Here is a 60948-nt window from a genome sequence, read left to right as displayed (position 1 = left end):
GGGACGAAAGAAATATTGGTTCTTCTCATGCAGGGAAACAGACATTATTGCTTTGCACTTAAATTCCTGTGAAGTTGTATTTCGTTTTCACAGATCGGACAAAGTCAGCTGTACGTTGAAATGCTTGACATGCTAGCTTGAAAACAATAGTGATGCAAAGTGTTTGCAAGCAACTATGTGTCAGTGTGTGTGAGCATGAATGTGTGATTGTGTGTGCAACTGTGCGTGTCTGCGTGTGTGTGTGTGTGTGTGTGTGTGTGTGTGTGTGTGTGTGTGTGTGTGTGTGTGTGTGTGTGTGTGTGTGTGTGTGTGTGCGTGCGTGCATGTGAGCGTGTACATGTTATCTCAAATGACTGATATAGGCCTACAATTAAAAAGTGAGTGTACAAACCTGTTTTAAGGGGACATGAAGGACTTCGGTCCTCCTGTTTGTCTTTTCACAATAGGTCAGTGACATACGTATGTACACCGTCAGAGTTATGGGGTCCTTGAAAATAAAAAAAAGTTTGAGAACCACTGTCCTATAGTGGATTCCTGAAGTGCCATATAGGGTCATACTGTAGCAAATCAGTGTAATAAATATTCTGAAGAAAACCTGGAGACTGGCATCCAGTTGGGTCTTTGGGTCTTATGATCAAAAGACAAAATAAGAACATTTTATTAATGTTATGTAAAAACATCATCTAATCTTTTCCACTGACAAATAGTCTGTGTATGGACAGTACAGAGTGGGCTTACAGTATTTGGTCTGCATACAAGTGTGTGTGTGTGTGTGTGTGTGTGTGTGTGTGTGTGTGTGTGCGCGCGCGCGCGTGCTTGCGTGAGTGCGTGCGTGCGTGCGTGTGTGTGTGTGTGTGTGAGTGAGCGCGTGCATGTGGTGGACAGACCGAGAGGGAATGACAAAGCAAGATAGACAGAAAGTGGTGACGAGTCGAACGTGTGTGCAAATGGAGTAGTGGGGGGTGAAGAGCCAATGGTGCATAGAAGGGGCTTTTACAAAAGAGGGGGTGGGTGTTGGGCGGAGTTGCAGAGAGTTGCCTACGCCCTCCGCTCGCTGCTGGTGCCCCTCGCATCTACATCTACCTGTTCACTGCCACAGACTAGAGTGACTACAAGACATTGTGAGCACAGCACACGTTGTGTCGGGAGAAGCAAAACTACGAATTTGTTCCACGAAGATCTTGAAGTTGGAAGGAAAAGTAAAATATAGGCTATCAACAACTGAAGGATCGCGGCTCCTTAACGTCTTCTGAGAGAAAAAAAGAACATTTGAACTGAGCGAAGCATCTGAGACACTTGCGAGGATGATGCACTTGTTGTCTGCCAGCTGCGTGCAGGGTGCCCTCATCATCGCTGTTATCTGCCAAGGTAGGCTATTGTCTTCAATACCATCTCTGAGTCACATTGGTTTAGTTTTTTTGTTTTAATTGTGTATACTTTCGTGCTTTTAAAAACATAATTATTCTGCCTCAAAGTAATACATTTTTTTAAAACTTGCGTGGCATTTCTTTCTGATACCTTCTTTTTCTTTTTTTTTCTTTTTTCTTCTTTTAAAGAAAAATAACCAATATGCTATCTGGTTTCATAGATATTGGTTTTTTTCTTTAAAAGAAGAAGATAAACAAATACACAAATAATTAGCTTGCGTGCTCATGTTCAGTGATAAAATTTCCAACTCTTAAAAGGCCAGTGGATTTTTAAAATTCACAACAAGTGTTTATAATTGAATACTGAGCACGAGATATAAAGTATGCTACTCGCCATGCCACCTGTCTGGCCCCAGAGAGAAGACAGCATAGGTTTCCATAGTCATCGCACGTGCTATGCTGTGAGCCTGTGATTCCCTCCCTGGTGCTTCTTTTCTGACTTTAATGGAGCACAGATTGAGAGGGAACTGCAAGGGGAGAGATTCATTCAGTTGTGGTTTTCTGTTTCCATTTGGAACATAAGACCCTATAGCCCGAGGTATTAGGCTTACTTCGTATAGTTATTACTGTTTTTCCATGTGTGGAAAAACATGGAAAAACAGTAATAGGCATACGTACAGGGCTTTTTTGAAGTATCGGTGATGGGGGGGGGGGGGGGGGTGTACAACAGGGCTGGAAGCAGGTGGGGGCGTCTCATCAGACCTCTAGGGCTCTCTACACTTTGACTGATTTGTATCTTGAAAATAGGTCTGTGATGATTTCTAATCATTGATGATATTTAAATAACATATTTTGCTTGGACTGTGCATGACATGCTGTTCCACTCATGAAAACAGGATTTTCAGGCCAATGTGGAAAGAGTCTACCATGTGTTATGCTACTTAGCTGGACCATTGAGCTGCTCTGGAGTTCACCACTCCCATTAGAACGGCCTTATTTATTTTAGAGCATCACTTACCCCCTGACTGACACCTCATTATACGACAGTGGTGCCTGTCATTGTAAATGAACACAGTGCCTGCCACACCTGTCACTCAAGCTCAGACATTGTTTGTAATAGGAAACAAGAATGTGAAGTTTATGAGTTTTAAAGTGCTATTTTGCTGCACTGTTGTCCTGTGAGATGGTAGAAATTGAGTTGGTTATTGAGGACAGATTTTATGGCTCAACACCCGCACACGAGTAGGCTATTCAGGGCTATACCATGGGGTGTGCTTGCTTACAAAAGAGATGGCCAGTGAGGCAGTGACGTCCTCTCTATATCACATGTTACAGTCACCAGCTCTGCTCATATTTGAGTCACCATTGGTTATCTAATTAAGTTGCTGAAAACAACCAAACCCATAAAAGTATTTGTTTTTGCTTAATTCAATTGAACAGCGCTGTCTTGTGTGCTTTATTGGTGGAGATTCACAATCTAAGCTGTGTCACACATGGTAAGAAAAGAAGAAGATGCCTTTTATCTCATTCCCTAAAAAACAACAGCTCGTCAGGCTTTAAACACTGAAGACTGGCCCTTGGGCAAGCCTGATAGTATTGAAAAACCAGGCCTCGGCTGAAAGGCTTTGAGAACAAATAGTCTGGAATAGATGCATCTGGTTTTTGTTCCCTCCTCACTCCCCTCCCCCACCTTCACCCCTCCTGAATAGACAGCACTCAGTGTCACAGCTGGTATTTCCCGTCAAGTGAGCGGGGCTCTTCTTTTGCTAATGGATTAAACTGGCCTCGTCTTCTGCTGAAGGCAGGGTCACCCAGTTTCACCTGAGATAGATTCAGCATCCCTACACTTTCATCTGTAACAAGCTCCTGTCCAGGCTTGACACGTGGTTGTTGTAATAATAATGCGCAGGATGGAAGGGCTTATTTGTATGCTTGGTTTGCATGTGGGTTTTGTACGACGTGCATGTGTGCCTGTGCATGTCTTATCTTGTTTATAGGCATGCTGCTCTTGATGTTTGAAGGATTGTTTGTGGTTGTGACACTAACTAAAAAGTGATTTCTTTTGACTTTGAAAGTAGTGTCTCTCCTCATGCAATATTCAGTCGCATCCCAATGCAAAGCACGAATGGAAATGCTGAATCCGTGTTTGGTGCTGTCAAGTAAATTCTACATCATGAAAACAGAACAAAATATCTGTGTGTTTCAGTTGGTAGCAGACAATTCATTATACATTGTGGTATCATACACCCAAGTCTATGTGCTTGTGTACTGTGTTTGTGTTTCCCTTCTTATTATCAACAAGGATTAGGATATGCCTTCAGCCAAACATTCAGTCCTCCCTGTTGACATCCCTATCCTTATCATCTGACTTTTTAAGCAAGCCTACTGTATATACACAGTTGAGGCAATGGAGCAAGAATGTGTAAATAAAGGTGTTTGCCCCTGAAAACTGAAATACCAGCCAACAATGGTGTCAGTGACCGATTATATTATTGAATGTTCTCAGCTGATTAGGACAGAGAGTGGGCTTCAGGAGAATGAGTTGTGTGCTGCTCAAGGCTTAATCAGACTCTAGATACTTATTTCTCTATGGAAATGACAGGGATATATGAGCAACAGCACATGTACGTTCATTATAAAAGCCTTACTAATGTCAGTTAAGCTACATCTTTAACTTTATCTAGAGTTTATATAAAATATTAAACAATAAACTTAAAAGTGTGTGTCATGTCTGGTAGAAAACATGAGCTTGATTATCTGCCCCCAAAATGGCAAAAATAAATAAAACAAACTAATCTGCTATGCTGATATAAATTATTGGCTTTATCTATTGTAACATTTAAAAACAACTTAAGTTCTTATCTTGAGTATTTTACACTGCTGCCATGTATTTACATAGTAATATCTCCCTGAAAGAAAAAAAAACATTAGATTTTCTTCCTCTCTCTTTTTTAAGCCATTAGTGTCTAACAAAATGTATGAAGTGAGTCAATACAACTGGCCAAACCGCCAAGAAACAAATGGTACAGATCAACCTAGGGCTGAGTGAGCAATATAACAGTCTAGATTTAGAAAGAGCCTCATCTAGACGGTCATATACTGCTTTATATTAGGTATTCCATGCCTTTGCCCCTGGGGTTAAGATTTAGGGTGTGTCACATGGGGTAATGGTCCCAGCATGAGACAGGAACAGGTGGATATAGTGGTGCCTTTCTCAAGCCTTGTGATGAGGAACAGTGTTAATGATTATTCCTGTCTGATTTCAGTTCAGCAGACAAGCAGTCTATTCTTGTTCTATGTAATTAAGATAAGTGCTGCTAGAAGGGACATGATATATTAAACCATTTTATAGTGCATTTTATACATTATTGCTATTATACCACAACTCACGTGTTAGCGCGACAAAGCCTGCCTCCTTAAATGATAACACGATAAATCATCCAAGATACCGTAGGATGTTCACGTGGGAGAATATAATTGATTAAAACTTTATACTTTGTTTTTTCGGCTAATTGAAACTTGCGTCTTTGCTAAGATCAGTGAAACAGCAGTAAGGAAATTAAATCCCATGATATTTGAACACACAAGTGTGCAAGGATTTGATTTGCTTTTCCAGGGGAAAATACCATTTCTCTTTCTCAGTATAATTGCAGCAAACACCCTAAATTTGAATTGCATTTTGGTGACCGCCTTGTCCTGCTATCCAGGAAGACTGGCAGATGGCTATTTATAATAACAGCTAGAATTGCCTGTTCATCATTAGAAATTTCTTTCAGGTTAAGATATGCATGCTGGTAGGCTATGTCTTTCTGCTCATTTGAAATGCTTTTTTTGACTAAAGATGTTAGCTTCTTGACATTCTCTTCCCCATTGTTTGTTCCTTTACAATTCTCTCTTATTCAAATACAGTATCTTTGCAATGGAATGCAAAATAAGGCTTTGTCATCCAGAGGGTGGACCCCCAAAAAGTTGCATTGTATCCGTGAAGTGAAAGGCACGACAACAGGGAAGAGTTGGCCATGCCCTATGCAGTAGCAATCCCTTTTTTATGCAGAAATTCCCTCCATTGAAATTCATGAACATATCCTTAGTTTTGGTGAAAGACTAACAGCACTCTGAAATCGGTCAACCCTTGTATTTGGGATAACAGTGAGGTTGTTTCTCTCTTTTGTCATTAATGCAACCCCTGGCTTTCACTGGGATCCTGGGGACTCCCGTTGACTGTATTGTGAAGCAAGTTCTTTTTAAACAAATGTCTTTAGATAGCGAATTCTTCTTTCCGCTCTTCTCTTTGTCATGAATATGGAGGAGCATGCACCCCTTGGAGAGGGCATAATATATCCACTGCTTGTGCTCACACTTAACATGCGCACCCTACAGTAGCAGAAGTGTCTCTCTCCCATATGAAAAACTAACAAGTCACACCTATCTTCCTCGATCTTTGTTAGGAATTTTTCAATTGCATTCACCGTTACTCTGCTTTAATTAATAGTGTGACAGCAAGCCATTAATTTGGCTGGCAATATGACCTCCGGGACTTCCAGTGGAAAAATGCTTTGTGGCACATGCGCATGAAAATAAAAAGAGAAGGGGCGGATGCTTAAGCTGGTCTTTGTTCTTATGAGTCATAGTAATGAATTTCTTTTTTCATTACAATGAGCCATCTATTTGAACAGAGACAATACAGTAATGGGGTCCCATCACTGGGAGCCCATACCACCCCATGGGAGCCTCAGTGGCAAGGTCTCTTGCTGACCCATAAAAAGGTCAATTGTCACACCCATAAAATGTAAGCCTACACTCCCCATAAATCCATTATTTCTACCTATTTACAAGAGCCAATAGGCAGAATGGGTTTAGCTTGCTATTGTGTCGCCCCCCCCCCCCCCCTTTTCTTTACTTGGCTTTACGTTTTACGTTAGTCTGTTGAATTGACATGGCTTTTGTTCAAAAGGTGAGAAATTCAAACCTTATGAAACGATATGCGATTTCTTCATTCCATTGATTCCTGAATGGACCTCTGTTAGGCCATAGGGTGTTTGACTGGAATCTCTATTCACTGAAACTCTGTTTTGCAATGCTTCCGTCATCAGTCTTCTTTCTGTAGCCGTTTGCCTTCAGGGCTCAACAGAACAGTTTTGTGTCTGCATTTGACCTCAGTATCCTCTGGTCATTTAAAAAGCTGCTTCTTTGTGTTCTATACTGATGCCCCTCATCCATCCTTTGGACAATGCAGGCAGCGCTCAGTGTTGCCTGAAGCCATCTATGATTTCTTGCTTAGACTGTTGAACTTGTTGGAGGAGACACAAGTTTTCATTCAGAAAGTGCTTGACTAACTTTCATAAGGGGACAGGGAGTGTCGTCGACTGTTGGTTTGTCATCGACCACGCTCAATGTTATACATTTTGTCAGGTCTATTTACTCTTATGTCGTCATATGTATACTGTAAGAGAAAAATGCCTGCCATCGTACCATGTAAATAAGTATGGTTATATTTCTTGAAGTTAAGTTACATAGAATATCTGGCCCATTTGGTTTGGGAGTTGATGGTTTGGAATCTAACCTTGAAACATTATGAGAGGTTCAAAAGTTACTTCTGAGGAAACAGGTGCCTTGTCTCATACCTCAGGCTCAGAGACCTTCTGATGTTTTCTGAAGAGGTAGATTTACTACCTTGATTTAAAGGTGTCCCTGACTGGAGTTTAAAAATCTGCACAATGTTTAGATTGTGTCCGTTCCATATTCACGGAGACCATGAACACCCAGAGACTGGAACGTACAGTATGATAATAACACGTTAAAGAAGGACTTTTGTCATTCTTTGAAGCTGTTCTGAATTTTTTTTAACTCTATACTTATGACAAACCCCATGTCCTTTTGAACTCAAAGTCAAAGCATTGTCACGTTACATCTTAGAGGAGCAAAGTCAGAATAATTCATCCTGGTATGAAGGACGTACCGGGATGTATACTAATGGGATGAATACATTGTAATGTAGTGCTCTAAAACATGTAGGAAGAAATGTAATTATCATAACTGAATTATGGTTTTAAATGTAAGGTTAAAACAATATTATTATTGAGCACTATAAAGGCACCTTCACTGTTATCTATGTGGAATCTATTAATATTCAAAGACGGCTCTTTGCGCAGCAATTATGCGGCTGGCAACGTCTCCAGGCATAGCCAAAGCTGAGCAGATGATCAAAGACACACACTACCCAAGCCACAACCTGATCATGCTGATGCCGTCAGGCTGGCAATACCGCTTTATCAAAATCTGTAATCAGGAAACGCTTCCATGACCAGGCCATTAAGCGGCTCAACTGGTTCTGAAAGGGCGCTGAGCCCTGTCGCCATGCCAGTCTTGGCGACAGGCCCATGTATGCTTGTAAATATATGTGTGAATATACATTATGTGATATCTCTTACTTTCCTCAGAGACTGTCGTATTGCAGTATATCTATTTGATTTTATTAAACACAATAATGTGTATTAAATATACTATATTTCATAACTGCAAATTGTGGAGGCTTGAACGGAAAATACATTTACACATTATTTTACACCTGTAAACTTGACGTGACAATACATTTGAAGTTAAAGTTGATATTAGCTTGTGGATGTGTGAGGTATTTTATCACCAGCTGGTGATCTGGTAACTATTCTACTGTTCCTCTGTCACTGCCACATGTGGGACTCTCAAGTAGCCCTGAGAAGTTTCCCCAATTGTCTGTTTAAACAATGACATTTGCCCTCCAGTTTTAAGCAGAATCTCTAGGCATCATGTAAAGATGTTGGAGCAGTAACAAAACAGAGTTTTATGGTGGACTCATAAACACACTCTGCTAACCGGGCTTGCATTAAAAAGATAATAGCAACATTTATTTTACAAGTATACTTGCACTATAAATGTTGGTATTATCTTTTTAATGCAAGCCTATAGTGTATAGATGGAGGACGTGTGTTATAAATGCGTCAAGCGTTTTTATTTGGAGTGATTGCCATAATCCATTATCAGATTGTTCCGTCATTTTCATCACACAACATGGCCTATTTATAGGAGGAGAGGCTGTGTGGGGGGCACTAAATGATGTTAATGTTATGGCATTTCCAGGCATTATCTTAGGACATCTTAAGATGACTTATCTCATGCTTGAGGGCAGGCTGCAGCATGCTCACCTATAAACCGACCTGGAACCACGCAAATGCTAATGGGTTCTCCAGTAATGTTATATCTGGTTCAGCTATCACACACACACACACACACACACACACACACACACACACACACACACACACACACACAATTATATGTAATGCATTTATTGCGTCAGCAGTTATGAAACAGATAGAACATATCCTTCATTGAAAGAAGTGTCAAGTGATGACAACAGTGTCAGCACATTTCTTTAGAGGTTATTCTGAGAAGAAGTTCGCTGTCTGTGTCTGGTAATGATGAAGGCGGTGAAATGTTCCTGTGAAACAGTTTGGTCCCAAGATCACTAGCCCACGTCCAATTTGGCAGTACAGGAAAGCTTTTTTCTGAGTTATATTCTTTTTACTTAGAATAGAGCAGAGCTCTTGCTGTTTCTGTGAAGATGTTTGCATAATCTGCTGTCAGGGGTGAGGTCAAATTAGTTTAAAACTATGACGTTGTCCTGGGCTGGCCTCCTGTTTAGATGGCCATTGGATTTACCTCCCTATGGCTAGAAGGTTCATTACACTCAACGTAATAAATGGCTGTGTCTGATGCCTACGTTTTAATAGACATTTAATTATCTGTAGTAACTCATGGAAATGTTGACGTTATGTATACTTTTAAGTTATAGAGCCTAACACAGGTCAAATTAATAAAATAGTTGTCAGATTTTGTCTATAGCTGATCTTTATACCGTACACTTACTTCACCTATACATTGTCATGTGGAGGAGGGGGGAAAAATTATTCTTTGTACAAATTCATCTTACAAAAATGTAAACTCTGCCCCTGGTGAGTTCAGGATATTATATCAAATTAAATTAAAACTTTATCACCAAAAAAAGGGGGGGAAGGCACAGATGGTATTCAATAATATGAAGGTATGCTAAACATGTTGTTTGTACAGGTACATCATTTTTTGTGTGTATTGCCTGGATTCCAGTCTGTTCTTCCTTGATTTATTACCACGGTTTCAAAACCAGAAGCAAGACGCAATTTGAAACAAGCATACCCTGTTGATAATACAAACCATGGTGTTAGCCTTATTGGAATGGGAGAAGCAAGGGCTATCGTGTCTCACAGTGAAGGGGTTAAAAGGTCAGCCTTGTTGTTATGACTGCACAACAACAAACTGCTCTCTTTGCACAACTAATGTGAAAACATCAGTGCAAGACTATATAATTAATGGAGATGAAAGCAAAGCAAGCCATCTGTTGGGCGAATGAGGATTCATCCCTATTTGTCTGCTGTTTACAGGATGATAAGCCATACATTATTTAGACAGTAAAGTAGCCTGTGCATAAAATCTGACAATAATAAAGTTGTCCTCCCATTATCCCTTCATCTTGGATTGGGGAAATGTTAGTCAGCTTCAGTTCATACACCATTTAATGAAGCACTTTCAGATCAATAACAGGATGCTGTTTTGTTTACCCACAGAGAAAACTGAAGAGACTCTGACCACTTCATAATTTCTCTCCACATTGTTGGTCAGGATTGCGGGCTGCTTGCCCATTATGTACAAAAGGCTCCATTTACCCTAAACAGAGCTGTATGTTATGGCACGTTTGATTGGTATCTGTCTGCAACCACAATATAACTATACAGATAGGATCATGGTAAATACAAGTGTCCCCCGGCCCTCTGGGACCTACGGAATGCAATGTTCAAAGCTTTTCTTTTGTGGGAGTTTAAAGTGGGGGTAGGGATAACAATGCAGGGCCGCCCGCATCTACAGGGAGGGCTTGCCTCAAGTTTGACCCAGAGGCAGAGGCAGGTACTTTAAACAAAGGGCTGAAGTTGTTAAAAAGACAAATCAAATCATTAGTCATCAGCTCAGCTGTTTGTGTGTGTGTGTGTGTGTGTGTGTGTGTGTGTGTGTGTGTGTGTGTGTGTGTGTGTGTGTGTGTGTGTGTGTGTGTGTGTGTGTGTGTGTGTGTGTGTGTGTGTCTGTCTGTGTGTGTGTGTGTGTGTGTTGTGTGTGTGGTACATGTCTCTCTTGTTAATATTCATGCTTTGAAGATCCCTCGTGATTACGGTTCTTTTAGGGGAGCCCCGTGGACAAATAACAAACCTGAACTGAATGGAAAACGATTGCCTCTCTACCTTCAGTGGGAGGACGCTGGCCTCAGAAGTTGTCCCGATTCAGCTTTGCTTGCATGTTTTGCAGCTCCTTAGGCAAGGGAGGACAGGTAGTTTTATGGGTAAAGACAAACGGACACCTCCTGTCTGATGCAATTGCTTTTGGAGAGACATGTCGAAAAGAGGAATGCTTTGATGTCAAGAATGTTGTTTTGTATAGTCAGGGACATTCTGAAGCTGCTTAACAATTCTGACTGAACAGGCACAAATGCATTGGTGGCATATATACAGTATAGAGACTTTAAATTGGCATATAGGGCAGGGCCTCATTTCTTATCCCTAGGCCTGTGAACAGCAGTTGTAACAATTTGAACATTATATTCATCGCGTAGAGGAGCAATATTGACCAATATGGCTGATGAGAACATATACCGTACATTTTGGCATCTTGACCCACTCCTAGCTTCATATGTTCTGTTAGGAGGATATCTTGAGCAGTTATGAACAGATTTGCACCAAACCTGTTGGTGATTTTGGCCCTGAGCGAAGGAAGAGATTATTAACTTTTCATGCAATAGGCCAAAAAGGGGGCGTGGCAGTGGGCAATAGACAAACCTTGAGAGCACAGTTTGTAAATATTATGTTAAAACTGGAATATTTTCACCAGCAAGCTCTACCCCTCATGTTTATTAGCAAAGCAATCATTCAGGAAAAATGAAATCCCAGGTGTAAATGGAAGTGTATGAAACCAAAATATAACCTACTGTTGAACTTGTCATCCTTTCATATCCTGAATATTGGAAACTGGAACAGAGTCTGCAGTATGGTATTTATAGAATACCAGCTGTCATTTATAGGAACCCTCTCCCGCCTGCATTTTGTCCTCAAAGATTTTCTAGAGTAGTCCCCATCCCCAACAGAGTTGTTGTATAAAGTATAAACACACTCAAGGCACTTTTCTTGGTATAAAAGAAGAAAAGATTTTTCCTTTATTTTTGTCCTCAAAGGCATAATTCCACCATGTAAAGACTTGCTGCAGAAAATCATTTAAGTTTTTGGTTCAGTGCAAAGCTATACCACTTTCAATAGGCAGGAATTATTCATCCATTACTTGTTTTAAAATAATTATTAATAATAATAATTATAATTGTGTGTCTATTAAATTTAGGCTAAGTATGTGATACTGAAAAGTTGCGCCCATATAATCTGAATTACATGGTCAAGACAATGTAGCTCCATAATGCTTGTATAGGCTATCTGGTGAGCTTTACGAAAGGACAGTTAATTGCTTCCTGTACAATACTGTGCACAACCCATGCATAGACCACTGTGTGAGGTAATCCAGGCTCTTACGGAGGCAGCACTGGGGTGCAGTCACTGCCAAAGCCAGGATCTTTGAATTTGATTAGGAGTTAATGGACCAATAGGGAGCAGTATGGCCGTGCTTTGTTAATGGCCTAATGTTAGGCTTAATGGCAGGCCGTTAATGGGAGATGCTGGTGGATATCATTCCTGTTGGGAAGAAAACCTGTATCTCCATAATTCATATTTTTACGTTGTTTTTTATGTTAATGTTTTCTCCATAACGGAACGCCCCGTTTTATACTTCGACTTATCACGTGACAGTGTCGTGCAAAAAAAGGGTAATCTACAATCCAAGTGTCGCAATGTTATGCCTTATGAGCTGCTTTTCACTATTTTTGAAACATCTGAATATTTTTTTAACAAATTTGTTTATAATTACATGCTTTGTAGATATTTAACGATTACGAATAATAACAACATTGTAACTGTAACTGTAGTAACTGTTTTGGACATACAAGGTTTCTGCTGGACAGCGACGATATATAGGGTCAGGCCTGTATGTTCTCTCCCAAACTTGCTTACAGGCATTTCTTAACCACTCCTCCCCTAGGGTCGCCTGGCCTACGCCCCTCAAATACATAATTCACAACTTAATGGATGTGATTTCTGAGTGCACTTAAGCCACTATCCCTCCAGAAGGCTGCTGTCTGTAAAAGCAGTACACTTGCTGTACCCTTACATCAGCTGAAGCAATTTATGACATTTTAAGAGGTTTTCAGGGAAGTAATTTGTTCGAATGTACAGAAGAGCAGATTTGAAAGACTAATGATCATGCCACAAGATCAATTTCAGGCTAACCTTATGGCCTGTCAATTTAGAGTTACCATTACTGTCCTAGAATATGCATCATCCCTTCCTGACTGCTACTGCATTTGCATAAGAAACTCACCTTCTAATATTTTCCACATTAAGACAAAACCTTTAAAAGGACAGTGTATACACAAGGCGTACATGATCCAATTCATTTAACAGACACTTAATGTTTAATTAGTCTCTGTAACATTAGAAAGGTACAGAATATTTCTTTACATATTTGTATCGAACATTTATAAGCTACGTCTCATTTTCTCTTTGATTGTGGTGTCAGCAGCTTTAAAGTAAACCCCTTATTTGTGTGATGAAGTGCAGAATGCAAAGAAAGAAAGTAGAATATCATTCATTAAAGTAAACTGCTTGGCCATTAAAATCTTAATGAGATATTAAATCTATTGGATCTTTGTATTGCTTTGTGTTAGTTTAGAGCTTCAGTAAGTGTTTTAGGGAGAAGTACTAATAACACCAGATTTTGTTTCATAGATTTGTTCATATCTTGTTCTATCATTGAATGTGATTGTGTGCATGGCTTTCTTGGCAGAAAGAGTTAGAATTAATTACAAACAATCTGCACAGACTGCTAGTTTGTTTTCTTCACCAAGAAATGTCCTTTATTGGACCCTGCGGAAAGTGAATGTGTATGTACTTTTCTGCAGTCAGGCAACGGTGAAGTTTTCTTTTTTCCTTCTTGCTTTTTGGTTTTTTAATGTTTTCTTTCAGGAGGTTTGTTGTTAATCAGAATCTAAATCAACTTTATTGTCACATTACAGGTTAAGCAGTGGGTGAAATTTGTTTTTGAATTGAGTGAAACAAGACAATTGAAGATGTAGCCGACTAGCTGTACAATCATAACTTTGATGTGTTGACACCAATGTTTAATAGTATACCAAATTTGCAAATTGGCGTCACTGTTCATTTTCGGTTGCAGACACCTCATTCGTTCAGGTGTGCCGTTCGTCTCAGTTTGAATCCTCTTGAGACAAAACAATTTAACACAGAAACCTGTCTCGTCGTTCTGTCCTTGTTGAGCCCGGCTCCCCTTTGTTTCCTGGAGTCTCTGCACATCCCCTAAAAGAGCGGTAGAAACAGAAACCTAATCCTAAGTATACAAGCCTGAACAGGTATAGAAGCCTCTTCAGGACATGTCTTACATCAAGGAACACTGAGCCACTATTTCCGCCATGAGGCCACAATGGAAGTCTGACACGTGGGACTGCAGGCTATCTTTTAACTACATTCCCGCTTGCTGTTGTCTGGAGGACGAGCCGTTGACCAGTGTAATGGACAAAGACAGACATTTTACCACTTTAAAAATATAAGAAAAAGAGAGAAAAGGGGAATTTATATTGTTCTTGATATGAATTCAGATTCACATTTTCAGTGATGGAAAAGTATGTGAATATACTACGACTACGTGAATAATCTATTTTTTATTTTGTCATACTGGTAAAGTAGAAGAGCCATTGTGCATAATATATTCACTTAGAAATATGGTTTCCACACTCTTGTTAGCTTTCACTTTTTTCGATTTCATCCTCCACAGACCAATTAACCAAACCCTTGGCTCAGAGTAGTTTTTGAAAAAGTTAGTTTAAGCCTATGTTTTCCTGCCCATTTGGGTTGTCTTTGCTCTGGAGTGTTTAATTATTGACTTAGCTGCACTGACAAAGTCCACACAGCTGGGGCACAATTCCAACCGCAGAGAGAGACTAGGGCCCAAGAAATTTGCCTACATCTCCTAATTTCAGATGTGATTTTTGTGCACACAAACAAGTTCAATCCAAGGTTTTTAATTGAGAATTTTCACCATTATCATTGGCATTATGGGGTGTGGTCATATTACTGTATGTTCCCATTGTTATTATTATTTTATGTCCCAAAATCTTTCCTTAATAATTTACTTTATATTTTCATAGCAGTTTTATTTTGTAGTTATATCAAAATCTATTGCCCAGTCTAGCATCAAAACACATTACCTGCCCTCTCTGCCCTGTGTTTCTTATTATGCTACTATCCTATTTAAAGTGAAAACTGACCAAAATATATTAAATAAGTGCTAATAATAATAAACTATAGTGTTAATAAATGTGCGGGACGTAATACTTTAGTTAGCCATATACAGGTAGATATAATATAGAATTATAGAATATTAAGGAATGGGGAGTGAAATAAATTATATTCAGATCAGTCTGAGTATAATTCAAGCTCCACATGCATATTGGCAGGTGGGGATTGCATTCAGCGAGAAATGAAGAGCATAGATCAGCTCGGAACATGGCATAGCCATCGTGGATTGCAGAACAGAAAGTCTCCTGTCTGAAAAGGATGTTGTGCAATTAGGCCCTCGGTTATCCATCAGTGAGATGATTATAGCCCTTCCCAAGAGAGAAAGACAGAGAGAGACATTTAGGCAAGCAGCCAGAGAGACATAGACAGGCAATCTGCCCAAGAGACAGAGAGACAGACAGACAGGCAATCAGCCCAAGAGACAGAGAGATAGACAGGCAATCAGAACGAGAGACATATAAGACAGACACACAGACAGAGAGACGGAGAGACATAGAAAGGCACACACATATATACTGTAGAGAGATAGACAGGCACACAGAGGTGGAGACATAGACACAGGAACACAGAGAGAGGGAGATAGACAGACAGACAGATAGACAGACAGACAGACAGACAGACAGACAGACAGACAGACAGACAGACAGACAGACAGACAGACAGACAGACAGACAGACAGACAGACAGAGACAGGCACACAGAGACATGGAGTGTCTGTCTAAGCCTTACCCTTGATTGTGACCTTAACCTTCTACCTTTTCAACCCATAAGTGAATAATGTCTGTGTGGCAGCATACTCATCATTTCCACCAATTTTCATGAAAAGCCCTTCCATTCCAACCAAGCCTAATGAAATTCTAACAGAGTAGACACATATTTTGTGATTCTAACAGACAAGCGGAATGGGGGTGAAATAAATTCCATCCAACTCCGCTGGTGGAGGTAACTACTAACCAGCAGTTCCAAACATGTGGACAAAACACTTCCAGTTCTCAACAACAACTTGTATTGAAAGATGTAAATTATGGTCTCAAATGTCAAGCAGTGTGAGTTATAGGCCTATGCACATTGCCAAGGCAATAGCTTAACACCCTACAGGCATCATTTGTGTCTCTTTTGCGAGGACCTTGGAACATTCCTTGTTAGGTAGCTGTTTTTCCCAAATTGTTACATGAACTGAGGCAACCTAGAAGGGTAGCAGTGACTAACTCAAAAAGTATATTAGCTTGGGTCTCCAGTTTCTATGCTAATCAAACCTCTCGCACACCTGCGACCCAATCACAGCTTTTCTGACCAAAAATATAAAATGTATTTTTCTATTTTTAATTGTATTTTATTTGGCAGAAGCCGACGTTCAAATTAAATAAACCATTAAAATTAGTTGATGTAATTCATTGGCCTCACCACACATGGGATATCCTAGGAACCACAAATTCTGCCAAACCAAATATTTACCTAACTACGATGTAGCCTATGCAGATGTATTTCCTCAAACTCAACATACTGTAGGAGGAAGTAAGCTTGAAACAGAGCCATAGCTACATTGTCAAATACCGGTAGCTATAATTATTAAAAACTGGTTGTAGACACAAGTAAATATCCATTAATCAGTACATAAAAAATTGTAAATGTCTTTATTTTCCTTACCTGAGAATAGTGAGAGGATTTTCTTTTCTCTGCTCATTCACGTGAGATGTCAGTTTTCAGATCTTGTTTATCAATCCACAAATAGAATAGGGAGGTCAAGCAAAATGTCATATAGGGTTAAGTTTCATTTGATCCCTTGCTGACTGGACAAAACAGAATTCACTGTAGACATCTGGTCTCTACCTGAATATTGATCTGGTTATGTTTGCCTCACACCTCTGCCTTCTGAACCGAGGGCATTTGCAATAGATTCTTTGTACGTCTTCTTTATTGCATCATGGGATCACCATTTACTGCATGGCCTTTACTTTCAACACTAAATGTATATTTTTTAATCATCGAAATCGGTGTGTTGCTCAGAGACAGGAGAGAGAAAGAGAACGCACATGATTTCCCTTGTGGGCTTTTGAGCTGTTTTCTCCCGTCCCTCCTTGGGGATACAAGGTACCTTAATCAGGAACATGAAGTGATCTTCTTTTGTGCTTTAGCCTTTCTCACTCTCCTATTATTTAATGCCATAGAAAGCTGGAAGCAGTAAAAGCTAATTTTGTATGCATTTCGAGGATTTGGCTTTGACTATAGTTGATGACATCACACCATACATTCATCACCTGAGCCTAGGCCCTAGACTAGAGAGAGGGTCTATTTGTAAAGCTGTGGATGTAACAGAAAGTGTGTGTGTACTACTAACTATTTAGCTATGTGCCTACGAGTTGTGAGCTTATAGATCTGCTATATTTCTTGTGTTGAAATAGATTGTGGAATCATTGGTTCTAAGCAACAACAACAAAGATCTTGCCCATTATAACAGGTCTGGGCAACTGACAAACCCAACCACATCACATCGGACCATGACCCAGAAATCATTTCTGGAATAGAAATGTATTTTCTTGACCAGCATCAGTATGTTGTCGTATCATGAGACAGATAAGGGGTGGTACATATTGCTAGGCTTTTAAATGTGGGTCTCCCTAAAATGATTCCAAAACCCATTACAGTTGTCAAACATTATATAATGACAATAGTTTATGCATCAAATCAAAAGTAGTTTGCACAGGGAATGACTTCCCTTTCTCTGATACATTTACATAGTCTCTTGTGTCTTATCCCTTCGGCTTGTGTGGATCTGTTCTGAATGGAAACAAATCTAGCTGTAGCTCATTCAAGTGCAGGAGACACTTTCATAAGTATCACTTTAGGGCAGCAGTGACAGTAGAGGTAGAGTGGCCGCTTGGGAATTGGAAAGCTCCCGGTTCGAGCCTTGGCTCCTCCTGGGTTAGTTTCGAAGTAGTCTCTCAAGAACAGACTAACTGAGCTCAAGTGAAAAGGACCTTCTTTGACGATGGCTAGCCAGATTGGTGTCGAAGTAGCAAGCTCTTAACTGCTCCTAAAGGAGAGTGCCTTGCATGGTTTCCTCTGCTGTCTGTGTGTGAATGTAATGCACCTTGTAAAGCGCTTTGGATAAAGGCGCTGTATGAATGCATATCATTTTGTAAATCAGTTCTTTAGAAATCTGCATGAACTGAACTCATGGTTGGTCAATTTGATATAGCCTACAATAGATTGCCAGAGAAAAGATTACCGAAGAGCACTGTAAAATACAGCCACAAATTGACAAAGGTGGTGAATGAAACAGCCCTGCCTAGGACACTGTGCTCTCCTTCAAATGTCACCCAAGGGGTACAAAATACAAATCAAATCTGAAGTATTCTCATTTTGTCTGTTAGAGGACATTTGAAAGTAAAGTTACTCAGAAGTTGCTAAAAGTTTGGTTAGGTGATATCAAGCAATCTCTGTACTGACAAAACAATGGTTGTTAAAGAATGTGCACTTTACCCTTAAACCAGATTTAAATTTATGGCACAGGCACACACGGAGCAGATAAATGAACCGCTCATCTATTTCTCACTCTAATAACCTCATCACTGACATTTTAATACTGATGAACTATCATGAAGAGAGAGTATAATTGTTGTCACAATAGCAGCAGTATACAGTTGATCTCTTGCTTGCTGCTGTTGGCTTGTGTGTGGATTTTGTATTAATTACACGACTTCAGGTTTGAATACAAAGAGACCAATTAAGGTATCCTCCTCGCTTCTCTGCAAGCCTTTATTTTCTGTTTATTCAATACATTATAACCATAATTAGGGAATAATTTGTTCTTCTCATACATACACTCTATGACTGCTGATGAGCTTTGCTTGGATGGCACCATAGCTATGTTACTTTGGTGTAGATTAATTTGCCTTAAGCTAGCCTTCATGTGAGCTCTGGTGGGACTAACCTGTGAGCACATTTTCATGGTACACTGAACACTATTTCTCCCCCTCACACCTTGACTCCATAACAATATTTACAGGTTAGAGAACCTGTTGTGACATTTGGTAATATATATATTTTTTTAGTCAGAAGGTTTTCATGGCTGTGGTTAATAGTCTGAGCCCCATGCAGTGAGAAAGTAGATGAAAATGTATCTAAAACTTTTTTTCCTCTTTTCTTTCAGTGAACAGCTTGGAAACTATCATCGGCCAATACGGGGAAACACTTGAGGTGCCATGCAACAATGGAGCTGCAAATCCAACAGGCCTTTTGATCACTAAATGGAAATACGTAAGTTATCAATTTCCTCATTCATTTATTTGGGGCGAGACAAGTGTCGAGACTTGTGTCTGAAACATGCTACTGTACATCTACAATAGAAAATGCAACTGTTATTAACCTAATAGCTCAGAGCAGTGATATTCAACTGGCGGCCCGGGGGCCAAATTCAGTGCCAGTGGAGCTTTCTTGTGGCCCCTGGAGAACATTCCATATTCCAATGTAAAAATGTATTTAAGGAATTATTATTGGATGGTTGGTTGTAGAGGATGACCATTTTGAATGTTTTTCATAGCCGTTAACTGAAGCTCATTAATAGTTAACGAACCATTAACCGAAAGAATAGAATGTATGCTGTTATTTAGAATAGAGGATGTCAGGATGACCATTTTGAATGTTTTTCATAGCCGTTAACTGAAGCTCATTAATAGTTAACAAACCATTAACCGAAAGAATAGAATGTATGCTGTTATTTAGAATAGAGGATGTCAACTCACGGTCCCAAATGAAAGACCCAAATGCGGGTAAATGTGACATAGCACACAACAAACGGTTAACCATGAATATTTTGTTCATTTCTGTTGTCACATTCTTGTGGCCCCCAACTTCAAGTCGTTTTACAATTGTGGCCCCCTGCCTAATCTAGTTCACCATTGGCTTAGAGTTTGCCACTATACCTTTACAGTTTTTAGAACTTAGCTGGCAGAAGGGTAACAAAACATACAAACTTTACTCCCCAGGACAAAGGAGAGGGTGTTTCAGGTGATCTAATTGTCAAGCCGAAAGACCAGAATGCCTCAGTCAGTGCCACTGACAACTACAAAAGCCGCGTGAGCTTGGCCGAAAACTCCAGTCTCCTCATCTCCGAAGTCACCCTCAGTGACCAGAAAACTTTCACCTGCATGCTGGTTTCCGGAGTCATGTTAGACATCAAAGAATATCCTGTTTCTGTGCAGATCCACAGTGAGTACACAGAACATTAACCCAGTCTATACTCTTAATGTTATTGTTATTTTTTTTTATTTGTCATAAATGTAACTGCACGATTGGTGGTGATATGCATGAATCGCTATAAATAATGAACAATTCATTGACACTATTTCCAATTTGTATTGCAGAGGCTCCATCCAGGCTGGAGATTGCTGACAAAGCTGAAGAACTAGAGATTGGCAAACTAGTTAAGGTAGGTTTCTTTTTATGATATAATTGCTTATACCTACATTATTATAAGCAGGAAACCATCATGGGAAAAGCACAATCATTGGAGTTAAGGCTTCTCAAGGCGTATCAAACGCCACGTTGCTGGAATGATGACTTCTTTGATGTGATTCTCATGAATTAGTTAACAGCATCACCCCCCCCCCCAACACACACACACACACACACACACACACACACACACACACACACACACACACACACACACACACACACACACACACACACACACACACACACTCTCTCTCTCTCTCTCTCTCTCTCTCTCTCTCTCTCTCTCTCTCTCTCTCTCTCTCTCTCTCTCTCTCTCTCTCTCTCTCTAATTAACAGTCCCAAAGGAGAGATGCTTTAGTAATGCTTTAGGCATTTCATGGTCTATTGCTTAGGAAAGGAGAGCCCTCAAATTCTATTAATGAACTGAAAACCTCATTTGGGCAGCCATTTGATTGATTAAAAGGGGCTTAGATTTATGTTAAAGTTATTCTTTTACATATAAAATGCTGGTCTCTGGGTAGCTTAGTCGGTAGAGCACTTGCATGCCTTTGGGCCGCAAGGTCCTGGGTTAGATCCTGGTCAGTATGAGTAGCACAGCTTGGTTAAGTCCTCAGCAGTCCTCCCAGTGGTCTAGCGCATTGAAAAAGAGATCCTCATTCTTGGCCGATACCAACATTAATTAGCCACTTCGACCTTTCTTACTTGTTTCAAATGTAGCTCTTTTCCATTTTTTCACTATTGTTTCTCCTCTTATTACCCGTTCTACAGTTGGGGCAGTGCCGTGCAGAAGATACCTATCCAGCTGTAAATATTACATGGTTTAAAAACAAGCGACCTCTGGAGGCCGATGGCAAAGGTGTGTATTTCAACCTGATTTATTATTGTAATGAACTGAACATCTGAGCAAGGTATGACAAATTGGCATTTGACAAGTTTTTGCAGAAATAATCTTGTGTTGTTCCTGTCAGACTGTGCTAGGCGTCAGCTATAGATTGCAGTTCCCTTGCAGCCTTTTAGACAGTCTGCAGTCAATATGTTGTTCTCATTGTACCATTTTGCTCAATAGAATTTGTATTTTTTACACCTACGGTATGTATGTCAAAAGTAGACCAATCACAGCTCATGTGGCAACGTGCACTCCGGCCACAAAAGCTTGAACAGTCTTGGAAATATCTGCCAAAGTGAAACTCACAATGAGCATAAAAGTTGGATCATAGTTGAAAATGTATGCATTCCTTAATTTTTAGACTGGACCGTCGTTATTAGACTCTACATTGTAGAGTCTACAATGCCATATGTATTACTATTAACGAGTGCTGTTTGCTTTCGCCTTAGGAATCCTAATCACTGCTTCAGTGCACTTGGACCCTGATACTGGCCTGTCGACAACATCCTCCACACTACAGTACACTGCGGAGAAGGCAGACACAGACGCCCAGTTCACCTGTGTTACTCAGCTTTCTGTGGGAACAGAGAAAGTCTCTGCTCCGGTGACCTTTACCATCACCTGTGAGTACACCAGTTCTATCCCAATGTCTAAATCCAGGTGTTACTTTTACTCAGAAGAGTGTACAAAAAGTTCAGTTAACACTATGGATTTTACTGTATACAACTGCTCCCAGCATACGGGTTCGCTGTCGCTGGCTCACTGACTGCCTTTTAAAGTTTCCGCTGTCTTTCCGCTGGCACCCCTACTGGCACTCCCCTCCTATAGTCATTCAATCACAACACGACACACTCCCATATGCACACACACACACACACACACACACGCACGCACACACACACACACACACACACACACACACACACACACACACACACACACACACACACACACACACACACACACACACACACACACAGAGGAGCGAAACCTATCCCAAGCATAATTCATAATTCATATTTCATAACCTTCATAATCACCCCGACTATCAAAATGCTCAGCAGCCAGTGTTCACCCCACGCTTACTTTTTTTTTTGCCTTGAGGCAAGATGGCTCACCTGCTCTGCTGTCCCTCCACAGATCCCACCGAACACATCAGTCTCCAGGTGTCTGAAGGGGCCGTTACAGAGGGAGACAATGTGACCCTGAAGTGCATGGCAGATGGAAACCCGGCTCCTACCAGCTTTAACTTTCACATTAAGGTGAGAGATCGACTATATTCTTCATCAAGAGCTCAAACATGTTATAACAACAATACATCTCTAAAACTGTAACAATATTGATTCTCCGTCAATGAAACCTAATACTGTATGTCTATGTGTGATGGCTGACATATTACCACTATGACATTCAAAGGGAGAGGTGGTGAAAGTGGAGGATTCAAACACCTACACCTTGACTGGAGTCACTCGTGATGCCACCGGTGAATACAAGTGCTCTCTTACTGACGATGATAAGATTGAAGCCTCAGAGAACATCACGGTCAACTGTAAGTAGTACTGTGTGTTGTTTATTACGTGTGTATCAAAGATTGGCACACACTTGCGTTGCCACAGAATGGCAAACAATGAATGTAAACATTCATTGTACTACTGCATTCATTGGCGGTACTATACGTTTATTCTTTACTATAGCGTTACCCCTTGTCATACATCACATTGTTTTTGTTTTTTCTATAGAGGATAGTTAATTGTATTTTGGTAAAGCAGTGTTAACAGTGACAACTTTGTTTCAGTTGTGGTTGGGTGATGATGTATCGGACTGGGAGGTTGTAATTTCTACTGCAGGAGTGCTGTAATTGTTTTCCGCAAGGTTCCTAAACAGTCTTTTAATGATGCTGTACTCTCTTTTAGACCTAGACATGAATTTAAGCCCCTCTGGGATGATCTTGAAGAAAGCTGGCGAGGCTTTGGCTGTGAGCCTGCATATTGATGCATCTGAAGTAGCAACGGTGTCCTGGACAAAGGTAGGACGCTGTGTAAATCAAAGCATAGACAATATGCAAGTGATAAAGTGCGACAAAGTAACCTGATATTGGAAAAATAATGCTAGTGTTGCCTATATCTGTACTTATACCATGGCCATTTACCACTGAAAAGAAAGAGAGCCTTATTTTCTATACTTTCATAATTGAGAAAAGCAGTAAACAAAAGCTGTGTTGTTTAGTAACCACTTTCTAGTCCAACAAATGGTTGCTATATATATAGTTCTAATTTTCTTTGTATTTATTTCATCAGGATAACATTAAGCTTGATGGGGAACCCAATTTTGAAGAAGTGACCTATTCTGACTCTGGCCGCTATGAGTGTGAAGTGACCATCGGCGCTATCAGCCAAAAAGGCTCTTTTGAGCTTATTGTCGAAGGTAAGGAATGAGAAGCTTTTCATACTTAAATTAATAACCTAGCCTAGTCCATCCACAAGGATGTGTGCGCCCCAACTAACTGCAAACATTGGACCGCAACTACAGATCCCATGACCTGTGGGGAAAAATGTCAGTCCCTGCTTATACCATTGTTAAATGTTCACTTGATGTGCAATTTCAGATCAATTTGTCAACCCACTAAGGAGAAAAATATATGCAGAAATATTAACTGAGTTTGCAGATGTTGGAAAATCATCTTTGTCAGTCCCTGTGTGTAAAAATCAGCTTCCTAAGTCCCTGCATATAGAGTAATCATAGTAATAATTGTGTCCCCTTTAGTTGTTGTTTATTCAAGTACATTTGCACATAGCTGGAATTAATCCTCTGCATTTAGCCATCTTAACTATTAGAAGTAGTGGATGCTATTAATACAGCCCAGAGGCAGCAGTTAAGAGTTACTGTAAGTGTCTTGCTCAGGGACACTGACACATAGACTGGGCGAGCCAAGGATGGAACTGGTGACCTTCTCATGGCCTTTATACCCACTCAGTTATGGCCGCAGAATGGTCAATGCCTACAGTATGTGCAATTTCAGATCGATTGCTGAGGAGAAAAATGGATGAGGATCGACCAAGTTTTCTCCATTTAATTAAGACAGTAAAGACGTGAGCACAGGCTTTTGTTTGGAGACCTTTGATCAGCATTAATGCAGCCCCATCTTTTAATAGAAAGGTTGCTCTGTGGAGCTTGGACTTCTCACCTCTCTGTAGCTACTACTGTAGCTATGGCTACTGCATGGCTCGCCACAAGGGCGCATCCTTTCATCCACTCTTTATTCTGCGCAATGATGGATGCAGGAGCTATCAGGAGGCCAACTTTATGATCAAATTATTTTATGACTGCATTGTCCCTGTCCTTTCTCAGAGAATTAGAATCAGACAATGGGAATGCTCTCACTGATTTTATTTCCTGGGGGGATAATAACTTGTCTCTATTCTATTATGATTGATGAACAGAGATGCGGCCAAAGAATACGTCATACACAATTATTTTTTGGAAATGGTCTCATCCAAAAATAACCATCTCAAATGTTATGTTAACATTGACACTATTGTGAAGAGTGGACAACAGATAATTCACATTCTCCACAAACTAAATTACTTTGCTGTCAAGCCATTATTTCCTTTCTATCTTTTATTGAGTCTTCTGAGCTTTTCTTTTATCCACTGGTTTCACAGCCTTGAACAGCATTGTTAAAATCCCTTCTAAGATCATCGTAGTGAAACAAAAAGACATGAATTCTTTCTGTATCCAATAAATCATCCGGAAGCACCAAGCATTTTAGCTTCTTCTGGACATGTTTCAAGTGAAATGTCCCTGTTTTATATATATATAGTTTTTGTTACTGTTGCAACTGCTCATTTGAAGTTGAATTTAGTCTGATACTGTATTGTAGCTCAAGTGGCATGTCTGTCTTCTTGCAGGTGGTGCAGTTATCAGACAGCTGTACAAGCGCCGTGGGGAAGATGGCCAGCATAAGGTCCTTTACTGTGAAGCTGAGGGCTCCCCAAAGCCTGTTGTTACCTGGAGCATCAATGGAACATCGGTAAGCAAACAGTGACACTATATAATGAGTATTTTAACTTCCTTTAATGAAGAATAGCTTATTGATTAATATTTGCACTGCAATTCTTAGCATTTTCTAAAAGAATATCTCTCTATGTTCTCTGATGCACATCCAGTTTATTATGCATTAGTCCACAAAGACAAAGGCTCTTTGTGTTTGGGTACTACCTGTGTGTGCTGATTGTAGAGCTACACAATGTGACACTGTCAAATAATTTGCAGCCTTTACTGCATTATGTACAGATGATGATTTATGTGTATGAATGTTGACTGTGTATACTTGTAATAGTTATTATCTGTATTTTACTGTTTTATTTTACTAACTTCTTACACATGATTAATACACCCTGAATTAGCAATTAAGTTGTTTACCTTTTATCTATTTAAAAACAAATGAAACAAAAAGAAAACATGCATCTTTCTGTGTGATGTAGTATTCTTTAATGATTATTCAAAGACAATAATATTTTCCTTTGTCTGCAGTTTTCCCCAAGGGCCTTTATCACAAAGGGATACACTCCCTTTTTCAGCTGAGCCAATGTAAATCCACACTATCCCCTAGTGGGGTGTGGTGGAATAACATGTTATACTAACCTGCTGTTAAAGGACAACTTCTGATATTTAAATTCTAGTCCACGTGTAAACAACATCATCATTTTCTTTTTTCATATCATTTTATAGAAACATACTTATAATTAGATATTTTGAAAAGGTTACGTGGACGAAGATGCTAGACGTACATTGTATTGCCCTTCAAGTCTGATATTGGCCTATAAATTAACATTGTGAATGTCATTGTATAAACTTGGTTGTGGGAGATATGATTATTTCAAGAACCTGCCAGTCAAGCTCAACTGAACAAATCAAATATTCAAACCTGTGCTTTTCTTTCGCCATTTAGGCTGAGACCCCTTTCATCAATGGGAAGATAACACATACACTCAGTGTGGTGCCTACTGCCAACCTCACCGTCTATTGTTCTGTGTACAATGAGCATGGACAAGACTCTAAGGACATAAAGGTCTCTTCCTGTAAGTAAAGTGTGGCAGTATTGACAGAAGATCGCTGCATCCGTATGCATGATGTCTTGACAAAACAGTGACATTTATACATTTTAAAATTGAATCATTGAATTATCCTCAATGTTTCCTGCATGCAATCATTTTGGGTACAGTCCGTTGTTCAATACAGTATCGATCTCAGTCTCTGCTGTCTTTCATGCCTGTGTGTAAGACAGCATTTCACTATTCTTCTACCTTCACAAATGGTCTTTATATCGGGATGCTGGGCTCTATCCTTTCTCTCTTTGAATCACATTGGTTATGTGCATGCAGACATAGTCTGTAATGTAGTGTAGATATTCTCATATAGCTTGCAAACCAGTTGTCTGACCAACAACGTTGTCTCTTTGGTTGGACGTTAATGTTATTTCATATCTGATTTCAGTATTTGTTGAGGAGGTGAAATTGGATAAACAAGGTAAGTTGTAGTGGTCTTCTTACTTGTGTGAAAAGGGGAGTTAAAGGAGTAGATGCTAAAATTCAGTATAGACAAGTCTCATTATTTATGTTGTTTGGATTATTGAGTGGGGTTCTCAGTTTAACCCCACCTAGGATATCACCACTGTGGAATTGGTATTTGAACAGTTTGGTGTAGGTACAGAGGTTGTTTATACACAACTGCTTTGAAGTATGGAATTACTATACAGCACAGTAGAGTATAAGGGGAGTTGAGCTACCAGCATCCTGACATAACCTCTATATATTGTTCATATTCCCACTTTTAAATCTAGGGAAATAATATATCTTGAGAGATTTTTGTTATGTACAGTGTATTACTTAAAGGCCCGCTGACACGCTCCAAAATTATAATAGTATGATACAGTAGCAGTAGGTCACGTGGTCTCTCTGAAAACGGTCTGAAATAGTCTGAAACTCATGTCACAGTGTAATCTGCCCCTCGCCCCCCAAAAACAGCTGACCAGTACAGTAAGTAGTCTAAGTACAGTCAATTATAATTATAATTGCCCATTCCCACATTGACATCATAAAAATATTAACTCATATTTTAAGATTACTTTTTAAAGTGACAGTACCCCTTTAGGTGACAGTACCCCTTTAACCACTTAAACCCTTTATATTTCGTTGTAAGTCAAATAGTGATCTAAAACCTCACAACGTGACATGTCCAGAATAGGGACACTACGGTTCATGTGGTTAAAAATATAATGGACATTTACAGCACTAGTCTGCCCATTCATTAATTCATGCATATTATTGTTTCCATTCATTTCCCATGATGAATCTCCATTAAATGGGTTGGGGTATGATGCTGAAAGCTCCACTGCATCTTTCTGATGTTTCTATCATATTGTGTTACAGACCAGCCAGATGACAGTGACCAAACCAAGTTGGTGGTTGGTGTCATTGTCGGCCTTCTCGTTGCCACTGGGATTGTGGGCCTGGCATACTGGGTCTACATGAAGAGATCCAAGTAAGAAGTCCAAATTATTCCATTCACGAACGCATGTGTTGTTTACATCTGTGTAAACATAAAGTAATGGATTTCCATCAAGAGAGCTTAAACATTTCACATCCAGAAATCTAACAGTGATTTATTCTGAAAAAGGCAAGGAACCTGGAAGACTAACGAGAAGGAAGATGGCTCATCTGAGGAGGAGAAGAAGCTGGAGGAGAAAGTAGAAGAGAACAGCCAAAAAGCAGAGGAGGTGTAAAGTACCAGGAGTCAGCCAATGGGAATGTGAAAGGTACTGTAGAACAGTAGTTCTCAAACCTTTTCTTGTCAAAGAAAAAGAAAGATTCACGTTTAACATATCATCTACAGTAAATCTACTAGTAATGAAGAAACCTGATGTGTGTTATTGCCTTAGCTGTTCTTTATTTTCAAAACAATATTCCTAAACATGTTTTTCTTTTTTTCCATTTCCTCTACAGTGAAAATGCGGAAACAAGAAGCTTTTGCACACTACTGTGGAGCTCTGTTGAAAATGGCTGGGCATACGTTATGAATGGAGATGATTTAGATTTGGATTCAGGGACAATTTTCGCACCCAACAGCACACCCAAAAGGTCCCCCTTTCTGAAATATGAAGGGATATGTCATATGTGATATACATAACTTGTCTGCACTACTGATACATGCATACATGCCAACATGCTTGTTATTAAATACTGTTTCACATTTGCTTGAAGGAATGTGGGAAAATGAAAAAGAAATGCAAGGCTTTCTTTTTCCTTTTTTTCCTCTTTTTTTCTTTTTCCAGTTGCTGCTAGTAGAATTGCTACTGGACCAGTTGCCTTTGCTGTAAGGATGTATGGCTGTCCATTGGCCTATATCTGTCTGTAACCCATAGTGCAGTAGGGGGGTGTTACCCCCCTCACAATCGTTACATCTTAGTAACGCGTTACTTCATGTTGGTTATTCATATCTCACATTACCACCTATACCTTAAAAGTCATCACTGTAATTCTGTTTTCGGCTGTGTTTTGCCTATCCATGAAATGTTTAAATTGAGATGGAATTTGTGAAGAGGCTAAGGGTATGCAGCTATACTCTTATAAGCTTTAGATGTAGAGGGTCATATGATTTACGGGTTTTCAGGCATGCGTCCCCTGGCCTTATAGGAAGCAGGAGATGTGCCACAGAAATTCTTTGGAAGTTACATGATTTTATGTTTGTACATCATCGTATAAGGATTGATTTTACAGGTACTGAACTCACTGTGTGTCACATTTAGCTTTGATATAGCCATTACTGTCTATGACAGGTAGATTTTCTTTTTTTAAAGCATAGCAAACCATTTTACTAGCATTAAGAAACGTTTATTGTGTTCAGTCTTTTTAGATTGAAAACGTAACACTGTTGAATATGTGTTTAATTAATTGATATGCCAACAGAGTCCAGTGATCTAAGAATTAACTAGATTTGCAAAATAGACAGATTTGTGTATTATTTTGAAAATCTACCTGTTAACTAGCAGTAACTGTTTCAGTGTGCAATGTGAACTACGTATATGGGTTATGTTTTCATGTCAGATTTGTGTACAATCAGATGTTAAATACTCAGCTGGACACTTCACAATTTTGGTCAGGGTTATCCGTGAGCATTTATGAAACCTCAAAAGCCTATATCACACCTGGATGTAATTGTAAACAACGTGACTTTATTTTTGTCTTTGCTATTTATACTGTTCAATATTATAAATAAACTGTCAAACAATTAATGTCTTAGGTTAAACAATTGGTAACAATTACGGACTTTATAGAAACAAGTGTATTTCTGGGTCATTTGTAGGGCATTTGTAGGACATTCTGGTTTGAATGTTCAAATCAATGTGTGATATCTTTAGATTGAAAAGCTGCCGTTTATTCCCTACATTGTATAAACTAATTAAATTGGAAGTATGACCAAAGAGTGAATATTACCATGCAAGTATTGTAAATATCTGGCATTTGTTTTTGTACTTTTGTTTAAAATAAAGTGTACATTTCAGAACATTATGTCAACAGAATGTTTTTCAGTCGTGAAACTGATATTTCCTTTTTTTATTTTATTTTTTGATTCACTTAAGTCAGGGGTCTTCAACAGGGGGTCCGGGACCCCTAGGGGGTCCTCAGAGTTACTATAGGGGGTCCTCCAAATCATAGAAACTTGTTGAATCCTAGTGTCCTTATTCTGAGACCTTTTGCCAAAAATAGCAGACTGCAAGGCGTTGTGAGCTTGTAGATCGGCTATTTTTGGCAAAGATGTTTGGCGTAGAGTAAGACCAAGTACAAAGTGAAATGTCAAGTTAAGTATTGACGATTCAAGTGGTTAAATGAGTATCTGATAACTCAAATTGGCATGAATCCAAAATGCAATGATGATTGTGCTGTCAAACAATGAAACAATATGGAATCTCTGAAAAGGGTCCCTTGGCCTGAAAATGTTGAAGACCCCTGACTTAAGGTCATGAACGGGATATGCATGGGAGGAATATAGATACAAATGTCATGCTCTTAGAGGCCATGAAGGGTTTGTTTACATCCTTTTGTTTATTCCAAGAATGAAACCAAGACAAACTAGAATGTGTGCATTTATTTCAACAATAAATGAGTGTTGTATCTGATGGATTTGCACAAATGTATGAGTAATTTATTTGTGTAATATATGTGTTTTGTGCATTTCACAAAATATCGATCTATCTAGATGCAAATACATGGCTATATACATGACATTTTTAATCTTTCATAACCATGGAAATTACACTACACACTGGGGGCAGCACTGGCCTCAAGGTTATAGAGCAGTGGTTTTCAACCCTTTTCATATCAAGGTCCATTATTTATTCTGCATTTGAGCTACGGACCTTGATGAGATTTAGCCTATCTTTTTGGGATATTTTTTTGTCGTTGGATACGATTTCATGCTGTACTGATGTAGTACTATATAGGCAAACATTAATACAAATAATAATATTAATAATTAGCTAATGCAGATGCTTAAATGAAACCAAATGGCATTTGGTTAAATTTTTAGGTTACCAACTCTGTTTTCGGCTGTGTTTTGCCTATCCATAAAATGTTCATATGATAAGAGTTGGTTTAATTTTATGCTCTCAAGAGTTAAAGTTCTATAAGGGTCCATTTGGTTACCAACTCTCTATCATTTAGCTGGGGACCACCTGGAACCCCCTCAAGGACCACTGGTGGTCCCCGGATCACTGGTTGAGAACCACTGGGTTTAGAGGAACGAACAGGCATGTGGCCGAACGGTTGGTGGGGAAGTGACTGACCAACACTCACTCCTCCCCAAACACTGGTGAAGTGCCCTTGAGCAGGGCATGGAACCTCCAGCCACTCCAGTGGAGCTGCTCAGTGGCTAACAGACTTGTATCGGGAAGTTCCAAAGTTTTAATGTGTGTGGGTGAACAACAGCATTCATGCTCTGCAAAACGACCCTGTGTAAAACAAACAAAAAAATAGAAAGATGCAATTCTGTGAAATTGCAAGTGTGGTTGCCGTGACTCGAATTCCGTCTTACCATTTGAATTTTCCCCATTCAAGTCAATGGGGAAAATGAATTCACTAATAAACTAGAAGCAGTACTCTTCCAAGCACAGGTCTCCACCAGGTCAGGTTAAATGTGAAAAGGGTGCCATGTCTTCTTTGGTCTTTAACGGAAATGTGACACTGCGTGCATGATTTGAGGCATTTTGTTCAAAAAATTTGTTTGGCAAAAGTCGTCCTGCTGGTGGCGCTATAACAGGCCATTGTGAAAAGGGTGGCATTTTTTCCTTGACCCAGTGGGAATGTGCATGGAGAATTTCTCTGTAATGACATGATTCAAGTCATTTTGTTCAAAATGGACCAATCCTGAAAACTTTGGAAGCCAATGTTAGCCAATTAAGATGGAATATGAAATATCAGACAGATCCGTCTTGATCACATGACTATAGAGATACTGTGTACTGATTTGCACGATTTTTGGATATGAATAATAGGAAAAAATGTGTTTTACATAAGTCGGACTCCGACTATAAAAGGCAGATATGAAAAATTGGGTTTTCCTTGGCCTCTAGGGAGTGCGCACATACAAAGTTGTACGCTGATCAGTGGAGTTAAAGGTAAAAACAAGAATTGGGTTAGCGCCACCATGAGGCTGATTTTAAATCTTTTAAGTGGCATTTTTTCCTCTGCCTATTGGGAATGTGCATGCACAATTTCACCAAAATCGCACACTGCATTCATGATTTCGGGCATTTTTTCAAAACAGACCAATCCTGCAAACTTTGGAAGACAGTTTTAGCCAATCATCAGGATGGAATATGGAAAATCGGACAGATCCATGTCGATCACATGACTGTAGAGATACTGTCTAGTGTCTACCGATTAGCAGATTTTTGGACAAAATCTGTAAGAGCACTGGCAAAAGTTAGTGTTTGCAAAAATCGGCCTCCTGATGGCACTAGAACAGGCCCATGTGAGACATTTGGGGCAGAGGTTCTGAATTGGTATCCAGGGAGTGTGTTGCACAGTTGGTAGCGACCGGGCCAACGTTGCGGACGGACACACGGACGGACAGGGGGAAAATATAATCTCTCCCATGCCTTTTGGCTGGTGGAGACAATTAATGGCCATATATGGAGATCCCTGATGTTATCATATCTTGGAATGCCCATATACAGTATATGGACATACTGTGTCAGTCTCATGTGGTCTATGAGATCATATCTATGATGTCAGTCATCTCCATATTTGGGGAAAGTTTAATTTTAGCATTTTCCCATTCAAGTCAATGGAGAAAAGTATTCAGGAATACATTTATTTATATAAATTAAACTATAGGCATCGCAAAATGCAAGCAGACGAGTCCCGATGAAGCTGGTTGATTTGACATATGGCCCAGGTGTGTAAACTTTAGCGCGGCAACATGAAGTTTATCCGGAAAGATGGAAAGAAAGAAAGAAAGTCGGACAAGTACTATATAGTGTGGTTGCCCTATTAGGGCAACCACACTAGGCTGCATTTAGACTGCAGTCAAATCCAGCCTCAATCCTCCTGAAGCAATTGACCATATTCACCTGGCGGCCATGTTTGAAATGTGCATTGAAAACTGTACCTACATAGGGTGGCAACTATAGTGGCATTTCATTAGCCTTATTCACCTGGCGGCCATGTTTGAAATTTGCATTGAAACCGGGTGGCAACTGGGGTCGCACTGCATTAACGTTAATGGCAAGATGGCCGGCGTGTGAATATGGTCAATTGACTTAATGGCAAGATGGCCGCCGTGTGAATATGATCTATTGGGTCTGAATGCAGACCACAGAAACCCCGGAGGAGGATTCTTGGAGGCGGACTGTAGATTCTTTAGAATCATGGCACCTCTGCGCGGTCCAAGTGAACACAACGGAGCGCTCCCTACCTGGAGCATGCACGTGACATTAGTGCCATGTCATGATTCTATTGGGTAGTATGAACCTTCAGAATCCACCTGCTTCAAAATCCACCCCTATGAGCTTTCAAATCCGCCCTATAGGAATCTGTGGTCTGCATTCAGACCCCTCTCATCTTAAGTCCAATCTTTTGGCCCGACTGTTCATAAGGCATTCGCAAGTGCATGGCCAGATCAGATCTGTGTGTTCAGAATAAGATCTCTGAAGATTGATTGATTGAAGACTATTAGAAGTTTGCATAGGAAAAGGTACAGTTTCATGACGGTACAGTTCACTGGTACAAGGTGGTCAACTAAAAGGAGATCCTAGAAAAGCACTTGGCTTATTTACACAGGAAACCATTGAAGTATCTCATAAAGAAAACAAGAACTACAGTAGTGAGGAGTTAAACACAACAAGTCTGTTGAACAAGGACTGGTCTCCATTTTTAAGGCTGATAAATACATGGGAAAACAAAGTGACATTTGCGTGACTTTTTGATGATTGGCTGATTGACATCATGACCTTGTCTGGAAACCTCGTCCAGTGGAACCCATGGGTGGAACACGGGAGCAGCCAGTGGGCAGAGCCAGTAGGTAAGTAAGTAGTAAGGGGAACATAAAAAAATCTGCGAAGTAAATCGTTACCAAGAAATTTCTTCACCAATGCGTTTTTAAAGGTGTGTAATAATATGTACTAAAAGGTTGAAATTCAACTCCTGGGGGAAACCTCATAAAAAAACTGATTTGTGTTTATGTCCCATTAATTTACTATATAGGGAAAAAATACAAAAGATAAATATGCTTTAAGTAGCATGTGAGGGGTCAAACTAGGGGTTTTTCATGATGCTCAATCCATTGCAAGCATTTGTTTTGCACAAAATACATTCTGTGGGCCACAAATGGCCCCTACAAAACGGTGAAAAGTGATGATTCATCACTAAACCATCGTTTTGTGGATCCGTTTTTAGCCCAAGGAATGTTTTTCATGCAAAACAAATGCTTGCAATGGATTCAGCATCATGAAAAACCCCTAGTTTGACCCCTCACATGCTACTTAAAGCATATTTATTTTTTGTATTTTTTTCCTGTATAGTAAATTAATGGGACACAAACACAAATCAGTTTTTTTATGAGGTTTCCCCCGGGGGTTGAATTTCAACCTTTTAGTACATATTATTACACACCTTTAGAAACACATTGGTGAAGACATTTCTTGGTAATGATTTATTTCGCAGATTGGTCAAATATGTTATAAAATCCCCTTACTAAAGATGAACCACCCCCTTTATCTAGAATAAGCAAGTATTAACACTTGCAAATATTAAGGGTTTGAATAACAAACTTAATTTAATTGGCTTTATTGTCTCCACCAGCCGAAGGCTGAGGGAGAGTATGTTTTCGCCCCTGTCCGTGCGTCCGTCCGTGCGTCCATGCGTGCGTCCGTCCGTCCTCCGAGTTTGTTACCAGCTAATCTCCGGCACCGTTGGCCCGGTCGCTGCCAAAATGAGCACACACACTCCCTGGATGCCAATTCAGAACCTCTGCCCCACATTTTTCAGATGGCCCTGTTCTAGCGCCACCATGAGGCCGATGTTTGCAAAACACATTTCTGTACACTACTCCTAAAGATTTTGTCCAAAAATCACGCAAATCGGTAGACAGTATCTCTACAGTCATGTGATCGACACAGATCTGTCTGATTGTCCATATTCCATCCTGATTGGCTGATATTGGCTTTCAAAGTTTGTAAGATTGTCCATTTTGGACAAAATGCCTCAAATCACAAACGCAGAGCGCAATTATCACGCAATCGCGCACACACGTTCCCACTAGGACGAGGAAGAAATGCCACATCAAATTTCGGAAATCAGCTTCATGGTGGCGCTATAACAGGCCGATTCGTGGTTTTACCTATAACTCCACCGATCAGTTTCAAACTTTGTAAGCGCACTCCCTGGATGCCAATTCAGAACCTCTGCCCCACATTTTTCACATGGGCCTGTTCTAGCGCCACCAGGAGGCCAATTTGTGCAAAACTAACTTTTGGCCAGTACTCCTACAAATTTTGTCCAAAGATCACGCAAATCGGTAGACAGTATCTCTACAGTCATGTGATCGACATGGATCTGTCTGATTGTCCATATTCCATCCTGATTGGCTGAGATTGGCTTTCAAAGTTTGTAAGATTGGTCCGTTTTGGACAAAATGCCTCAAATCACAAACGCAGAGTGCAATTAACATGAAATCGCACACACACATTCCCACTAGGCCGAGGAAGAAATGCCACTTCAACATTTTTAAATCAGCCTCATGGTGGCGCTATAACAGGCCAATTTGTGATTTTACCTATAACTCCACCGATCAGTTTCAAACTTTGTAAGCACACTCCCTATAAGCCAAGGAAAAAACATTTCCTTGCATTTTTCACATCAGCCTTTTATAGCGCCACCAGGAGGCCGACTTATGTAAGACACATTTTTGGATATTACTCCTTCAGATTTTACCCACAATTAACACAAATCAGTACACAGTATCTTTACAGTCATATGATCAAGACAGATCAGACCCATATTAAATACTCCAACCTGATTGGCTAAAATTGGCCTCCAAACTTTGCAGGATTGATCCGTTTCGAACAAAATGCCTCAAATCAAACACAGCGTGCAATTGTAATGAAATTGTGCACGCACATTCGCAAAAGGCCAAGGAAGAAATTACACTACAAAATGTTCAAATCAGCCTCATGGTGGTGCCATGAAAGGTCTAATGCTGCATTCACACTGCAGATATATAGTTGAACGTTTTGCTTGCTTGGTCAATGTTATCTCAATGGAAACCAGCTTTAAAGATACAGGACACACACAGAACGAAGCTTTGAAAGCTTTAAAGCTGGTTTCCATTGAGATAACATTGACCAAGCAAGCAAAACGTTCAACTATATATCTGCAGTGTGAATGCAGCATTAGATTGGTGAAGAACACATGCCACCCTTTTTACATTTGCCTATTATAGCACCACCAGGACGCGTGGCCTGGTGGAGACATGTGCTCGGAAGAGCACTTCTTCTAGTATTGTTATGTTATTAAATTATGTTTAATAAGTGAATACATTATCTGTTTAATTTTGAAACATTAGAATATCATGTGGGTCAACTTAACCCTTGACTTCTTGGATCAACTTAACCGTAACCTATAGAGGCAATTTGAGCCACGTTACCACTTTTGAGATGATAAAATGTTACTGCCATCTCATTTTGCCTTGCTTCCAGGACAACTTAAGTGAAAAGTGTCTCATCTTACCTAGCTTGGCAGTGCCAGCCTCTATCACACACTTAGTTCGCTAAAGCCTGGTGAGCTCTTAATTGCTCCCTTTGAACTTCAAAGGGGTTGTGCAATAAGGTAATTGATTGGGCCATACAAGTGTCAAGACCTCGTTAGTGTTCTCTCTAATCAATGAAAACATCAAAGACAACTACCAGTTTGATGCCTGTGACCTCGTTAGTGTTCTCTCTAATCAATGAAACATCAAAGACAACTACCAGTTTGATGCCTGTCATAGAAGGGAGGGGGAGGGGGGAATGTTTTTGTGTCCACACAGCCTACAGCCCTGATTGGCTAACCCTTTCTGGTGGCTGTTGGAAATGGATTCTCAATTGTGAGGCTCCAGACCACACTACACAACGGGGTGGTGTTGTGCAGTCTGGTTTATTAACCAGGCTACATCTTACCCCCTTCTCTCCAAAGCTGGGACTTAATGTGAAGATTGGCAGGCACTGCCCGGGCTGACAATTTAAGGTAACATTTAATACAGGGTTTCTCAAATGGGGTATTAGTACCCCTAAATGAAAAAGGAAAAATAACACAACTCAACAATGCAATTGAAGTACAATTTCAGGCTTCACTGCTTAAAGCAACAAAAATGATCTTCTACTGCCATCCTCTGGTCAAACAAGCATAAGGCTGAAGAGTGGTGAATGGTATTATCAGGTTTGCAGAACATAAACAATTTATTTTTCCTATAAGCACACTGGGATACTCATATTTCAGATAAATTACGTTATAGTTGATGACAAATGGGATATCTGTGACAATATCTGGAAGTTACGTATGTAAACATGGTTCTTTAACCTCTGTGAGTGAGATATGTTCTGTTTATGTTCTGCAAGAAACCTCAAAACCTACTCTAGCGAAGCCTTTAATCACAAACTGGAGAAATCTGACTGGTCCCCAGTACTAGCTAGCACTCAGGTCGATGAAGCCTGGCTGGGCTTTAAATCCATTTTCAACACTACCCTAGACGAAGTGGCTCCTTTGCGTAGGGTCAGGGTTAAAGCCCGCTCACAGCCATGGTGGAATTCGGAAATCTGTGAATCAATGAAACTCAGAGACAAAAAATACTCTGAGAAGCGCAAATATAATCACAAACTCAAAAAAGGCCCCAATAAACACCTTGAAGCCAAATTAGAAATAGTCAGTTTAGAGGCTAATAAACTGAGAAATCGGACAACCTCCTTAATCCTTTCTGCCAAAAAAAACTACTTGGATGAGAAAGTTGAGGAAAACATCCACAAACCACGAGATCTATGGAAGCTATTAACCAGCTAGGCTGTGGTGCTAAACTCAGATCCATAGCCAGCAACATATCCATCCAAACTCCCATAACCCTCCTCACTGACAGTCTTGATGTAGCCAAAAATCTCAACATCTACTTCACCTCCATGGCCAAAAATCTGGTCAATAAACTGCCCGCTCCATCTGGGCTGTTTGGTGTTAGGCACATCTTGAAATTCTACAGGAACCTTGGGGTATATGCAAAGACAATTTTAAACTTGCCACGGTGACAACTGATGAAGTGTTTAAAAAACTGCGCACCCTACCTCAATTCAAGGCCGCTGGCCATGACAAAATCGCCCCCAAATTTCTCATAGACTCAGCTGCCACCATTGCCCCAATCATTACCCATATTATTAATCTATCTATCAAGCAGGGTTATGTCCCCCAGGACTTCAAATTAGCTAAGATAACCCCCCTGCACAAAAAAGGCAGTAAACTTGACCCTGGCAACTACAGGCCAATCTCAATCCTTAGTTCCATCTCTAAGGTAATGGAAAAAATTGTCTATGAACAGGTGGCTAAATATCTTGAAGAGAATAAACTGATCTACGAGTTCCAGTCTGGCTTCAGAGAGTCCCATTCCACAGATACATGCCTCATCTATTTGAATGATTACATCAAACGTGAAATTCACGATGGCAAATATTGCGGCATGGTCATGCTGGACCTCCAGAAGGCATTTGACACCGTCGATCATTCTATTCTGATTGAAAAACTCAAAGCTATTGGTCTTGATAGCACAGCAGTGAGATGGATGCACTCTTACTTGGTGGGGAGGGAACAGATGGTGGAAGTCAACGTAACCCTGTCCCCCCCCCTCCCAGTAAACTGTGGAGTACCTCAAGGGAGTATACTAGGACCACTGTTGTTCTTAATATACGTAAACGACATGTCATCTGCCTGTGACTGCAATCTGTTTCTGTTCGCGGACGACTCGGCTCTCCTAGTCTCAGGCAGAGACATATCGCAGGTTGAAAAGGCCCTTAACTGTGAACTTAATAAGATCTGCACTTGGCTCAATGATAACAGACTATCAATTCACCTAGGCAAAACTGAATGTATCCTCTTTGGATCTAGTCAGAAACTTAGCCTAGTTGAGAACTTCACAATTAAAGTAGGTGACACTGTGATAGAAAGAAAAAACTACATCTGCTACCTGGGTTGCATCCTGGAGGATAACCTATCCAGTGAAAAAATGACCACCAAGGTAATCAATAAAGTCAACCAACGAATTCGCTTCTTGCAAAGGGTTGCCCCGCTGATCAATATTAAATCCCGAAAGACACTAGGAGGTGCTCTTATTGGGCCCCTCATTGATTACGGAGTCCTTGTCTGGTATCGCGACGCCCCAGCTGCCTTAAAGTTAAAGCTCCAAACAGCCCAAAACAAACTAATTAGGGTTGTGCTTGGTCTCCCTCCTCAGACCCACCTTACCGATCATCACCACGAAAGTGTGGGATGGCTCAAAGTAGCTGACAGAGTACAGCATCTTGCAATGGGCCTGGTGTACAAGATACACTACACCTCCAAGATTCCCATGTACCTGACAAACTACTTCTTAAAGGTCAAGGATGTTCACAATCACAACACCAGAGGCAGCTCCACTAATCATCATCAACGTAGATTTAACACTAAACAAGGCTCTAACTCGTTCTCCTGCTACACCATCAACATGTGGAACGCCCTTCCACAAGCCCTAAAGGAGAGCAAATCCCTAGCCTCCTTCAAAATTGGTATGAAAAGTCACCTTCAGACAGCTGCTACCCGTGACTTGTAAATAGACTAAGCCCCCATGCTCCCCCCCCCCCCCTTTTCTCTTTTTTTGTTTTTGATGTTATGCTTTTGAAACTGATATTATCCTAGATAAAGTACTATGTTCTATCCGTCTGTCTTTCAATGTTATATGAGATACTTAAAGTGTGGTTCCTGTGGAAATAAGCCTCGGCTTTCTAGGATCTCCTTTTAGTTGACCTTGTACCAGTGATTTGTACTGTTATGAAACTGTACTTTTTTCTATTGCAAACTTCTAATAAATTCTTCAATCAATCAATCAATCAATACTCACTATGCGATGACAGAGCTACACACACACACACACATATACTCCCAGGACGATCATTGGTCGGGAGGGTATGTCAGTCAAAAACCCCAAGTCTGCCTCCCGTGTTCTTAAGGGTGACGCGGACCTACGCACTTCCTCTTAACACAAAATTTGGCGCTTTAAGACAAATTTGCACGAAATTAGCATTTGCTCCCCTTAAGGCCCCACACTATCTCACAGAGGTAAAATAACCATGGTTACATACGTCACCTCCAGTTCTTTGTCCCTCTCCTCGTGAGATACTCACTATGGGATTCATAAACCCCCCGGAAGCGTCTTACGTCCGACCCTCCTTGACCTGCACGCCCCCCCAGCACCAGAGGTCCGCCTTATAAGATCCTGACAACCAACGTTTGCCTCATTCAACCAATGGGCAGACTAGCGCCGTCTTATAAGGGATAAGGGCCCCCACTCCCAAGACCAAGCAAGCCACGTGCCGGTCACAGGAGAACATGACCATGTGTGGTCTGTCTATCCCTAGGGAATTTATGGCATGCATGTGAAAATAAAAACAAACTTAATACTTTCTATGGTTAATATGAGCATCAAATCAATATTACAAATGTGTGTGTCTTTTTATTTTGAGGAAAAAACATAACTGATATATTTAATAATAATAATCAATAAATCTGTTATCGAGCTACCCTTGTTTAGGGTTCCATCCCTACTTCCAGGACCCAGCCACGCGCTGGTCCCAGGAGAACAACGGGAGACAAGAACAGTAGAAAGACTAGCCTCAGGCTATCACACTCCCAGATCCTACCTTGAGGAGGCAGCCACACCAAGGACCGCGTGCGCCATCGACTCCGTGTTATCTTCGGAGGCGAACAAGTCAACTTGAGGGTGACCGAACCTGGTCCATATCTGCCCCGCCACCGCAGAGTGGAGAGACCAATGCACATACCAGTACTCGCCTCCGGACAACAGATTCTGTTCTGAAGTACTGGCACGTGCAAGGCTCCGATCGACGGCCACCTCGGTGCGCCGCGCTACCTCCCGACTCGAATCCCCTGCTGTCTCATTGGTGCTATGGCCGGCCTGGGTGCATCTCACAAACACCCAGCGACATACCAAACGGGAGGACTGTGTACTCTTACACCCTCCCCTCGAACCAAACCGCAGGAACTTCCTGTGTGGGGCGTAGATTGGTATGAGAAATAACACGTCCTCGAGATCGATGGACGTCCACCAGTCCCCTCGCTGCACAGTAAGCAACAGGGATGCGGTCTTCAACATCTTGAACTTGAAGGATTTCAGGTACTTTTTGAGACCACGCAGGTCCAGGATGGGCCACTTGCCCCCCCTTTTTTCACCAGGAAGTATCTCGAGTAGAAACCCAGGTGTTTCTAAGTCCGAGAGATCGCATGTGAGAACAGTACCCCACCTGACACGGGTGGTCTCGCAGAGAATCACATCCGTAGCCCCGTATTATAGCACGCTAGCCTGATTTCAGACTCTGCCTCTGGAGCTTGAGTCTGACATTGTCCCATTGTGTTGAGATTTGAAATTTGAAATCCCAATCACAAGAGATCTGGTGGGAGGGGTTGTGTTTGACTTGTGTGTACACAAAAACATTCCCCCCTCCCCTCTATGACAGGCATCAAACAGGTCGTTGTCTTTGATGCTTTCATTGATTAGAGAGATCACTAACGCGGTGTGCACAACCCCCTTTGAAGTTCAAAGGGAGCAATTAAGAGCGCTGGCTGAGCTCCCCCTCCCTCCACTGTTTCTGTTGATTTTCTGTTTCTGCTGATTTGCTGTCTCGTTAGACCCACCCCCTCCTCCGAGGCTCCGACTCTCATTGGCTTGGTTTTGCCCAGACCAGAGAAACTCTAGGTTCATTACGCAATACCAGACCAAGAGAACCAGTCCGCTCAGAGAGTGGGCGGGTCTATGGGCTGGAGCCAGGCAAATAGCACGCAGTACCCGGGGGCTCGATCGGTACACTCTCATTGTGCAACACATTGCGCGGCAGCTTAGTCACTGCAAACTATGAATCTGTTAGTCTGTTCTGCTGTAGCCTAGTATTGGGATCCATGTGCAAGGCTCAGCCATTCAATGTTTTCTCAACTGCTTGTCCATAAAAGGTATGAAGTAAAGGTCGGGCGGATGAAGATTTACTATTCTGTCCCTCTGGTTTACAACTTCTAACAGTGCTGAGTCGGCTCATGCGACCTTCGCAACACTCAACACGGCAACTCGCTTGCTACCACTCACTCGCCAGTGTCTCACGTGGCTCACGGTCGCCTGAGACGGCGCGCCTCCGTCGTCTGCAGCAAAAACAAGCGCTCCTTTACAATGCATCTCCTACAGATAAAACCAGTAAGACTCCCTAATTGGGAGATAAGCGACCGTCACGTTGCACAAACTTTAGAAGGCAGTCGTAACCAATCAGGAGGGAATATGGGAATTGGGAAAGATCCATGTTGATGACATGACTTTAGAGATACTGTGTAGCGCTTTGCGTGATTTTAGGCCAAAATCTGTAGGAGCAGTGTCCAAAAATGTGTTTAGCAAAAATCGCCCTGATGGTGGTGCTAAATGGGACAGATCCATGTTGATGACATGATTCTAGAAATATTGTGTACCGCTTTGCGTGATTTTAGGGCAAAATCTGTAGGAGCAGTGTCCAAAAATGTGTTTTGCAAGAATCGGCCTCATGGCGGCGCTAGAAGAGAGGCATGTGAGAAATTATGGGGTGGAGGTTGTAGTTTGGCAGCCAAGGAGTGTGTGTGCAAAGTTTGGCATATATGGGCAACGGTGGCGGAGATATGAGTAGAGCAAAAGTGTGACGTGACTGACTGACAGACTGACAGCCGGTGGAGGTTTTGATAGTAACTAGTCGACCGGTCAGTTCTGCAACAATGACTGGGCGATTCTTGGGGGGAAAAATAAGTTTGGAGATACAGAAATAGCGCACTTGCAAGAAGTCAAACCACCCCCGTTTTAGCTGTGGGAGGAGTCGCAAGGATGGAGATCAGGGGCATATATGAAGAAAACAACTGCAGCAGGTATGAAGGGATATGATAAAAGGTAGCCTGGGTGCCAGCCTGTTCCCTCCGTTCTGCGATTTGTTTTGTCTCTCCACATCATAGTCTGGAAAGCCTCGTATCTCCAAGGGGAGGTGGGACATGGAACTCGTGGAATCCAACCGCGGCTTCTTATTGGTCTGTGGTGCGGGGCGGGACAAATACAAATACACCAGTGTGTATTGGCTGGCTGATGACGTAGCTATCCTAGCCCTACTCTGATTCGTTGGAACAACATCCAATCAGCAACGACGTCGCCTATGTCACAACTGACGTTCGGAAATACAAGTCAACTGAATCATTTCCAGACTGTGATGCAGAGAGACATAACAAATCGTGGAACGGAGCGAACAGGCTGGCACCCAGGCTAGATAAAAGGCACATTTAAGGTTACATGTGTTTTTTTTTCTGGCTCTCCCCTTTAGGGGCAGAAGAATAACTTCCGTGATAATATTCATTGGTTCATAAAAACTATAGATAGATTTTAACTGTTTTTCATATAATCCAAAATGGAGGAAGGTCAGAGGTCAAAAGCCAGAGCGTTAAATTTGTTTAGCATGAGGAGACGTACATGTGTAATGAAGTTTCATGGCTGTAGGTTTTTTGGTTGTGAGTTTTTTGTTTTCACCATTTGGTATAGCCCTCTACCATATTGCCAAGTTTCTAAAAACCTACTGCACAGTTAAGCTACTGAACTGAAGACACCGTCCCAATATACAGTAATATGAAGAACTTATGTTATGGGCCAAAGACGAGTCCAATTGACCATATTCACCTGGTGGCCATGTTTGAAATTTGCATTGAAACAGTGGCAACTGGGTAGCCTTACATTAAGACGCATTCTGCCGAGACTTTCGCATTGTGACATTGGGGCGACGGCAGGAAGCGTCTTACAGCTTTGTCATACACTACCACTGCAGGCTCGACCAAATGTCATCTAGTTGCTCGACACATGCACCAATGAAAAATATAAGACTACGCAGGAGTTCTCATATCGCTTACCGACTCTGGCGGTAACTTTTCACAATGTAATAGTCCGTTGTTTTCAATAAAAATGCTTTTTACCAAGTCTATGTCCGAGTGCCTTTTCTCTCCGCTCTGTTTTTCCTGCATTTCTTCTTTGAAAACAATGTTGTTGCAGCTGCGCAAGAGCGCCCCTTTGGTGGCCGGAAGGTACTATTGCTCATTTCACACACTCTCGCAAGGTACTTTTACCTCCCGGCCACCAAAGGGGCGCTCTTGCGCAGCTGCAACAACATTGTTTTCAAAGAAGAAATGCAGGAAAAACAGAGCGGAGAGAAAAGGCACTCGGACATAGACTTGGTAAAAAGCATTTTTATTGAAAACAACGGACTATTACATTGTGAAAAGTTACCGCCAGAGTCGGTAAGCGATATGAGAACTCCTGCGTAGTCTTATATTTTTCATTGGTGCATGTGTCGAGCAACTAGATGACATTTGGTCGAGCCTGCAGTGGTAGTGTATGACAAAGCTGTAAGACGCTTCCTGCCGTCGCCCCAATGTCACAATGCGAAAGTCTCGGCAGAATGCGTCTTAATGTAAGGCTAGCAACTGGGGTGGCATTTCATTAACTTAATGGCAAGATGGCTGCCGTGTGAATATGGTCAATGAGTTCCAGTGATGTGAAAAGGGCAACTACTGGAATAGATTTTCGATGCTATCTTTGTTACTGTGATACCGTATATGATTCAGGTATGTCTTGAGTTGAATAAACTTTATTTCCACATGAATATTAAAGCTCTTGAAGACTAAACTTGAGAAAACGTTTGAATCAATGTGAGAATATGCATCTTACAAAAAAAAAATATATATATATGTCACGGTTTGTTAGAGAAACAGGACGGTCGAGAAACGGAGCACTCGTGGTGCCGCACGGGGCGGAACAAGCGGTCGCCCACAACAACGTCCTCCAGGCGGAGCCGCTCGATTGTCCACGACATTGCAAGCGGCGCGAAGGCCAGCGGACCTTGGTCCTGCTCTTCGCCCCCGAGCGCCGCAGGCGCGAGTGGCCGCGAAGAGCGGGCCAGGGCCGCGCGGCCGGCGGAGCGCCGCGCGAGTTACGAAGCCGTGGTGAATGCAATCGTTATATTTATGCCCAGGCCGTAAGGCCTGGGCAAGCCCACGATAAACGCTCATAGTAAGCTAATGGCTAAGCTAATGGCTAAGCACCGCCCAGCTAGGCTAGTAAATAAAGAAAGAGAGTCGCAAACGAGTGACGTCAGCGCCTGCACTAGTGAATGGCTGTCTATGGGCTGTCGTCGCCATCTGGTGGTGATTAGTGTGTGGTGAACGACAAAACAAGCGCTCTTACTCTTACCGTCCTGAGTTACCCAAACATACTGTAACATATATATTACATTTACATGTTCACAGAAATATGTAATCATACAGTTTAAAACAGACAACAGAGACTGTTGATGTACAATAGGGAAATGAATGTAAACTGGAAAAGTGCTAACCTCAGAGCTCAGATTCCCCAAGCCGGGTTGCCTACTACCCAGGGATGTGTCATTCGTGGGATGCATGCAGTCCATCAGGACACGAGGAAGCAGCTGCCCAAAATACAGTTTGGCTGATCGAGGTTCTTCCTTGGGAGTGTACGTACGTACGTTTCATGTTGATCAGCGGTGCCTCCGTGCCTGAGATTTTTCAAATACAGTACACAAAGAGAATCTTTGAAATATATCTGGAAAGATCTCATTTGACATCTATGTACCATCATCTAAATGATCAGATCTTTTTTTTTATATATACAGGTATATATCGGACCTAAACTCGTTTTTGAGCAGTGCCAGCTGCTCCTGACCGTGTGTGTGTGTATGTCTGTCTGTCTGTCTGTCTGTCTGTCTGTCCGTATGAGGACGGCCTCAACAGCTACAATAACACTGAGTGACCTGTTGAGCAGCCTAGAAGTGTTTGAAGTGATACTGTGTATGGTATTATGCTATTCCATATTGTAACTCTGTATTAGTTGATTACTTTGTTCACTGATGAGGAAGAACCGAAGAAGGCCTACAAGTGTATTCAACTACACAAATACAAGTAAGGTGGGCACTAGGGACATCTGGGCACCATATATTTTGGAATGACTGGGCATTTTGATGAATGGGCACCTGGAGAGGTGGGAACCTGGACAACTGGGCACCAAAACCATCTAGGCACTGGGGACATGTGGGCACCTGGACAAGTGGGTACTTAGGGGTGGAGATAATATTTATTAACAAGCGGGTGTAACAATAATCTGCATAAATATTTTGTTTTCAATCCATGAATATCTAAACTATATTCTATTATTGTAATTCCAGGGGATTAAGTAGAACCTTGATTTACTCTGTACTATAGAGTCAATGGCCAGTGTCAAGCAGTCCAACACAATTAAAATAATCCACATCTTTATCAAATCAAACCCAGTTTTAATTTGTTGAACGAAATTATAAAATTCGACAGTATTTTATTTAAGTAAAGAAATTACAAACAAGGTTAATTGTCTCAATTGACTGTCTGGCAGTAAATACGGTATAGTATATCAACTTCAAGTGCATTGTCACATAACAAGGTACAGTATAAAGAGTCTGTGAAATTATTTTGTGTAAATAAGAGTACAAATATATAACATATAACATAAAAACATCAAATGTGTATGCCAATATTCTTCAGTCTCTTGTGCAACAGCAACATAGTTATAAAGTATGCTTGACATAATATGGGAATGTATCTAGTCATATAGGCCTACATCATGAAGTAGATATGTCAGCTTACCAATGTACAGGTAAATGAATCTAAGACTGACATGGCCATCTAGTGGCGGCATTGAAGAACAGAACAGGTTAAACATGCAGTATGTGGGCCAGATATGATATAAGGATTGAAATATACAATCAATGTCTATGTGTGGCAGGGCTCAGCACCTTCTCATCACCTTGTGTAGCACTCTGTGTATTTCTTCAGTTACCAGAGGATGTTGTAGCTACTGGTTGGGCCCTTTTCACCACATGTGGCCCTAAAAGACAGAGAAACTTGAAGTCACAAACCGTGGAGACTATGACATTGATAGTTGGCTTATTGTAGTCGATTATCAGCTCCTTGGTCTTTGTGTTAATGGCAAGTTTGTTACCATGACACTACTGTTAGTGATATGCCATTGTCCCGACTCCCGGCCCTCTCGTCATCATTTAAGATGTGTGTATTATTACACTTATTATTATTATTACCAGTAAGACTCCCTAATTGGGAGATAAGCGACCGTCAGGTCGCAGCGTGATTTTAGGGCAAAATGTGTAGGAGCAGTGTCCAAAAATGTGTTTTAAAAGATCGGCCTGATGGTGGCGCTATATGGGACAGATCCATGTTGATGACATGAGTGTAGACATACTCTGTGTACCGATTTGTGTGATTTTAAGGCAAAATCTGTAGGAGCAGTGTCCAAAAATGTGTTTGAAAAACTCGGCCTGATGGTGGCGCTATATGGGACAGATCCATGTTGATGACATGAGTGTAGACACTGTGTACAGATTTGCGTGATCTTAGGGCAAAATCTGTAGGAGCAGTGTACAAAAATGTGTTGGGCCTGATGGTGGCGCTATATGGGACAGATTCATGTTGATGGCTCTTTTGGCACCGCAGAGGCGGACGCGTGGGTACCGGCCCCGGCTCTCCCGGTCGCTCCTCCTTTTTTGAAATGTAAAAAGGGCAATGTAGCAACTTAAAAGGGGGTTTAACCACATACAACCCAGCATGCATATTGTGGGGAATATTTTTCTACAAGATCTACAAGATTTGTTAGCACTGTGAGCTTGTAGCTAAGATATTTAACGTAGAGCGAAAACAGAAAAGTTATTAATATATTAGTGAGGTTCGTCAAGGGAGGGAGTCCAGTCAACCAATTACAGAGTTTACGTGGTAAAGTTTCATTAGTGTCAAATAGTTGAATAACTTTTCAGTAAATATAATTTCTGCTTAAAGGAGAATTACGGACTAGCTGTTTTATTACGTTAATATGATGTTTATGATATCCCAGAACTATTTTTTTTCACGTATTTATATTGCTCAACAATTCTTTTTTCTTTTTTTTGTACATCTGTATTATTGGCGGAGATGCCTCCACATAGTTTTGTCAATAATGGCCTGCCGTAAAAAGGCGAACGGCCGCTAGACCCCCAGTCAGAACTACCATGTGCTAGAAATGTAGTTATTTTCTTTTACGACTGGTTAATGAATGGAATAACATCAGATTAATGGAAGAAACGTACTAGTCTGGAATTCACCTTATATACTGTATATTCTTATTCACAATAGACCACTGAAGTTGTCTTAAGCATGCGCTCCCGGCGACAATCCTATTGGCCAGTGGGTATGTCATATGTCGGACACTGCAATAACCTCCCCCCTGAGGTTATAAGAATCCATGGATTCTAAGGTACTAAGTAACTTCCTCTTTACGCTCTCTGCTCACGTAGTGTACAGACGCAAACACACATCTGCTCAGTCTGTCTGTTCAAATTTAACAACTTTAGCTCTTTTACGCGACGGCAAGGAGTGGTCGTCCGCAAGTTTCTTCCAAGCGGACATCTCCCAATAAGCGACATCACTTTTCACCTTTTTCTCCAAACAGGGAACACCTTTCTTCAACCTCTACACACGTGGTGAGCCTTGGCCTGCCCCACAAGCAGAATACCCTCTTCAACCCCAAGGCTCCGGGTTGCTGTCCCATCTGTGCTCGCTGGTCTGAGCATTTACTCTGTTGCCGACTGCTCAATAAGGCAACCTGGTTAACGACAAGGGGGAGTGCGACGGCCTAGGTGACTTTGTGGTCTTCTCCAGTTTCAACCCCGGACCGCAGCTTGACTCCCGTGCCTTTCCTCCCTCAGCTGAGCTGGATGCCCGCCGACATGACCTGCATTCTCTTCCGTCCTCAGCGCGGGTCGCAGGCTTCCTGTTTCCCCACACCTCTACTCAAGCAGCACAGTCACTCTGTGGCCAACGGCCTATGGGTGGCGTGGTGCCTGCTTCCAATGCCATGTCTGAGCCATCACAGTCGTTCTCTGGTATGCAACCTCTGGATGACCCGGTGTCATGCTCCTCGGCCTCTGAGGAGGAAGATGATGGCATGGATGAGGAAGATGATGCAGAGGTCACCTCCCACCAGCCCCCTCATGACGTTCCACGTGATGGTGAGGATGCCCAGGTCATCGACATCGTCGGTGGGAGCCCCATGGATGACCATGGTGGGACAGCGGTCGCTCCCAGTCGCCCCCCTACCCCTATCCCGGTTCCAGCCACCCCTATCGCAGCCGCCCCCACCCCGACTGCCCCCACTCCGGCTGCCCCCACCCCGGTCGGCCCCACCTCCTCAGGAACCGAGGACAGGGTCGTGGACATCTCCTCGGTGCCCAAACAGAAATACACATTGCACACACAAACAGGTTGTTGGGTAATGTGAATGTGTTTTCTCCGGCTGTGAATGTAAAACAAAATGTTTTTGTTGTCCCAATAAAGTTATTGTTGCAAAAAAACAAGTGACAAAAATCACAGCCCAAAACTATACATCCGACGTGCTGGGGTCCTCCAACAGCGGTCTCTGGCACTGGTGGTATCCCTATACACACTGTGGCACAGAAATTGTGCCACTTGGGAGACGGACACTGCAATAACCTCCCCCGGGAGGTTATAAGAATCCATGGACACCAAGGTACTTCCTCTTTACACTCTCTGCTCACGTAGTGTACGGACACAAACACACATCTGCTCAGTCTGTTTGTTAGAATTTAACAACTTTAGATCTTTTACGCGACGGAAAGGATTGGTCGTCCGCAAGTTTCTTCCAAGCGGACATCTCCCGATAAGCGACATCTCTTTTCACCTTTTTCTCCAACCAGGGAACACCTTTCTTCAACCTCTACACACGTGGTGAGCCTTGGCCTGCCCCACAAGCAGAATACCCTCTTCAACCCAGAGGCTTTGGGTTGCTGTCCCATCTGTGCTTGCTGGTCTGAGCATTTACTCTGTCGCCGACTGCTCAATAAGGCAACCTGGTTGAACTCTACTCAAGCAGCACAGTCACTCTGTGGCGAACGGCCTATGGGTGGCATCCCTGCTGTGCTCAGTACGTCAAGGGGACTACTTCACATTGATCGATCTGAAGGATGTGTACCATCACATACCAATCTATGCACCACACAGGAAGTTCCTGCGTTTTGGCTTTGAAGGACGGGTGTACGAGTCCACGGTCCTCCCGTTTGGTATGTCGCTGAGCCCCAGGGTGTTTGTGAAGTGCACCCAGGCGGCTATCACCCCTCTGAGGCAGCAGGGAATCCGTCTTTCAACGTACATAGACGTTCGGCTACTCAGTGTGAGCTCAAGTCAGGAAGTGCACCGGCACACAGCAGTGGCCATCGCTCATCTGACCTCGCTCGGTTTTACTCTCAGCCTTGTGAAGAGTGTGACGTTATTCCGCCTAGGGCGTCGCGTCACGTACAAGCTATGCATGCAGGCGGCGGATCTCGCAGGGTTCATTCAGGGTTCTTCGACCATTCACCTGGCGCGCCTAGGCAGGCTCTAAATGCGACCGGGGGGTCCAAGTGTCAGCGCAGTAAATTCGCGCACTCAGACCTTGGACAGACGAGTCCTTCCTGTCTCGGGGGGTCAGGATAGGGGCCATTGTCTCACAGAAGGTCAATGCCACGGACGCCAACCTCAAGGGGTGGGGTGCCACCCACGAAGGCAGCGTAACCAGGGGAGTGTGGGACTCCAGTCTACAGACTACCCACATCAACTATCTGGAGCCGATGGCAGTTTTTCTGGCGGTCAAGCATTTCGAGCCTTTCATTCGTGGCTGCCATGTCTGATCAGGACAGATAACACTACTACCATGTGTTATATCAACAAGCAGAACAGCGGAGCGGATCTTTTGTCCAGGGGTGCATGCAGGTACGCAGACTGGTCTCGCGAGGCAGATCTGGTCCAGGTTCTGTCGGCCCCAGGTGGACCTGTTCGCCTTGTAGGAGAACGTGAAGTGCCCGCTGTTCTTCTCAGTGAGAGGGAAGGCTCCGTTGGGTCTGGACACATTGGCGCACGACTGGCGTCCGTTTGTCCTCCGGACGTTGGAGAGGACCAGACTCTATGGGCTGATGGTACTACTAGTAGTACCGGGGTGGGGCGTGTGTAGGTCAGAGATCACTCCTCCTCTACAGCGAGCCCTGGCCCCTCCCCCCGCTCAGGGACCTGCTGCGGCAGGCAGGGGACGAAATTTTCCGTCCCAGGCCACAGGGCCTAAACCTCTGGGTCTGGCCTGTGAATTGGCAAATTTGAGTACTAGCGGACTACCTCAGAGGTAGTGGTTACTATTCAGAGCGCCAGGGCATGCTCCACTACAGTAGGTCTCTTTATGGCTGGAAGTGGAACGTTTTTGAAAGCTGGTGCCTGGAACAATCACCGCCGGTCGTGTCTTTCCACTTTCCTAACGTCCTCTGCTTCCTGCAGAGCAGGATACAGCGGGTCTGACCTTCTTGACGATTTAGTTTATTTAGCTGCCATTTCCACTTGCCACGAAGGGTTCGATGGTAAGGTAGTGAGCAAGCAACCATTGGTACTCTGTTTCATGAAGGACGCGAAGTGCCTTTTGCCGGTCTCGAGGCCGCTATTCCCTTCTTGGGACATGACCATAGTGCTGGACGCACTATGTCGTCCACCTTTTGAACCGATGGAATCAGTGGAACTCAAGTTCTTCTGTTTCAAGACGGTTTTGTTGGTGGCCTTGATGACGGCGAAACAGGTCAGCGATATTCATGCGCTCTCTGTGAGCCTGGAATGCATCAGAACCTTCTGATGACGAATGTGCAAGTCGAGTTGGTGGCTTTCCAACCACCGCCCTTTGCCTCGGCGGAGGATAGGCGGTTGAATTGTCTCTGTCCGGTGAGAGCCCTACGGTTATACCGACAGAAGACGGAAGCCTGAAGGTCGTCGTCCCTTTTTATCTCTTTGGCCCGGGATCCAGGAGAAAGGCGGTTGCTAAAGCAACGCTCTCCAGGTGGATCGTGGAGGCCATTTGGCTTCAGTGCCGGTCAGACTGAGGGCTCATTCTACTAGAGGTGTGTCGGCATCCTGGGCCCTCTCCAGGGGGGCTTCGGTTCAGGATAGATGCGCGGCGGCAAATTGGTTGCCTCCGTCGACCTTTGCGGCGTTCTACAGTCTTGATGTGGCAGCGTCAACGGTGGCACACGCTGTCCTTGGTGTGGCACCTCAGGGTAGGATAGGGAACGGAGATGGCCTAGGGCTAGTCTTTCTCTCGTTCCTTCCCTTCTCCTATGACCGTCTGGGGCTGAGTGCCCTATAAGGCGGATGCTGGTTCATCCATTAGTGAATGAGGCGGACCTCGGTCTGTCAGGATCTTATAAGCTTTCTATCTTTGTTTACATCCCGGTGGGCTGTGGGCCGGAGGCCATGCCTGTGGGGGCGGGGCCTTTGGTCCCAGGGTGAGTGCGGGATCACGGAGGGACTGATGCTGGATATTTCTACGTGACTACGTAGAGAGGACAAAGAGCAAAGAACGGGCTATTCAACTTAAGATGGCTAAGGGGCCATCTTAAGTTGGGGCAAAATACAAAAAATCCAAGGGCCGCAAGCTAAAAAAAATTACGGTCCTATTTTGGACGTTTAAACAATGATTTTGTAACACATTACATGAGTTGTCTAAAAATTAAGGAAACACAGAAAACAGACATATTTCCATCTATAAGGTCAAATCTTGTTGAACAGAAAGGTTGTCCTGGAATGATTAGTGATGAAATTATGAAGTTTCTTCTTTTGGAACAAACAAAATAGCAAAAATGTCTTGTATAAAACAAGACAAAAATTGTTTCCTAGTGGTTTTGTAGAGAAACTGAAAAATGACCTAGGCATCCATGGACTCTTATAACCTCCGGAGGTTCTTGCGGTGTCCGAATGACATACCCTCTGGCCAATAGCATTGTGGCCGGGAGCGCATGTGTTGCTCTGTGCATCGCTGTAGTGAGTAGACTGCGAGGAGCTCAATCGGCTGAGGTTTTGGACAAGGTTGATGCCCACTCGCGGCTCGGGAGCTTTTGGCTATGCTGAAGCTTCATGGCTGTGTAGCAACATTTTCATAAAATATCAAAGGAGTGTTTATTTTTTTATTTACACGTCGCCCACTTCCACTGTGCTATCTGCGGAGCCGGAGACACGCAGACAGACAAATAAAACGTAGTACTATGCAGGAAGGGGTGGTTTGTTTATTTTTGGAACAGTTCTACCAGTCTCTCTCCCAGGCCGCCGGTCCATCCTGCCTGAAAACCTCCACAATCATATACGGTACCATCATAACATGAGCTGCCTGAACGACTACTGTCCAGTTGCACTCACACCCATCATCATGTGCATCAAGTGCTTAGAGAAGCTGGTCCGGACCCACATCACCTCAGCCCTCCCCCGGGTTCGACCCCCACCAGTTCGCCTACAGAGCCAACAGGTCCACGGAGGATGCCATCACCATAGCCCTCCACTCTGCTCTGAACCACCTGGAGCAGTGGGGGAGCTATGCGTGGCTGCTCTTTGTGGACTATAGCTCGGCGTTCAATAGAATCATCCCTGACAGACTGGTGACCAAACTGTCAGTTTTGCAAATTCCAAATTCCATCTGCCTGTGGATTAAGGACTTCCTGTCTGATCGCCCGCAGAGGGTGAAGGTGGGCCACCACACCTATTACAGCATGAACCTCAGCACGGCTCTCCCCAGGGCTGCGTGCTGAGCCCCCTCCTCTACTCCCTCTACACACCTATGACTGGACCCCTGCCCACTCCAGTAACTCCATCATTAAATTAAAATTTGCTCATCTCGGGGGGAGACGAGTCCGCGTACCAGGACGAGGTGGTGAAGCTGTCGGAGTGGTGCGCGGTGAACAATCTGGCCCAAGACCAAGGAACTAATCATCGATTACAGGAGGAAAAAAACTGAAATTCTGCCCATGGTCATCACATCAGCAGGGACTGTGTGGAGAGAGCTTCTGATTTCCGCTTCCTGGGCATCCACCTAGATGACGACCTGTCCTGACCTGGAGCACCAACACCACTGCCACTATCAAGAAGGCACACCAGAGACTGTACTTCCTGAGAATCAGAAACTAGAAAGATGCAATTGGAAATTGCAAGTGTGGTTGCCGTGACTATATTCTGCAGCAAGTTAACTGTCATGTGAAGCTCAACCAATACTCGAGCTAGAACCACTCCTCAAATGTTTTTCCTTCAATTTCCAATTGCATCTGATTTCCATCAATTTCCAATGGCATCTGATTTACAAAAAAGTTTATCTATAGGAGAAAATAAAGTTTCCCCAGGACTGCAGTGTGCCCTGTCAGGCAACCACACTAACAAACACCGGACCCCTCTCTGGAGGGCCTTCCTCTCTGCGGCTGTGCAGCTGCCAAACCACATAGAGGAAGGCCCTCCAGAGAGTGGTCAGGAGGACCGCCCAGAAGATCATCGGCTGCCCCCTCCCCTCCCTGGCCGACCAGGGATTCCTAAGCCAATAATTTGATGACCGGCGGAGTCTGGGAAATCTCGCTCTTTCGATGAGTCATTCTTTCGACTATGAGCATCAGCAGGTTAGCTACTCACCCGTGTCATGGTTACTGAGGTTAAGGTTAACATTCACCCATGTCGGCAGGTTAGCTACTCACCCGCGTTGGCAGGTTGGCTTTTCACCAGGTTAACAATCACGCGAGTCGAAAGAATGAACCGTCGAACAGATGCTATGTCGCAATATCTACATGCTCCCGCCACAGTCTCTGGTAGGAGACTCAATGGAGACTCTTTGATTAGTTGTTATTCACACGCATCCATGCCTTGGTTGTCCCACACGAGCCGCCGTCTGCTAAACAGATGTTATGATGTTATGTGTTTTGCCAAGTCCTGGGAAAGATGTGCTGTGATTGGTCAGTACAGTCATTTTGATTGGCAGTTGTGAACCCAAGACTGTGTCAGCTTGTGTGGGACAGCCAAGGCATGCATGTGTAATGACGACTAATAACAGATTCACAAAAAACAATATCACTTTTGATTGCAACAAATAGCGTAAATAGTGATATGCTTATATGGGCTCCGCTCTATACTATGAGGGCTGCATGGAGACTGATGGGGAAACTGGACGACAGGGGTAATTCTGCAAATAGACCCCATGACCCTATGGCCAGTCATTTGGGATCAATATAAGTAGGAAAAACACATATTATGTTATTTTAGTCTGGACTTGTCCTTTAAAGGTCCTACACCATGCATTTAAAAATAATTTATATAACACTGTTTGTGTCCCAAAAACGTTTTTGAAAAGGTTTGAGGCTAAATTACCACTCCTGAATACAGAGCCCCTGTCATTTCTGCCTGGCTTTCAGAGCATTTTCAGCTGCAGTACCACCTTGTCCTGAGTGGGAGGACTGCGCTATTGAGCCAGTTTTGGCCCCACACTCCTCCCCACCTCCTGCTCAGCAGGCCTGCCCACCCCTCCCCAACCCTCTCCCAGCTCCTCCTGCCTCCTTCTCAGGCCTGCCCACCCCTCCCCAACCCTCTCCCAGCTCCTCCTGCCTCCTTCTCAGGCCTTGTGACATCACAAATCTGACATTTCACAATCAGGACCGTTCTGAGACATGCTAACATAGATCTGCCCATAAACTGAGAAAGACACAATGGTCAGAAATAGGACTTTGTGAGGATAGAAGTTGCTGGTGGGACACCAAGAAAATACATAAAAATTGGAAAAATTAAAATTCATGGTGTAGTCCCTTTAAGAGCAGGTTTCCCTGCTCTTACATTGAGACATTTAGATCCTATGTCTAGGCTGGACTCGAACTTTGACACAATCCTGTTTCTGATTGGAAATTCAATTTCTCCCCAGTTCAGAAACCCACCTACTAGTCAGAGGATATTAATACATCTGGGAATAAATTCCTTACCAAGAAATGTGTTTGTAAAGGTGTAACACATCTAACAAAGTTTGAAATTCAAAATCCCTAGGAGAATTTTTGACAGCTGCTGAAAGTTTGGGTCCCATTACTATACAGTGTTTCTCAGATGTGGGTACATGTTTAATGATAAAACATTGACACGTTTGCGAAAATGCTGCTCTGTAAAGGTATGTTTTAGTGATCACTTTTCACAGTTTTGTGGGGTCTGTTTTTAGCCCAAGGAATGTCTTTCGTGCAAAACAAATGCTTGCAATGGGTTCAAAATCATGAAAAAAAAGAAAAAAAATAGTTAGACCCCTCACATGCTACTTAAAACAGATTTGTTTGGGGGTATTTTTTTTCCTGTATAGTAGGCCTATATATAGTGTATAGTAAGTGAACGGGACCCAAACTTTCAGCAGCTGTCAAATATTATCCTAGTGATTTTGAAGTTTAAACTGTGTTAGTTGTTTAGGCACCTTTACAAACACATTGGTAAAGACATTTCTTGGAAAGGAATTTATTCCCAGATGTGACATTATTCTGATAATATTCCCTGACTATACCAGTGACATCATGATAAAAAAGAAACTTGTTCTTGCGCAAATAAAAAATCTAAATAAATGAAAGTCTTGTTTGAAAAAATAAATCTGCCTAACGATGATGTCACTGGTAGGCAGGTTTGTCCACAACCCTCCTTTATATGAGCTTAAATATAATAAAATGTTTAACACAGCATACAAAATATTTTCTTAATCTAAAAGTATTTTATTTGCTTTTGAAATCTTGGTATTATAGATCATGTTCACATTGTGCTGATCAACGAAAACAAGGATAGATCATGCATGACACGACAGTTCCAGTCAGATGTTTGTATAATAAGGGGAACATCTGGGCCAAGATGGGGTTCTAGGGGGTCCCCAGCAAAATGTGTTAATATTATCTAAATCTGTTTAACCACTTTACCCCTATTTACGGTACTTCGACTATTTAATTAAAAGCTTGATCACCTAAGTTTTGATCATGTTTGAAATTATTTTAAAAGATTTGGAATAATTTTGAACATTTTAAACAACACAAATCTTCTCATATGGAGGTAGACCTACCTTGGTCCGTGAACATTGACCTTCCCTGGCACAAACTCTTTTCAGATGGGGGTGAAATATACATACATATTAATTCGGGGGTCACTGGCAAGAGAAAGTTTGAGAACCACTGGTTTAGACATTTATTTATTTAATTATTTCTGTATGGCTCATTGCTACCAGGCCAGACAGGTAGCTCTACCCTGCTCTAGACACAGTTAGATTTTATTCGTCATTGGTACATCCGGGTACTTTTGTTTTTGATTGACAGTTGCCATGGTAACAAGCTAGAGCATCGCCATTTTGTCAGAAGGGTTTTTTTCCCCCCAGCTCAGTCTTTTCAAATGTTCTCCCTTCCCGCCGGAATAATGCTGTCACTGGATGTATCTTTGACATTTTCGGTTAAAGAAATGCGTCGAGTAGATCGGATCAAGAAAATCAAGAGGCAAACGGTTTAACGGAGTTGAAATAATTAGGCGGCGCCGCGCTAACTCAGTTGTCCGTGTCTCTGGTCCACCGGGCCGGTTCACTGCGCAGGTTTGGACCGCGCGCCATTTTGTGAAAATTGACATAAAATTCTTGTCCAAAAATTACCAGAGGACACGGTTTCAGTTTCACGATTTTTCACCCTAGTGATTTGGATTATCTACACGCTCTCAAATATCGAAGTGACCGACGCTGAATTCGTGAAGAAACCTGAAAATCTTGAATTTGACTCAACGTTTATTCTAGCGGTAGCTAGAATCGTTAGCTTCAGGCTAGCTAAAGAACCTGGTGCTAGCCAGCGGAGGCTAGCTAATGTTAGCCGCGTTCATTTTGTCAACTAGCCTTGCTAGCTAGCCAGTTTTGCTATGGTTAGCAAGTAAGTTATGCGTGCTAGCTAAACGTTAGCATTCATCTGCTGACATTTGTCAAAGTTAGTTGAACCCTCGTGGATTTGAAAGGTCAGTAACGTTTAGTCTGGTGAAAGTGTGTGGTCTGCCGGTCAGAGGAGCGGGTGATCGGGGTTAAACGTTCCTCGCCAAACGCGCAGGGAGGGGAGAGAATCTCAAGCTGGATAAGTTGCCTCATCATACAGGTTATTGGACTTTAAATGAAGATCGTGCCATCAGAGGTGAGCATACACGTAAAATTATCCTTTCTGACGACACGCAACGTTTATATTTATAACCACGGCGGCTGTGTTGTCCTATATGTGTGTAACGTTACACTGTTGACGTTAATGGTCAAGTTATAACGGCTCTTGAGAGCGTAAAATGAAAACCCGTAAGGGTCCATTTACGCTCTCAAGTTATTGTCAATAGTCAAGTCATAACGTTATCACTAAAGTTATAGCTCTCAAGTTATAGTCTTTAATGGTCAATAAAGGCGCTAGCTAGCTTGTCGACCCTTGTTGCTAACGTTAACGTTGTAACTCCAGACAGACAGTAGGTCAACGGACCAACCTTACAGACGGGGGACCGGACAGGCTCGCTCGTACTTTGTCGCCGCGACCATGTCGTCGCCCGACAAAAATGACGTCATATTCAACAGGGAAAGGTGTCGACGCGACGCGCGTTGACATTTCTTAATACTGTTGAAAATACGTCATGTTTTCTTCGACGAACTCTTGAATAGCTGTCATGCATGCTACTAGTAGTTGTGTTGCTAACGTTGCTAGCGGGGCTGTGTGGGCTTGTTGCTGGCAGTGTTGTTAACGTCGCAGCTAACCTTGCAGAGCAATGTGTGTGTGACTGACTGGCGTTAGTGTTGTTGTTAACGCGACCGGAGGTGTTAACGTTGCACTGAAATCGCTTTTCGCCCCCCTTTTGAAGGCATACATGTATTATGTACGTTGTCATTAGACTTTCCACGGTGGTATTCTATTAACCTATCCGGCTAACATGCTACACTAGCCCAGTGGTTAACGTTTGCTTGTTGACGAGCCAGTTGAACGAACGGGCCCACCAGCACCACCACCACAACCCGCTGGCTGAACATCATCGTCACTGGCTAACGTTAACGTTGGGATTGGTGAAAGATACACTGGCTTGTCCCGCAGTTTTGTTGGGTAACGTTAACGGTGGTAGAGTGCTAACAGTAAACGCGAGCTTGTATGTTTTTTTGGGGTAATTTATATACGGAGGATTTGAGGCATACACAAACGATAGCTAGTGAAGTCGCGAAATGTACTGAATATGCTCTCTAAATTTCAACCATGACGAGATTTACCCCATCAACTGTAAGTACAGAGCTGTTCGGATGCCTTGTGGACATACATCTGTAGCTTTGGATTGTTTTGGATGGATTTCATTTAATTCAACAAGGAATTCGTTCGGGCAACCAGCTGGGTGTGAAATGAAACATAAGTCAGTAACAGATCATTTACGTAGCCACCATTTCTTTTTTAAATATGAGACAGCTTCTAATAGCAAGCTAGCTATATTTACACTTATTTAGGCCCGTTCATGCCTTGATGAATAGAAGCCACGGAAGGAACTGTTCATAGGTCGGTACTGAAAATGAAGAATGTACATTGTCAGTGGAGATGTGTCATGAGTCTGCTTTGTTGCTATGGTTTAGATTGTGTTCATTAACAGTAGTGGCTGTATTCAAAGAAGTTAAAGACCATCCCATGGTTTTAACCATGATTTCAGTTTACATGTTCAGAGATGGGCTCTAAACAAACTTCTGCACTTCCATACATATTTGCATAATCCTACACAGTTATTTCAGTTGAACAAGTTGGGCTTAGTAACTCATTTATGAACAATGAGAGATGCCAGGTCCATAGATTTACTATAATTTTGAACTGGATTGACATGCTGAGAGGAATATCCAGACTTCTTCTATCCACAGCAGTAATAGTTTTAGAATCTCATATTTACCCCCCTGAGTAAAACATTGTTTATCTTATCTGACGCCTTTTTTGTTTCTAAATTTTAATTGTTTGGGCACTATTGCCTTGATTTTTTTGTTTCACTCAATCTAAGCATCTTGTTTTCATTTTGCATTTGAGCTGTATTTGAAAATCTGCAAAAGTTCATGAATTTCCACCAAGTTTCTTCCTAATGTTTGGGTTTTCTATCCCTTCCTTTTCAATAAAGTTTAAACACTGAAATTTAATCCCAGCAAAATTGCTCAATGATAATGATCTGTTTTTATTCTTTGTAGTGGGTTGTGGTTTGCTGCTGGACTCTCCTCCCAGGATGATATGAAATTTTACAGGAGACGATGCATCCAGGTTAGCTGCTATATATTAAGATTACCTTTGGTGGAGAAGGGACAGTGTTAGTTCTTCCTCCCTCTAATAAAGGAATGGTTCTAAATGAGTACAGCAACTAATTTACAAAATTAAGTAGAACCTATATAAAAGTGGGAAAAGTGAAACTACTAATTCAAGTACATTTAAAGCATATTTAAAAACAAAAAGCTGTACAATAGAAAACCAGATTGCATTTTTTTTATTAGGGTCCGGCTTACTTAAAATAATTTGCAATAAGCCGAGGAACATGTCATCCTGAAATTATAATATTTTGAACAAATATACAAAGGCAATTTTATTTATATTAAACAGATATTCAATGTAAGATGTAGGCCTATGAAATTTAACTAAACTATAATTTATAGAGCTCTGTCAGTCACCTGGGTTCATCCTTAAAAAAAAAAAAAAAAAAAAAAAAAAATATATATATATATATATAACATTTTCTTTCTTTTTCTCACATTCTCCATGTTGTATATTATATTATATCATATCATATATCATAACATTAGAATAAATATAACACATCCTAGTTTTCTTGGTTAGAACTGCTATTCTGTTTTCTCTAGGTTCCCCTTATTTCATATACTAGATGTGTATTTTTCCTTTTCCACAGCTGGGTCAGCTTTCTAACGCTCTCAGATAGAGTGCAGGTTTTGGGCTGTGCTGCTATTTTGC

At 42.0% G+C, this 60948-nt stretch overlaps 2 protein-coding genes across 7 annotated transcripts in view; both read left to right on the top strand.

The window, feature by feature from the left end:
- Positions 1 to 970: 970 nt before the first annotated feature.
- On the top strand, positions 971 to 30417 carry LOC308289654 (CD166 antigen homolog A-like). 2 transcript variants are annotated; one of them, XM_080731397.1, is made up of 16 exons: positions 971 to 1368; positions 19047 to 19153; positions 19882 to 20104; positions 20260 to 20324; positions 21122 to 21209; positions 21689 to 21862; positions 22380 to 22501; positions 22656 to 22788; positions 23153 to 23265; positions 23537 to 23663; positions 25148 to 25269; positions 26191 to 26320; positions 26736 to 26768; positions 27671 to 27782; positions 27918 to 28056; positions 28244 to 30417. In XM_080731397.1, the coding sequence occupies exons 1-15, from the start codon at positions 1305 to 1307 to the stop codon at positions 28021 to 28023; spliced, it is 1719 nt and encodes a 572-aa protein (XP_080587523.1). In that variant the 5' UTR covers positions 971 to 1304; the 3' UTR covers positions 28024 to 28056; positions 28244 to 30417. The 2 variants fall into 2 exon arrangements, with proteins under 2 accessions (XP_080587523.1, XP_080587524.1); XM_080731398.1 differs by lacking the exon at positions 26736 to 26768.
- A 26920-nt stretch (positions 30418 to 57337) lies between these two features.
- The window catches only part of dyrk1ab (dual-specificity tyrosine-(Y)-phosphorylation regulated kinase 1A, b), a 15587-nt gene continuing 11976 nt past the window's right edge, over positions 57338 to 60948 (top strand). Inside the window, exons 1-2 of one of the 5 annotated variants that reach the window (XM_080731190.1) lie at positions 57338 to 58140; positions 60180 to 60249. In XM_080731190.1, coding sequence (XP_080587316.1) covers positions 60240 to 60249 — 10 coding nt within the window. In that variant the 5' untranslated portion in view covers positions 57338 to 58140; positions 60180 to 60239. Of the gene's footprint in view, positions 58141 to 58478; positions 59515 to 59542; positions 60250 to 60948 lie in introns of those variants that run through there. The other 4 variants (XM_080731193.1, XM_080731192.1, XM_080731194.1 and 1 more) reach the window with 4 other exon arrangements.

Source organism: Nannobrachium achirus (genome assembly GCF_963921795.1).
Source record: "Nannobrachium achirus genome assembly, chromosome: 8".
Taxonomy (NCBI): domain Eukaryota; kingdom Metazoa; phylum Chordata; class Actinopteri; order Myctophiformes; family Myctophidae; genus Nannobrachium; species Nannobrachium achirus.
The sequence above is the reverse complement of the archived record's forward strand: the minus strand, read 5'-3'. Positions and strand labels throughout refer to the sequence as shown.

Coding starts and splice junctions, on each gene's coding strand:
- LOC308289654 (XM_080731397.1), top strand. CDS start 1,305: ATGATGCACTTGTTGTCTGCCAGCTGCGTGCAGGGTGCCCTCATCATC. Junction 21,210..21,688: donor TCTGGAGGCCGATGGCAAAG/GTGTGTATTTCA, acceptor CTTTCGCCTTAG/GAATCCTAATCACTGCTTCA. Junction 22,789..23,152: donor AGAGAACATCACGGTCAACT/GTAAGTAGTACT, acceptor ACTCTCTTTTAG/ACCTAGACATGAATTTAAGC.